Here is a 72089-nt window from a genome sequence, read left to right as displayed (position 1 = left end):
TATAATCGAATACCCACTGATATGTGAGACGAGTAAGGGTTAGAAAATGACTAACCCACAATGTGCGGGTAGGATCTGCCAAATGGTGGAAGAGGCGGGTACTCGACCCGCGCTCACCCCTAATGGATAGGATGAAGGTCTTCTAAACCTTTGGTATAAGTTCAAATCCTATTCACTCGCGAAAACTTTTTTTTTTTGAATTCCTAAATTTGAACGATAAAATTTATAAAATAAAAAAATAAAAAAACTTGTATGTGGCATCTAGGGCAAAATTGATTATTGCTTGCGGCAAAAGCTATAAATCAAGGTATTAAACACACTGACTTTGCCTATTTTTTCCCAAGTTTCCACCCCTTCCCTTAAGCTTAGCAGTATTAAAACCTAGCAGAAAAAAAAAAGAAGAATCCTCTAATTTTCTCCTGGTATCGATAAAAACTATGGTGGATAAAAGATTCAGAAAACTCGAAGAAGAAATTAAACAAATCAAAGGCAATATGAGCCGAATTCAGGAGTTGGAGGACGAGATGAGGGGAATTCATGCTGAAATTTTAGAATCGAATTCAACCCAAACTCATTTTTTAGATTTGGAGTTGTTGAGCTTGATCTGCAGTCATGTTGTTGTGCCTGTTGCGATTGCTGTTGTAACCATGGCTGCGCTCTTTATGGCAGTCATGGCTGTGCTTTCTGTTGTAGCCATTGTCGCGGTGCCTCCGCTAGGTTTTTTGCTGTTATTCTTTCTATTTTAGTGCATCATAATCAATAAGGCCAGCAGAAAAGTTATATAACTTCTAAATCTTATGATCTTAGACACCTTTTCAATCATTGATTACTATTATTATTATTTTGTATGACTAAACAACTGCAAAATCTCTCGTATCCTTAAGCAGGTTCATACTCAATAGTTTATCTAAAATCTCATGATGGGGACTAACTATTTGAATTTCTGTGTGTATGTAAATTTACAACTTGTGTAGTGCTGCTAGAATTTTATAAAATAAACAAGCTTAGTTTTTGATGCAGTTGTAGGCAAAATTGACTTTACAAAGGACAAATTCCACTTTGCACCTCCAAACTTGTATCGTTTCCCCACTTTGTGTCTTAAACTTCAATTTTAGACACTTTACATACTATGCACTTAATTTTGGATACTTTGCACCCTAAACTCTCAAGTTTATCTAATTTAAGTCCAATCAATGAATACGTTTGCAAAATTAATGAGATAAAGAGTGGTGAAAATTAATGACAATGTATCGATTTTGTTCTAACTATGATTCCTTAATTTTTGACCACTTTTACTACATTATCACTGATTTATAAGGTCCCAATTACTAATATTGTTAGCAAAATTAACTAGATAAAAGATGGTGCAAATTAATGATTTTATTATTTTATTTTGTTATGATATTTTGGCACCTTTTGACTACTATCAGCACATTATCCTACTTTTGGTACATTATTATTGATTTTATAAGCCCTCTATGCAATTAATTTTGCTAAAGTTATCATTGATTAGATTCAGATAGAATAAACTTGAGAGTTTATGGTACAAAGTGTCCAAAATTTAAGTTTAAGGTGCAAAGTCAAAAAGTGAGACAAGTTTAGGGGCTCAAAGTGGAGTTTGTCCTTTTACAGATTTCTTGGGTCAATTGCCAAAGAAAGAGGCCAATCCCCTATTTGATTACCCAATTAAACACTTAAATTTAATGGGTCCAAATGTTAACATATTTGACGTATTTGAAAACCAAAATTAGAACATCTAAATTAATTAAATGGTCTTGAATTTTTTAAACAAATTTTGCTCAAAAAAAATAAGTACTAAACTATTCATTTATTACTTAATGTGATTTATCCTCAAATATATTAAATTTAATACTTAACAGTTCACTAATTTGATTGATTCAAATTTCAAATTTCAAATTTTAAACTTCACATCTCAAGTTTTAGGCTTTAGTTTTATCAAATGCTAAATCATTGTTTTACTTTGCTGCAATTAGTTATAACTAGTGTGAATACCCGTGCTACGCACGGTACTTACATTATTTAAAAAAATTACAATCTATGAAAGAATTTAAAAATAGTAAAATATTATAATCATGAGCACATGAAAGTATATTTAAAAAAATGAAACTTTGTAACAATAGTTCAATATTGATAAAATCATCTCCATTATTTATAAACGATCACTTTGATGAAGGTTGGATCCTGAAAAAAATTGAAATCTATATCATAAATTGAGCGACATAAGGGTCCAATTAAATATAATTGAATATTTAATTCGATAAGCGAATGAAATACTTACAGACATTTTGCCTTTGATTTGATAATCTTCTACGAAGGTGTGAACATTCTTCACACCAATCAACTCTGAGTACGAACGTCAGTATTGGGGGTTTAATTAATTCTATTGGTTTTTGTGGAGTTCGCACTATAAATGAGAATGCACGATTTTTGCATGAATTAATGTGTTGGTCGAACAATGCACCTCCATTTTTCCGACAATTAAAAGCATACATAGTTCAAAATTAACTTTTGTTTTAAACAGTTTGTAAATAATATTGTGTAAAAAAATATACATATAAATAATGCATACCTTTGTTTTTAAATCTCTAAGATAAGAATCATCACAACGAAACATGAATCGTGCATGCCTGTCTTGAAGAGCGAGGTATAAGGTACCACTGGAATCTCTAACTTCTATGTTAACATTGTATCTGTTAAGAAGAAATTGTGATGTATGATGCAACAAATTATATTAAAGTTCAAAATATATGAAAATAATTACCTGACAATAGTGTCGACTACGTCATTACAATGGATACACACCATTTTTTCAAAATGAGATTGACATGGTTGGCCACAATTTTTGCATAACTCATGGAACATATTGTCTAGGTTGATACTTTGAATGTAAGCAAGTATCCGAAATATTTAACCTAAAACCATCCAAACAATTATAGATTACAATTATTAATTCGAAACTACATGTAGATACTTGTTCATTACTTAATTAATTGAGAGCAATTGTACCGTAGGTATAACTGCATATTCGGATATCCATATTCTCTTAGCATTTGATATCAACAATGCTTGGGACATTGTAAAATTGCATGACCGCAACCACGTCACTAATTTCTGAGCACATTTATCATTCTCAAACCTGTAAATTTTTCAAATACATATTCGTAAGGGTATGAAATATTATTAATAATTTAATATTTTGGTATTTGTAAAACTTACCAACTGTGTAGGTATTGTATATAATATAATACATTTAAATATTTTTATATAAATATATAAATATATTTATTTATAAATATTGATAATTGTATTATAAATGCATAAATGTATATTTATATTAAAATATGTAATTTATAATTTATAATTTATAATTTATACATTTATATAATATTCATTTTTAATTTATACATTTATAATAATATACATTTATACATTTATAAATATATTTATATTATGTATTGTATATAATATAATACATTTATATATTTTTATATAAATATAGTTATTTATAAATGTATTATAAATGCATAAATGTATGTAAATATAAAAATATATAAATTATAAATTATAAAAATACTCAAAAATATGTTTTAAAAATACCTCTAAAAATAATCCAAAAAATTTCTACTGTAAAAGTTTTTCATATAGTTTTTAAAAAACAACTAATCCAAACAGACTTGTATTTCAAAAACGAAATGCTATAGTGTTGTTTTTGAAAAACAACCCCAAAAACAGCTAATCCAAACGGACCCGTATGTAATTTAACATTTAGAATAGTAAAATATATTTTTTATTATGTTAATTATAAAACCAAACAAATTGTCAATTTTGGTAGTAAAAATGACAATATATTTATGTGAACCTTTGATATTAGATAACATTGTAGTGATTCTATTCATTATGATTGACTACTGCATATGCAATAATAGGTTTTAGTACTATTTCGTAACATGTAACATATTAACAAAGCAATTGGGGAGCTTTCGGTAGGATTTATTAAAGTGCTTATAAGCAATTGGTACTCTTTCCACATTCTTATTAACAATGAAAACAACAATAATATTATAATATTCGGAATTGTATTAATACTTAGAAGTACAATAAAAATGCCAAATTTTAAAGAATACATAATACCGAAATTTCTAACTTGATTCTTATAAACAATCAAAACAACAATAATAATATAATATTGAGAATATTATTAATAATTGAAATAACAATGGAAACACCAATATTTAAAGAATAAGTACCGTAACTTCTAACTTGATTCTTATAAACAATGGAAACAACAATAATATTATAATATTGGGAATATTATTAATAATTGCAATTATAATGAAAATGGCAATATATAAAGAATAGATAATACCGACTTGGTTCTTATAAACAATGAAAACAATAATAATATTATAATATTAGAAATATTATTAATAATTCTAAATATAATGAAAATACCACTGTTTAAAGAATAAATATTGGCGAAACTTCTAACTTGATTCTTATAAACAATGGAAACCATGTCATTCTGGATTGTGCCCGTGCAGATGTGACATGAATTTTACATTTTTTTAGAACCTCATTCCTACCATAAGTAAGATTTCTAAAAGATGCTTCGGATGGGCAGATGCTTTTCGTCCAAAAATCGGTTGTATGGGAAGCGATTGGTTCTTGATGATTGTAATATGCTCATTTACCTATAGCCCTGAACTGTACATTGTAGATTACTAATGAAACTTGGACATAGTTGCATGACTGTCAACCGAATTCCCAGCTTTTAAGTTTTCAAGTAATATTGACTCTTTATTACATGGTGAAGCGTCCTTTCTTGCTCCAGGCACAAACGGGGTAATGCCAATTGGTAGTTCTCTTAATCTGCCAATTGGCTCAAGTATACTTTACTGGCTCAATCCTACTCCAATTTTCACTCGGCTGCACAATAACTCAACAAACACAAATCAGATTACCAACCTTCTGATCAAGAGTCGTCCTTTTCCTATTTCTTAAGCCCTCTTGTTATCAAGTATCATATTTAAGAATTACCTGGTCCATGAAATGGATTAGGAAAGCCTAGAGAACCCGAATTAGTCATGTCATACCATAACTGGCTTAGAACGTTACTAAACCCAACAACTAAGTGTTCCCCCCGATCAGTCACGAAAGATTAAGCATTTTGCAATAAACCGAAACGATTTACCATTTACGTAAACCCAAACGATTTACAATTTACGTAGGAATTTGCACAGAAGAACAGGAGCACTCCCGTGCCATGTTCGACGCAATCTACCCCACCACGCCTCTTGTAATTCAACACAAAATTATCCTTGCTTGCGAAAAGCTCACATCGAGTAAAGTAAGAAGTTTTATGAACAGCAAATCACGATATTTAAGGGCATATATAAAAGGACATAGTAAAAGTTCCATTCTCAACAATGGAAACACCTTTTATAAATATTAGTATGGGTTTCTGCACAATGTTGAATTTGAAAGAATAATCAATTATGGATTTTGAAGGTTTTCCCTAATCAGTAACGTTTTTGAAGGTTCTGAAAGAATAATCAATAACGTTTTCCCTAATCAAAGCTATGACCATGTTCCGGTACTAATCTAATTAATTACTAATACAATGAGAACTATATGTCTAAATGCCTAAACTCACATAAAAGCCATAGTACCATACTTTGTTGATTGAGCCAGCAAGGATTAGTATAGAAACAACAATAATATTATAATATTGAGAATATTATTAATAATTGAAAATACAATGAAAATATCAAGATTAAAAGAATAAATAGTACCGAAACTTCTAATTTGTTTGGCGCGGCGTTTGAGTCGGTTTAGTCGAGATTTTATCCATCGTAGTTGATGTGAGATTTCTCTTTCGCTGACGCAAAGTTGTTGGAACTGTTCCAATTCTTGTGTGGGACCGTTGCGGCGTCCTTTTCGTTTTGTTAGCAGATGTTTCCTCCTTTGCAATATTGCGAGTTTGAAATTTAGGCGTTGCTGACATGCTTGTAAATGGCCATGTTCCATTGTGAAGTTAATTTGAGAGGGTCAAGAAGGAAGTTGATTGGAAGGGTTTTAATTATAGTGGAAAGGGGGATGTGGAGTGAAATTGTAAGAGTAATTCCCAAAAGTAATACCAAGTATATTGTTGCTCCGTGGGAGTTGGAAAAGATCATGTGCCGTTGAAGTAGGGGATAAGTACCAAGTACATTATATCTCCGTGGCAGTTGGAGTAGTGGTACCACAACCATTAGTAGTGGAAAGAGTTTTAATGTAAGTGGAAGTTACATTTTTGTGTGAGGGAACGTAGGAGTGTTAGAGTAATGTAAGTGGAAGTTAAATTTTTGGTTGAGAGAACGTGGGAGTGTTAGTTGGAGTTAAACGTGGGGATGTGATGTGCCCATGATATTTTTTACGAAATAAATTAAATATAAAATGCTAGGAAAATAGAGTTGAGAGTGGGAAGGGTTGTGAAGGCTTGTTGCTAAAAATCCCTTCTCAAATTTATATAGATATAGATAGATGTTACTTCGATACATTTTCTCATATTTTTCAACTTGTCAAATTACTAACACTTTTTAAAATATAAAAAAAGAAGTAAATTGGATTGTGATTTTTGGAAAGGGTAAAATACCAAAAACCTTCCTGTGGTTTGCCAAATGTACACTTTACCTCCCTATGGTTTAGAAGCCTACAATTTTACTCCCTATCGTTTCAACTAAAGTGAAAGTCTGACAGAAAACATCTACAATAACGGTATTTGAGTATCACGCACTTCTGCTGAGAGTTGTGGTTGCGATAATATTTTCACTTGCCAAAGATACTCCTGTGTGTTTCCAAACCATAAGGAGGTAAAGTGTACATTTGGCAAATCACAGGGGGATTTTTGGTATTTTACCCATTCTCAAATGCACGAAACATTTTTCCGAGGAATTGACATATAGAGGGGCAGTTTTGACATTTTCCGTTCAGACGTTAATTTAGATGTTTTCCGTCAATCTTTCACTTTAGTTGAAACGACAGGGAGTTAAATTATAAGTTTCCAAACCATAGGGAGGTAAAGTATACATTTGGCAAACACATGAGGGTTTTTGGTATTTTACCTTTTTTGAAAAAAATATTTTAAAATATTCTCTTGACACATGTCTTTGTTACCTTTTTCATCTCATAGACATTACTGTCTTTCCAGTTTATTTTTAGAAGCAAAGAAGCCTCCAAAAAGAGGAGTTGCAGTCCAAACATATTCTATATTAGTCGAATTCGAGTTTTGAATTTCCTATTACATAATAAAATTACACGTCCTATAGCACCTCGTATTAGGATAAGAACACACTTATGGTTGGTAAATCAATAATCTATTGATATTTAATAGAAGGACATGAGAAATTTTATCAAAATTCGTACGAATTATTTGACAAGTTTAGTACTTAGTTTTCAAAATAAAAACACTCTAAACAAGATTGTGGAGTTCATCAACTTCACAATTTTTTTTTATAAAAAGTAAATTTCATTAACAAATTACTAGAAAATCGTTTAGCACGGTTTAATTTACATTATTGTCTTAATGACTGGTTAAACATATACTAGAAATTATAGTTATGTAATTTAACAAATAGATACAATATATCTGAAAAATTATGAACAAATCTAAAAAATTCAAAAAATATCAAGTTTTTTCCTAATAGATAAATCACTGTAGTTCCCTTCTATGCATATTACAATCACCAAATCTACTAATCAATGGTTTTCAATTCTAATCGTGTGACAAGTTCTGTCAAACTAGATCTAATATTCAAAAAAAAATTTCAAATCTGACAACTAGATCTGAAATAAATTTAGATCTAACAAAAAAAAAACTCCATAGGAATTCTTAGGAGAATAGAAAATTCTAACTAAAATCACCAAGAGAAATAGAAAATTTATGAGACGCTTTATTAGAAAAATCAAAACAAAATGCAACGAGATTCATAGATGGGAGATTCATAGATGGGTTTGGTCTCATCCAAAAGTAAAATTTGTGTGATTCTTAGTTGTCTAACTAGCACTATTTCATTGATTAAAAAAAAAAACCAACTGCATTAGATAAATATTCCTTCTGCCTCATAAAATTTGTCATTTTTTAAAGAACGTGCAATTTATGTATGGTGATATCAATAGGAAAGAGAAATTTTACTTTTCTTTTATATCATTAGTGGCACACTATCTTTTATTTGATATATTGATAATTGTGAGGAATAAGTGGTTGACCACATGAAGGGTAAAGATAAAATTTCGTCAAAAAACGGTTTGACTTCTCTAAAATGATAATGAATTTAAGATAAGAAAAAGTGATAAATATGACAAATTTTATGAGACGGAGGAGTAATTGATAAAATCATAAAAAACCAACCGTGATATTATTTTTTTTTTTTTCCCAAACAGGCATAGCGTGGCGGTGCGGGTAAGGCGGAGACTAAACTAGAAATCCAAAATCCCAAATTTAGGCGTTCTTTTCGTGCAAGTCTGGGCTTACCTTATATTTTCATTCCGGGCTAAGGTCTGGGCCTCCGGCCTGTCACAGGCGCGCAACTGCCATTGGACAAAAGCAACCATAAACTCCCCAAAAAATTCAACCACCACCACAAAAAAAAAAAAAGATAAATTTTCCCATTTTTCCCCAATATTTTTGTAGGAAATTTTCCGAATTCGCTTGAAAGGTTAGTCGAACAAAACCTCGTCGTTCATAAATTTCAATTTAATCTGTTAATTGAAAATTTGCTACCTTCCCCATCCTCGGTAATTTTCTGAAATACTTATCTGAGTTATTTTGAAATTTTGTGGTATCTTCTGAATTTATTGTAATTTTTGTTTATCAGATACATTCCAATACTCTAATTAATTGTTAATAGGTTGTAAATTTTTCATTTGGATGATATTTAATATTTTCCGCTTTTTTTTTCATTTTTCCCGATTAGATAGTTTTAGGGTTTTTCTCTTGATTTAAATTTCTCAAAGAGGAGTCAAATATTTTTGCATATAATGATAAATGCCGCATGGGTTTTGAAGTTTCAAATCTTGAAATTGTTGTAATCGAGCAATTAGTTACAGTAATGTGTGATTTTTTTTTTGGTTATTTGCATTTTCTTTCCGAGCAGATAATGATTAGGAATTTTGTATTTATGTCCAGATTTTGATGGAAACTATGGAGGGAAGGAAAAATAGAAAGTTCGAGGAAGAAATTGAACGTTTAAAACAGGGCTTTAGTAGAGGGCTTAGTACTGAGATTGAGGAAGAGGAATTTATGCTGTTTTATCGATACCGACTTTGCAAACTCGGCGTGTCCAGCCACGAAGAGCTGCGGCAGTGGTGGTGGGAGGGCAAGAAACGCAGGGTGCAAATGCATCTCAGTTTTTAGGCAAGATAGTTAGTTATACATGTGATAATCCAGAATGGATAATTGGTGGAGTTGGGGCTGCACTAGGCGTTGTAACCATTTGGCAAATCATAAGGCAGGTGAATGAAGTGAAATTGACTTTTAGAGAATGGGAAAAAGATGTACCTACAATGTTGGAAGGAGCCATGCAACAGTGGTTGGAGAGACTGACAGAAGGAATTATATTGTCTATACGAGATCCAATAAGAAAGGCTATAGAGCGGGAAATGGAGCACTTCCTAAGCAATTTTGGTAGCTTTTTTTCATTTTGTTAGTTTAGAGTGTTGTTGCGTCTAAAGAAACAAGAGTGATCGAATTGAAATTGGCTGATCTTTTGGGACTTGGGCTAACCTTCTTCTGTTGAAGAGTAAATGGATCAGCGTTGAGCATATGCTTTTTTTTTTGGAAAATTGGAGATATAGCTTGTTGCAGTTTACAGTGACTCGTGGTTGGTTGGTCATCGATTGGTTATACTTAATCTTAGAAGTTATCAAGTTCAGGTATACTTGAGTGTTGAAGAGAAAACGTGATTTCTTTGCTTTATTTTGCTTCGATTGATTACATTGTTTACTTGGTTGTGAATGTTGGTTGATGTTATGCTTCATGCTTAATTTGGTACTAATTTCTATCTAGGAGTTTGTGATTTGCTCTGCTGAAAACCTGGTGATATGTTTTCATTGAATGCCTGCATTGTACATTCAGAAATCAGAAGTGATTGTGGCAATATAAATGAATAATGGCCTACTAATCTGAAAAGGTTGATACTTTTATCAAGTCCTTGAACGGATAGTTTGTACATGGCTAGTCACTCAATTATATAGCTTCCATATAATGGCTACAGTTTTTAGTAATTCTGATGATAAAGAGCTTTTATTGGATCATGCTGTATAGGAACCATTCTCTCACATGAACTTCTGTTCCTCTGTGGGTGGATGCAGAATTGCCATCTCTGTCTAATTTCCCTTTCCTTCGATACTTTACTGCATAAATTATTGCTTGGTTAGCCATTGCAGTGGTGTGAGATGGTGGAGGGTCCAGGACAGGAGAGAGGCAACTACCCTCATTAAATTTTTTAATGTTTGTTTGATCTCTATGCTGTTATTTTTCTCGTTAACTTCTGTTTTGCCATTTTGTCCCCCCAAACATTTTGGATTTCAAGCCAAAAATACTTGAAGGGTTATAATTGTTTGCCAACCCAGCGCCAACTACGTAGATAATCCTTTGAGTTTTCTTCTTTGCAACTTTCAAAATTTTTGCTGGTATTCACTGAGCTCTGAAAGTATTGTCTGTTTGGTGGCCAACTACTGTCAAATGGTCTGCTTAAGAAGCCCGTGGCGTGGTCTTATTTTGGATTATCCAGAATTGTGGAGTATCCAGAAAAATCTTTAAATTGAATAGGCAATCAATGACAGAGCCATGCCAAATTCTGTACCACGATTGCTGCTCATCGCCTTTTACAAGTCATAGGATTGCTTCAGTTGGTTATTGTTTATCTAATAGTGAATATTGGCTGATGTTATGTTTCCATTGTTACCTGTTTGCCACTTATTATGTTGTAATTTGCTGAATAGCTATGGAATGTAATTGTAATTCAAGGAATACATTGTATTTTCAGAACTCATTGTGGCAGTATAGACAATGTCTGGATACATATCCAGGAATTAATTTTGTAGCTGTGTTGTCATAGTGTTAGGCCTTGTTTCATAATCCAATTCAACACTTAAATCTAATAGATTCAGACCTTAACACGTTCAGACATGTTTGATAACAAAAAATTGAACATTTGAATTAATTAAGTAGCACTGAATTTTCAGGTAAAACTTGCTCCCAAAATAAGTGATGGACTATTCACTTATCACTTGATGTGATATATACTGAAATGTATCAGTTTTAATAATGTAATAATTTAATGAATTCAAATTTCAAATTTTAGTTTTATCAAATGCACCCTTGGCGGTCGAAGTTCTTAAATGGAGGGAATTTTGATAAAAACCTCTTTTGAATCATGCCCTTCTGATGTTATTAACTTGTATTGCTATCTAATAGCATATACTTTGCTAGATAGCTATGAGATATGAATATATTCTCTATGTGACTGCATATTACTTACAGAAGAGCTCTTTTGAACAATGCTCTTGGCATAAAAAATACCAGACTCAGATGCCTTGGAGCAATGTATTCAAGAGAAGCAACTAATTTATCAAGTTTTATGCTGTGGTATTATCAAGTTTTATGCTGTGGTTGATAAATTCTAGTAACTCATTTTCAATTATATATTATGTGGATGAGATGTAGATGAGAAAGGTAATTACATAATTTTCCGTTAGCTTTTAGATTTATTATTGTGTTTTAGTTAGTATAAGTAATGACTATGCGAAATATATCATCACAAAGCAAATAAATAAATAAATAAACAAGAGGAAAATATTTTCCATGTCAAACCGCTGACATTGCTTCACTAATCACTCGCAAAATGACTCTGCGCTAGTATTTTGTTGTTTCTTTCGTATGAAAAAGAATAGCGTCACTAACAATGGCAAACTCGGGCTCTGCTGAACCCTTGACAGTAATTATTCAGTTGTTGATTATGCTTAGATGTTTAAGGGAAATGTCATTAACAAGTTGTCTATTTCCTAACAGCAAATTCACAGTTGTCTAAAATGTGATGTGATATTTTAATTCAATATGAACCGAGGTTTTTGTAATTTGGATCATTTTCAAAGTCATACAAATCGTGCATAGAATTGTAGAATCATAAGATCCTGCCAAAAAATGCAAAAAAGAAAATCAAAATTTTATTTATTGATAAGCTTATTATTCATGAAAACATATGCAAAAAGATGTAGAAAACTCAATGTTAGCCAAAAAAAGTAAAGTTCTTGAACTAAAATGTGTAATTTCTAGTATTACATCCAAATATATAAAAGTTTAAATGACTCCAAACATTATATCATTTTTGGGGTAAAAAAATTTGAAAATCAAATGTATTGTTCTATATTTGTGAAATATAAGATTTTCAATTCTAAATTATTAAGGCATCTCTTAGTTTATATAATATGTATTTAATCTACAAAACTCTATTAAATTAGTTATATTTTTATAAACTCTAGGATCGTACTAAAATCAGAACCGAATTCACAAATTTGGATTTCAAATTAACAGCAAGCTTGGGAGTTTAACAAAATATATAGACCTTTAATAATATTTTCATAGTTTATTTTTTCACTTATCACGTGAAATGATCAATATATTTTTCTTTATCTTAAAAACTTGTAATTATGGGTATAAAATTTAACATGACATATATCCATAAATATAAAACAATTTTGATTATTATATTAGGGATATTGATTTTTTAAACATTATTTATTGGAGTTGACTAATAATTTTAGGAGAAAATTAAAAAATTAAGAGAAATATGATATTAGAGGGTAAAATGTAAAATGGTTATACCTTAAGAGGATTTACTGTAATTAACTCTTAGATGTATCAATTTGTTTTTGACATTTTTGTTATGTAGTATTAGAGTCGAATAACGGTTTAGGGGATAAACTAGGAAAAAAAAACTTTAAAGGGTAAAGTGCAAAATTGGTTAAATTCTAGGGGGAGGTTTTGTGATTAACCCTTTAAAATAAAACATATATCATTATTTCTGCAAATATATCGTGACACGTAGTTAATAGCAAAGGTCCAGACAAGTTAAATAATACTTTTAAAAAAAAAACCAATTGGAAAACGAAAGGGCAAAAATGATCCAATAAATAAATGAAAACCGAAAAGGCAATAATTTCTTTTCTTTTTTCATTTTTTCCGTGAGAACAAAAGCCAAAATATAAATGGCTCTTTGACGATCAGTAAATAAATAAATAAATTTAAATTCCCAAGTTCCACCTTCGTCCAACCCCACCAAAGTTCCATCTTCCTCAAAAACAGGCAGAAAAATCTGAAATTTCCTCTGCTGCAAGAAAAAATGGCAATGAGAGCAATTCTTGTTCAGCAATCATCAGCCATCACTGTATCCTTCAACAAGACCAAAGCTCCATCTTTTCCTCATAAACCTATTATAGTCATCAAGGCTTCTTCGACTTCTCTAGACTATCCTCCTTCTTCCTCAGCCTCCCCAAAACTATCCACATCAACCAGCAGCTGGCAGTGGAAATTCAGGGACAATTCAGTGAATATCCACTTTGAGGAGCATAAGAGAAATGAGAGCAAAAATCAGCAGCAGCCCACCAAGGAAATTCTGATGATTCCCACTATATCTGATGTTAGTACAGTGGAGGAATGGAGAGAAGTGGCAAAAGACATTGTTGGACGGGATGGGACAGTTAATTACAGAGCTACTATCGTGGATTGGCCTGGTCTGGGATATTCTGATAGGCCTAAGCTTGATTATAATGCTGATGTTATGGAGAAGTTCTTTGTTGACTTAGTCAACTCGCCTGATGGCCCTCTTAGCAGCAGCAATTCAGGTTGGTAAGAGGGAAAAAATGATTGATTTATTGGTTTTTGTTGTTTAGATTTAATGAGCTTTGTGAAGTTCTTGAATTTGGATTAGTTCAAATAGGATTGCATTTGTATGTATGATTTCTGAAGCTTGGTTTTTCTGGGATCTTATTATTTTGCTGATATTTGGGACAAATTGGATCTATTTATTGGGTATAATATTTCTGATTTTACAATTAGGCTACTGATTATGAGCCTCGTCAAAGCTTGTTTGCATATATTAGGAGTAAAAGCTTATGCTAGATGGTGTTGGTAAAGATATGATTTTTGTCTCTGTGTGATTGATGAGTATGTTGATTTTGAAAGTTTTAGTAGTGTGAAGCTTTTAGAGTTTAGGTGAATATTATTTTGTTTTGATTTTTCTTTCTGAGTAATTCTGGTGTCATGAATGTAGCATATGTTCATGCTCTATAATGCTGTTAAGTTTTGCTTATGTTAATAGAAGTTTCAGGAGATTCATGTTAATGGCATATGTAATGCTATTAAGGTTTGCTTATGTTAGTAGAACTTTCGAGGGAGTCATGTTATTGGCATAGTTATCAATAGTTTTGGACTTCCAAATGTGGGTTTTCTCTAACTAGACTAGAGAAAATACCAACATTATTTTCTTTTTGACATTGTAAACCTGACATTTTTTGTTGAATACATATACAGATCTTAGTTGTATGTCATTCTGGTTGATTGTTATCAATGTTGGCACATTTTTCTGAGCGAGTATATTCTTAACTAATTCTCGTGATAAAAAAACAGGGTCTTTTGCAACTCTATTTATTGGGTGACTTCTATCTCTAGTTGTCAATTATCCTCTTGCAACTCTTTCATCTCTTTTATGCTCTTTTTTCTGAGCGAGTATATGCTTAACTAATTCTCGTGGAAAAAAACAGGGTTTTTTGCAACTCTATTTATTGGGTGACTTCTATCTCTACTTGTCTTTTATCCTCTTATTTTTCATGTTCTCATTCAGCCTATTTATATTTTTCTATCATGATGCATCCATTCTAGTCTTTCGTATGAGTACTTCTTTGAAATGTTACTCAGCACTCCTCAAATTAAGTAGTATGCCTTGCTAATACTAGCTATGACATATAAAGCAGATCAAGATTTGGTGGTTTTCGGTGGAGGACATGCTGCTACAATTGCAGTTCGTGCCACAACAAAGGGTTTGGTGAAGCCAACCGCCATTGCTGCAGTTACACCTACCTGGGCTGGTCCGCTTCCTATTGTTTTTGGGAGAGACTCTAATATGGAAACAAGGTATAATTATCTCACGCACACTCATGGTTTTATTGTTTTGGATTCTCTCTCATGTTATCTCTTATAGGTGTTATGCCACCTTGGTTATGTATATTTTTTCTTTTTAGGATTGCCGTACACCAGTTATCACACCCTCATAACATTGATTTATGTTTTAGATTAAGTACCATTCATTCTCGCAGTACTTCTTAATGTGCTGAATATCTTGTCCATCCTGGAACTCTTAATTTATGGATGTACATTTATAAGTCAAAACTCTGTTAACAATTCTTCCTTTCTGTGATTGCGCAATGCAGCTTTCCTAGCCATAATTTGGGAATGCTAAATTGATAATTCATTTTAGACTCTCTAGTCCCTGCATCTTAATCTGTTCATATCTTGAAAAAAATTTCATTCAATACAACGGACCATTTAAACTTCGGAAATTTATCCTGGTGTTTTGTCCTGGATTATACATGTGAGTTTTTGCCACGAAGTATGAAACCGGATGAGTTAATTCACTTTTGGAGAGGTGACAACGATCAACAGCCCAAAAGAATGCAAACAAGGTTGGAATTTCGTTATGGGGTTAATTTCAAGCCTTTTCCCACTTAAAAGATTAAGAGGCAAGTTTGATATATTTATGTCTTGACCTATGCCAAAAAGAATTAGAAGCCGCCAAGCTAATCACATCTGCAGTTCACTTAACACTTTTTGATGAAATATGAAGATAAAACAAGTTGGACAGTTGACTAGCCAAACATCACTACCTCACATGGAATAGGGCAGGGTTTTTCAATAATTGTAAGATTTCTTACTTTGGTTAGATTTGACATCCAGTTAATTGTATTTTCTTTTTTCTCATTGCTGTAAAATTTTCTTTGCCCGCCCCCTCTCCCCTTCTGAAATAAAGGACAACCTTGATCCTGAGCTTACAAGCAATCATGAGATTCATAGCCAGATTTTTTCATGCGCTAGGCATTCTTTGATAACTTCTTGAGTTCTTAATATTTTAGTTTTTCTTTTTCACCTTTTAAGAACCCATACTATTGTTGCATTGCCCTGAAAAGAAACAAAGAGAAAATATGTTAACAGCTATGTGTACATGCACCCAGGGCAGATTATACTGGCATTTAAAAATTTACACTATATTCTTGATCCCACTGTTTTGTGAATATGTGCCAGGAAGTAGTATGTAAAGCTGATAGGGGAAACATTGTTTGTTTCAACTATTTACTCGGCCAAGCTGGATACTGACCTCCCTTGTCTTCCAGATATGGTTTCCTTAGAGGAACGCTAAGAGCCCCCGCTGTTGGTTGGATGATGTACAATGTGCTTGTCAGCAATGAAAAAGCAATAGAGTCGCAATATAAATCCCATGTTTATGCAAACCCTGAGAATGTGACACCTAATATTGTTGAGAGTAGATATGCACTTACAAAGAGGAATGGTGCTCGGTATGTCCCTGCTGCTTTCTTGACTGGTTTACTTGACCCGGTAAAGTCCCGTGAAGAGTTTATTGAACTCTTTGCGAAACTGGAAGGAGAAGTTCCTGTTCTAGTAGTGTCAACTACTGGCTCTCCCAAGAGGTCAAAAGCAGAGATCGAAGCACTCAGGAATGCCAAAGGCGTGACCAAGTTTGTTGAGTTGCCAGGTGCCCTCCTTCCACAAGAAGAGTATCCCAGCCTGGTTGCTGAAGATCTCTACAGATTTTTGCAGGAGATTTTCAACTGAAGGCTTAAAAGTGATATACAGAACCTTTTCTAGTCATCACAGCTGAAATATCTGCTTCACTACTAAATAAGAAATTCATGAACAATCTTGTTTCTAGACATGAGGTGTCACTGGTTTTATATTGGTAAAGAATGTAGAATAGCATACTTCCTCTTTCTGTTGTCTATCCTATGTTAGTAAAACTGGCTGCTTCGGTTCTTAGAATATGTCACCATATTAAATTTTGTGTGTGTTTGTGTGTGTGTGTTAGCAGTTAGATTCGAGATTGTACTCTGCAATGCAACTCAATGTGCTTTTGAAGCAGGCAGCTGATATACAAATTGCATTTGCAATACCACTTCAAATAATGGCGGCCCATGGTTATTTTCGTTTTGATTGGCAAGTCAGCAGCTCATTTGCATCTGTTGATTATTGAAGCAGGTCTTAGTTAAGTTTGTTGTCAAAAGCTTACATGAAAGTTCTTCTAAAACTGAAGAAAATGAAATTTTATGTAATGAAAAGCAGAACTAGTTATAGGAGACAAGGTTTTATGCGTTCAGCAACTTGTTCTGAGACATGTATGCTTAGCAAGTGAGCATCCAAATTTTATATGAAGTAAAACAGAACTAGTTATAGGAGACTCTTTTATGAGTTCAGCAACTTGTTCTAAGACATGTATGCTTTGCAAGTAAGCATCCATAGCCTTGTACTACCTCCGCTGGCCCTCCAAGCTACAACAATAGCCTTGTACTACATCCGCTAGCCTTCCCATGCTATAACGTTTTTTTTTTTGCTTTCCTGACATCCTATGCTATTACTAGGAGGGACCTTTTTTTTTTTTTTTACATCGTATGCAATTACAAGGAGGGGTCTTGGGGAAGGGGATGGTGGGTGGGGGAAATGTCTGCCGCTATTCCTGTAGTGTACTTGCTCGCTACTATTGCTCCTTGACGGAATTGATGTTGATGTTGGCAAGGTTCGAACCCTAGTCAACTCCAGCAAGAAAGTTAAGTTCCCCTGGTGGCCAATGGATCAAAAATCCAATAGATTCCTTTTACTTTGAAATCTAAGTATTTCACAAGAGTCTAAAACTGAAATAAAAATGTTATATGTATTCTTTTTTCTACAATTCATTGACTACTAACCCCTTTTTTTTTCTTAGCAGAGCAGGGATGGAATTTAGGAAAAAGAGAAGAGGTAGGGATAGGGGATTTGAACCCACGACCTCTAAATCTTAGCCACTATAACTAACTTAACATATAACCATAGCATTTTCTTACTATCCAAGGCTTTGATGCATTTTGCAATTGAGAAATATCTACCGGAGAACCGAACACAATTACCAAATCCAAATCTGCAATTTATTGTTTAAAGTAACTATGTTCTAAAAGCCAATGGTTCTTCTCATCCTTCGACAAAATCTTCACATTAGTAGATTAACGAGAAGATATGTTTTTCTATACTGATCATAAATCTTAAAAAGTAAATTACGCTTTTCGAGTGAATTCTTTTTTCTTTTTTTTTTGGAAATATGAATTCTGTTAGTTAATACTCATATCTCATAATGGATTACCTAATTGACATCTTAGATGAGTTTATCCCTAACAATTTCAACATAAAACTCCTGGAGCTCCAATTACGTGAACTAAAACTCTGTTGCCAGCCTAACAAACCAACAAAACCGTTGGTTTTCCCTCCAAATCCAAATGACCGTTTCTAAATACCAACTAGGAAATATGAATGACCATAAACACCAACAAACGAATTCAAGGGCGAAATGAGCAAACCCCATCGATTCTCCCTCTCATTACTAACCAACTGCAAAACTCTCAAATCCCTCAAACAAATCCACGCCCAAGTCTTGAAAAAAGGTCTCGACTCTGACCCCTTCGTGGCCGGAAAACTCCTCCTTCACTGCTCCATAAACCTCTCCGATTCCCTTGACTATGCGCACCGCCTTTTCACCTACACTCCAAACCCAGATGCTTTCATGTACAACACTCTCATTCGGGGGCTTGGTGAATCAGAAACTCCTCAAAAGTCACTGTCTATATTCACTCACATGCTCGGATATTCAAATTCCCCGCCTGATAGCTTTTCTTTTGCATTTCTGCTCAAAGGGGCAGCCAATGCTAGGTGTTTAAGAATGGGTTCTCAGCTGCATTGTCAAGCACTTGTGCGTGGGCTTGATTCTCATGCTTTTGTTGGGACTACTATTGTTAGTATGTATGCAGAATGTGGGATAGTTGACTTCTCGAGGAAGATGTTTGATGAAATGCCTGAACCAAATGTTGTTGCGTGGAATGCGATGCTCACGGCTTATTTTAGGTGTTACGATTTAAAGGGTGCTGAAGGGATATTTTATTTAATGCCTTTTAGGGACTTAACTTCGATGAATGTGATGCTTGCAGGGTATACTAAGGTTGGTGAGCTTGAGCTTGCAAAGAAGTTGTTCTTGGGGATGTTAATTAAGGATGATGTTTCGTGGAGTACAATCATTATTGGCTTAGCTCACAGTGGTTCTTATGATGAGGCATTGAGTTACTTTAGGCAGTTGCGGAGGCTTGGGTTGACACCCAATGAGGTAAGCTTGACAGGGGTTCTATCTGCCTGTGCACAATCTGGGGCATTGGCGTTTGCAATAACATTGCATGGATTTATTGAGAAATCTGGAATGGTTTGGATTCTTTCAGTGAATAATGCACTTTTGGATACTTATTCTAAGTGTGGGAGTTTGGATATGGCTTGTTTGGTTTTCAAGAGAATGCCAGGAAAGAAGAGTATTGTTTCGTGGACTTCAATGGTTACTGGGCTTGCAATGCAAGGGTATGGTGAGGGCGCGATAAAACTTTTTAATGAGATGAAGGAATCTGGTACCAAACCTGATGGGATCACTTTTATCTCTATCCTTAAAGCATGCAGTCATGCTGGGCTAATTGAACAAGGGTACAAGATTTTCTCCAAAATGACAGAAGAGTATGGAATTGATCCAACCATTGAGCATTATGGCTGTGTGGTCAACCTATATGGCCGGGCTGGTCTGCTGCAAAAAGCATATGATTTTGTGATTCAAATGCCAATTCCTCCTACAGCTATTATTTGGCGAACACTTCTTGGGGCTTGTAGCTTTTTTGGAGATGTTGTTTTGGCTGAGCGAGTTAAGGAGAGACTTGCTAAGGCAGATCCTGATAATTCGGGTGACCATGTTCTGTTGTCAAATACCTATGCTGTTGCTGGGAAGCAAAATGATGTTGTCATGACAAGAGAATCAATGGCAGAGCTGAAGATGAAGAAAATTCCTGGTTGGAGCATGATTGAAGTGGACAAATTCTAATATTGTTCTGTGCTTGATGTATAGGAGGATTTGATAAGAGGAAGCTTTCCAGAAGCTGAGAAGAAAACCTAGAGCTTACAACTGAGGAATGCAACATTCCAAATACCCTAGTCTTGCCACCTGTTTTCTTGATACACAAATAAAGTTAACCAACTCCCTGTCTCTATACACTCACTCATGCACGCACAGGGGCTCAAATTCCAGCAGCAGAATGAAGGGAAACAAAAACAGAAGAAAAGAGTATTGCTTTTTGAGCAATTATTCAGTAATCAACCTTCTCTATGGTTCAAGGGCACAACCCATTCCTTGTATGCATTACATGTAAGGCACGTTTAGCTTCTCTATGCTATCTCCAATTCTTTCTTCCTTTCCCGCCCCTAAATTATCTACATCATCAAGCAGATGGCCATGGAAATCCAAGGGTGATTCAGTAGTCATATGAATGGGAGTAAAAACACTGCGCAGCATCACTTGACTGGATATATTGATCATGCCGATATTTCTAAAATTAATACAATGGACAAGTTGAGAGCAATGGCAAAAGATATTGTTGGACAAGATAGCTAAGTGAATTGCACAGCAACGCTTTTCAATTTGGCCTGGTTTGTAGTATCCTGAGAGGTAGAAATTGGTTGATTAGTCCCTTTGGTATTTCTACATGTTTATCTGTTAAATAGATTCTCCAACATTCTTAAACTTAGTTTTATACATTCATGCAACTTTTCCTGTGCTATGCCAAAATTTGGACAATGTGAAGATTCTTGAACTTGTTTCTTTGTCAGATTTTCTGCTTTTCTGATCCTTAGGACTGCATGATATTGAATGTCCATGCTCAATTGCAAGATTTCTACTTTAACCCTGAATTACGTTTGGCCTTATTGAGGTCATTTTCTTATGGTAAGAGCAAAAACTTGTGATCTAAGGTGTTGCTAAAGTTTTTTCTTTTCTTTTTTTTCCCCCTACTGATTCTAATTGACTGAATTTCTTCTTAGGAATGATTGGTGATGAGAAGCTGATTTTAAAATTTTTCATTCATTTCAGACCATCAAGGGCAGGCTTGTTTTTTGTGTTTTTCTTTTCTTGTGTTAAGAATTTTCAAAATCAATAATATGGAATAGATTCAACAATTTTAGAATCAAAATGCATTTTTATGGTGTTATTGCTAAATATTCCTTAGATGTATCTTTGTGAATGTTTGTACTGATTCCGTCTTTATATTCTGTTTACAGAATTTTTGCAAAGTTTTGCGCAAATGGGCTAAGCATCCACATACTTTGATTCCAAAAGGTGGTGCTTACTGACTGAATTAGAAAGGATATCAGCATACTCTGTTTTTCTAATGATGGACGTGCTCATACAGACTATACCTGTACATATATACTTAGTCAAACATCACAAGTATATTCACCTATAATCTACTTATGACACAATGACCACTGTTGTGTGTGTGTTTGTTTTGCCCCCTAAGTACGTTCTTTTGTTAAGTCTTTCCTTCAAATCACAGTACTCATTCTACCAATTTATCTGTTAGGTTCTTCTATCATAATGTTTCTTGTTCTCTTATTTGCTGCACTTCCTTCAATCATATTGTTTCCTTGTTTCTGTTTGTAATAAGACATCCTGTAGCTTCTTTCCCAGTAAGTTATCGAACCATTTTCAATTTGCAGACCTTGTGGGCTAAATGTGTCTTTGAAATGTTATTGTTCATTAACAACAGCAGAAGCGTTGCCTAAACTCTTTGGCACGAAAAAGTGAAAACAGGTCACATTTGGTGGGTTGTGGAAAAATTTATGCAGCTATGGAAAAGATGGTTTGGTATAGGAAGCTAGCATTGCTGTTGCACCTACTTGGGCTGGTCCTCTTCCAATTGCATTTTGTCGAGCTTTTAGTACTCATTCAAGGAATAATCACTTCGTATTTGATACTCTTGGTCCTAAGAACTGTCTAACTTTAATCTTTGCACTCTTATAGGTCCCATCTTTGCCACCTTAATACTCTTGTTCTCTTTTTGTCCGGAGGCACCAGTTTTAGCGTCCTCATATTTTTGACACTTGCATACTCTGTCATGCAGGGATACATTTCACTGAAGTGACCAGGATTCTGACACTTTCTCCATGAAACCTTTCTCTGATACGTTAATTTGATCATTTTAAACTCATATTCAATTGGTTGTTAGGGGACTAGGATATTAGCTTATGAAATTTCAGGGGCAGCACCACTGCATCATGGTCAGTAGGAATGCACGAATACAAGAAGTTGGAGTAGGGAAGGAGCTGAGGTTGGAGCCTCATTGGGGAAATAAAGCAAAACATTCTAGATTTCAGTCTAGATCGTTTGCAAAATGCTTTAACAGTACATTGTTGCTAGTCCTTAAAGATGAAAGGGAAACATTCTTCAACAAGGAAAAGGATATGAATCACCATCTGGGGTCCTGAAGATGGTGAAGGAAAGGGGGCTGCATTTTGATTTTTTTTGGTGGGTTGCAAATGGAAATAGTCGATTTCAGATCTGGTGTTTTGCATGTTATCCATTGAATGTGGTATTTGTCAGCTGGAATATATGTTATTATTCTGTTCATCTTGTAGGCCACATTTAATTTTGGTCAAGAACTTGTTTTTTTTAGATTGGAATTTATTAGTGAAATCATCTCACTATTTTCGGAGAAAAAAGTAGAAAAGGGACATGTTTGCCAAAACAAAATTAGAGATGCTCTTACTCTTTACCCACTTGATCCAATCTATGTTTTTGGTCTTATTTGGATTCGGGATATGATAGAAAAATGGCATGCATCTTTCTAGGAAGCCCGATACTCAGACCAAATGGCCCAACACAGACCTGAAAGTTTGAGCAGAGCCCACAGGAAAAATGCTGAAAAAGACATGGATTTTTTCCCTTTTTATTTTTGAGCCAATCTATGATGCTGTAAATTGAGATAGATTTATTTTTCTTGTTAGAGTTTATGTTCGGTGCTTTACCCCTAGGCAAGCTATCACTAGAATCATGAACAAATAAAGCTGTTCACCAAATGAAGGTTTGAATTAATTATACTCCTACATCATAATTGATTCACAATGTGAAAATCCTAACGAAATAAATTTTTATCTTTCCCAATGAGATGAAATTATAACGAAATGCATTTGAGAGTTGAAAAACCTTGCTAGAATGGGTGAAAAGTGGGGAAATGGAGATAATGACTCTGACAAAAGGCTCACAAATTTTGAAGAATTTCTTCATTGATGAGTTGTGTTCTTTTCTTCTTAAGTTTTTTCTTTTTTTTTAGTTTTTTTGAAACTTGTGATAGATTATTCTTATTCTTTTTCTCATTCATACATTTGATAACCTAATTCAGCACTTAAACTTAATGAATCCAGATATTAACGTGTTCAGATACTTCCGATAACAAAAAATAGGATATTTTAATTAATTATGTGACACTGAATTTATTAGGCAAAATTTGCTTTAAAAAATAAGTGATAAACTATTTACTTATCACTTAGCATGATATACACTTACATATTCATACTTCAGATTTCTTGTTAGTTCTTAACAATTCAGTAATTTAATAGATTTATACTTCAGATTTCATATTTTATTAGTTTTATCGAAAGCACCCTAATTAATTTGGGCAGGAGGAGTACCTGTAAAAAAAAAAAAAAAAAAAACTGATCTGACAAAATCCATGATGTGGGCTTTTGTTATGGTTCCCTGTATGAACCCATGTCTAGGGCCTTCAGATTTTTGTGAAGAAAATCTCATCCTTGTCGCCAAGTTATATACGTAAAATCGATAACGTAGAACTGACTTCTTCTTACTTGTGTTCATTTGATCAATCGGAATCCAAGACCTCGTAGTTATCTAAATTTAAAGATTGAAGACCACCGAATGAAAAATGACATAAAATCCATTTCATGTGGACTTGTTCTTCTTACCACCTCATATGAGGCAATGCTTTTTCACAAAGTCAAGAATGATAATGTCGAATTTAAGAGCACCTTTTTCTTGCTGAAAATTTTTGACTTAAAAAACATCATGACATAGACAATTATGGATATATATAAACAAGAAACTTTTTTGGTTGTATCATCAATTCAGCAGGCCTTGTTATTTTCTACCTCTATCTTTGTCATTGTGAAAGCTAATGCATTGTAAAGAAATAACTTTGTAAGATTGCCAAAATGCCAAGTGGCTTTTGTGTCTATTTTGAATGGTTAAGGTCAGTGTCTAGCATGAGTTCCTTTGCTATGAAATTCACGCAAATTTCGTGTTCTCTCATTTTCTTCTATGCAAAGTAGAATTGTATCTTTCCCTATTGCCTTCTTTTTGGGGTACATCTGGTTGAAATTGAGGTTGGAAGTCAAGAACTCATAACTTTGGAGACGACTCTAGTGCCGCTGAGTTAAAGCTGATTGGGATTAAGAAGCTATTTAGTGATCTTGGGGCTGCTCTAATCTATTTTATTCACTATTTTTTTTTATTAAAAAGTCAATTTCATTAACAAATTGTTGGAAATCATTCGGTACGATTTGATTTACATCGCTGCTTCAATGATGACAGGTTAAACATGCACTAGAAATAACAAATCAGATCTGTAATTTTACAGATACAATATATCTAAAAAAAATAATAGATTTATTTTATTCGCTATTGATTCCATTATTTTATGAGTAATTTTCCTTCAGCAAGTACCTAAAACAAATGGTGGTTCGTCTCCCTACTCTCCCTCCTTAATATAAGTGGGGGGTCGTGGAGAAGAACTAGCTTTTGATAAAAAAAAAAAATATATATGATTTTCAAAATTGGTAGTTTAACTTTTGTGACACAAACAACAGTACGGAAGAGACTCCAAAATTCCTTATGCTTTTTGTTTTGCCTGACATTCCACTTTTCATCTATAGTTCTCAAACCCAAAAAGAAAAGCAAATATCAATGGATCTTATCAAAACTTAAGGTTTGAAAAAAAATTCCTTCTACAATAAAGACACACACACACAGATATATATGTAACTTATATTGATTACGGGTGTAAACAGGTCTAATTAAACCGATCACCCAAGTGTTCAATCTTGTTTGATTATTTTAGCGGGATTGAACTTTTATTCAAACTGAACCTTTTATTTGCTGAATAGAGTTTAAGTGAATTTTTTTATCGGATTTAAATGTTATCGAACATAAAATGTTGTTCAAACGTCGTTTAACTAGTTGACGAACCAAATTCGAACGAACTCTTATCAAGTCAAATCTGATTCAAGTATTGAGTAGTTTGGTTCATTTTTCAACTCTAATATGTCAATATATAGTTTAGATTGACATTAACAACTCTATCAGTGTTGTGCAAATGCTATCTTGATTGTTGTAGAATGTAGAGAATTAAGCTATGGTAAATCTTATGTAGTATAGGAGATAAATCTTATTCTCATCTGAAACCAATTCAAATAACACCTGTCCCCATGTCACAAATATGCCGGTGTTTGCATCTGTCTTGTCAAAATTCCACCATCAATATGAGTTTTTCTTTTCTTTTTTAATCAGAAAAAAAAAACCAATTTAATCATTTGGAGAAGGGTTTGAGTTGGTCAATTGGCATTGGTTCTACTTCTAGAACACTTCACTCAGTCCTGAAAAAAGGAACTCACTGGACGCCACTGAGCTGTGCCTGCTGGATGATGCAAATGCATTCTATTTTCTATCCAAAGGCAATGAATTGACGGTACCTCATGTCACACTCAATGAAGCCTCACAAGGTTTGACTTTGTAAGCCCCGCGACAACATATATATACAAATAATATGAAAAATATATATACACACAAACGCGCGCACACATATACATATACATACATATGTATATGTATATATATATATATTTGTGTGGACATAATTAATTAATTAATTTTATATACAATATTGCTGTATATACTACCATTGTTATATATATAATTTGAATTTGAAATTCAAATTTTGTTCATATATCATACGTCTAACTATAGTAACATATACATTGACGATATATATATAAGATTAACACACACATGCATATGTGTGTGTATAACTAAATTTTATCAGGGAAAATGACCTGTTTCATCCCTCACATTTCACAAAAATATTCTTTTCGTCCCTCACTTTTAAAATGAAGCAATTTCATCCCTGACATTTAAAAATTAAAGCTATTACATCCCTGAACCTAATTTTCAATTTGAATCAAACCATCCAATAATCCAGTAATAAATTTCGGAGATAGAATTGATAGGTCACTCGGTCAATTTCATCATATTCACATGACATTTATCAAACCAAAAAAATAAACATTATAACATAAAGGCCATTATTTGTCTTGGAATAGTCGGATTTTTCTTTTGGGTAAATCTTTTCATGCATCGTTAGTATATTCGCTTGCAAGTCTAGATGTGTATCATAAATACAAAATTTGGTGTTTAAATTTAAATTGAAATGATATGGTAAGTACATAAAACCATCAGTGTATACAATGATAATGTAGGAATTCAAGTTGAGTTATATTCAAGTTGAGTTAACCAAGTGATCTACCAATTATACCTTCAAAATTTGTAATCGGGTTGATAGGTGGTTTGATTTAGATTGAAAATTGGATTCAAGGATGTAATAGTTTTAATTTTTAAATGTCAGGGACGAAATTGCTTCATTTTAAAAGTAAGGGACGAAAAGAATATTTTTGTGAAATGTGAGGGATGAAATAGGTCATTTTCCCATTTTATCACAATTGAATATACAATACATATGTAAAATTTGAATGTCATATATCTAATTTAATGACGAAAGTGTATGCATTATCATCACTATATTGAAAATTAATCATATATATATAGCACCAGAGATTAATAACAATCTAGTGCTACTACTACCATGTTGCAAAGTCAACACCACAGACTTCAATATTTACACCGCATTGAATCCTGTGTCGGACTGTGGGACCTACAAAAAATTGATACGTGTCAGTTGTTCACGTGGTTTAAACGTGATCCTACCGTGGTTGGACTGTTTCCAAAGAATGATTCTATTCCATAACTTACTGTTCACTCCTTTCACAATCAAAATAGTTTGGTATTTTCTTTTTTTAAAAAATAGTTTGGTATTATGAGGAATTTAAAATCTTTTTTCAGTCGTAGGTCGAGTGTTAAAATAAAATACTCAAATTAAAAATCTAAATGTGATTTTGATGAGTTTTTTCCTCTGATTCCTTATACAATCTTGTCGGATTTGAATAGCAAGTGTTGCTATTTATTAAAAAAAAAGATAATTAATACAATCAAATTGCCCTTGTTTTCCTGAAAAAGAAACAATCAAACATTTTTCAACTATCTTTTTCTTTCTTAATTACATTTATTTGGAAAATAGCATAGAAGTATTTTTTTTCCAAATATATATAAAACACGTCATACAATAAAGTCACAAGACGAGCAGCTCGTTTAAACAAATTGATTAGAGCCATAGGTTGAGAGATCAAATCGACTTGTATTTGATTCAAAAAAGTACTCGTGCTTAATTTTTTCTTTTGATTTAGAGATGATTCAGTTCTTTCTAGATTTCCTTTTAACTCCTTCAATATATCACTCCCCCCCCCTCCCCCGGCAACGTTAATTGGCTTGCATTTAAGTCCGAAGTTGCTCTCATGTACTCTTTTTGACCTAGAGGTAATTTAATTCCCTCTAGAGAGCCACCGTTTCAAATCCCATCCCTTTCTTACAACATAAAAATGAAAGCTAGGTGTAGTTTAGCAATTATCGCTTTGATTAAAAAAAAAAGAAAAAGGATAAGAAATCACAAAACATGCAAAGAAATTGAAATTCGCGTCCAATAGCAAAATTATCGAAACTTTTCCTCTTTCATTTTTTTTTTTGGATGCATACATCATGATTCGCCCAAGCCTAAAGATTTTAATAGGAATGGGCGTCAAAGTCGCGCTTAAAGCATGTCAATCATGACATCTGGACAGATTTTTCAAAAAAAAAAAGGACATCTGGACAGTGTCAGCACAGTATGAAGAAAGCCCACTTTAAATTCTCATTCGCCATAGGAGTTGACACCTGGGGCCTCGTGGGCCAGAGCCCATATGAGATCAAATAAACAAAACCTTTTCACTTGGTGGGCTCCAATTGTAGCTGACAAAGCCCAATCAATGTGATGGTTGGTACGGCCGCGGCGCGGCTCTATTAATGCGGATTCATACGTGGATCATTTCCAGCCGAACACGTGTCTCCCTTACCACTGATATGATGCCATGTGGACAAATGGCCCCACATTTGACACTTGTGAGTAGAAGGTTTTGCTGCATAATTCTATGCTCTATCCCTTTCTCATTTATGAGTTTTTTTTTTTTTTTTTGGCTTTGGCATTGAAACATATTAAAAGTCTAACATGCATGGAAGGCTCAACAATTTAAGGCTCTTTCAAATGAAACTAGGAAAGAAAGGGACAAAAATATATATAAAAAGACAACTCAAGCCCATTTGTTTAGTTCTACTCACAGTGGGGACAATGTTTTTGTCCATCACTTGACATATGCTTTTTGTGTGGATGCAAAATAAAATGTATTAATGCTAAATGAATTTGTGTTTGTGACAAAGTAACAACAATCAAAAAGAAAAAGAGTGAAGGCTATCATTTTACATTTTTGGATAGAAGGCTATTTGGGAATTCTTTTATTATTCACTGTAACAGCTTCTTGAGCTTCTTAAGATGTGATATGAATGAGATAAAAAAAAAGTAATTAAAAAACATGTTTAAGAATAATACAATTAATTTGAGATTGCTATTCAATCTAAACACACATACAGTGAGAAAAGAGTTAAACATGAACCACCAATTGCTCTAAAATGTCCAATTGTCAGAGGGTTAGAAACATTATCCTCTCATGATAGCAGCATGAACAGTTGACACTTCTAGCAATTATATTCTCTAAAGTCTTAAATAGTTGGTAGTTCTAGCAACAAAGAAGAACTGCAAAGAAAATGTTATTCTCTCAAGTCTTATAACATTCTTTAATGTGGATGCAAAATAAAAATGCACAATTGCTAAATGATATTTTTGTACATGATAAAATATCAACCGTCAATTACTTTGAAACATCGATCAAATTATTAGAGGCTCAAGAGCTTGATCATCACATAATGATGGCAGTGTAAACAGTTGATAGTTTTAGCATTGATATTGGCCGCCCTATTCATTCCAGCCGACCGGGGATGACAACAAGAAATTAAATGATGAATGAATATATGAAGAAGAAGAAAAACACAGTAGAAAAGGATTGAAAAGCTTGTAAGATATTAAGCCTGGTTTAGTCAAGGGGATTGGATAATAAAAGTAAACTGGCTCAGTAGACATTTCTTGTTCTATCGACATCTCAATTTGCTCCATGGTTTTACTTTGTAGTACTAAATTAGCCACGTTGTTTCCCTTATATTCATACTAGAGATTCATATGTAATTGTTTATAAGCCAGGAATTTCTTCATGAATTTGTTTAGAAAAGTAAATTAGCAAGCCAATTAGGCTTGAGTAATTTTTATAGAAATAGTAAACTAGTAAACTCTTATTATCATAGTAATGACAGTCAAAATCTTTTTTGCGCAAATGATGATCAAACACGATAGTTGTTGGCCAGAAATTTTAAGTAAGAGAAGTGAATATGTTACGAGCAAGAGCCAATCCCCCCTTTTTTTTTTTTGTGAAATGCATTATATAGTGTTGTATGACATAGACGGTGCTATCACCTCATATCACCTCTTTGAAAAGAGCACTTGTATATTGTGTAGGGGGATCAAATTAATTAGTGAATTTTAGTTTTTGGTTTTTCTCTATTTATCTGACTTTATATTTGTTTTTAGATTAAGTAACACTGGAAATATATGAATTAATTTTCTATACATTGTCAGCGTAAGAAAATCTTGTAGTATTTGATAAAATTTAATAGCTACATGTGTGTAGAGAAAGTTAACAAAATGGGGAAAAAAAGAGGTTTTTGCTTAACATATTTGATTATGTTTGACACTACACTTTTTTCCGTGCCTTTTGATTGATTTGTGCACCTACTATACAAGTTTGTATATTTAAATGAAGGGCCTGCAAAATGGAACTCTTTACCACATACATTTCATTTGACTAAAAGATGCAAAAGAAAAAGAAGGGCCTGCAAAATGAAAACTCTTTACCACGTACATTTCATTTGACAAAAGAAGAAAAAAAAAGATGCAAAAGAAGTTTAATTGTGGTGTTTTTTTTTTCTTGAATTAATCTTTCCTACACCGAAAGTGTATATACTGTCAGCGTGGATAAATGATAATTATGCAAAATTTTCATTAAAAATTCAACTTTTGTATATATATCATGTATCCAAAAATAATAATGTACACTATATATAAGATTTACTCTCTCTTTTTTTAGGGCAAATGCAAACTTTCATCAATAGAAATCATGAAGCTTGACTAGTTGTTTGTGGCCTTATTTGTATATTGGGATGGAGAAATATTTGAGATGTTAACTTAGACAGGCAAGCCACTACAACAGAATCGATAATTAGCTGCGAAATCTTTACCAAGCAAAAGTCGTACCCAATAAACATGCATTGACATGGAAACCAGAATTTCATAACCACGTCAATCTTTCAATATGATACTACCATTTAGTCGTCAATAGATTTCCTCAACAGGTGGCCCTCCAATGTGTCTCAAATAATTGGCCAGGTTACACAACTTTTTAGCTACGACATGGATATTATGGTGGACGTATAACATCAAACAAAGCCTAGGAAAACTTTTTTGGCAAAAAATTCACAACGATGTGACTACGAAAAAGCACTTTTTTTAGGCAATTTTTCGTGGAAAAAGCGACGAAAATAATTTTTGGCAATGACAGCATACTTTTGGCTGGAAAAAGTAGTTGTAGGTCATATCTTCAGGCTTTTGTCTAACATCCCTTGTCATAGGACTTATGTACTTATTTTTCCCTATGATATCCCTGTTTGTCACTTGAATTTTTTGTCAAGTTTGTCTGTTACAAGTTTTTTAAAAACTTTAATTATAGTAACCACAAAAAATTTCTCAAATTTTTTGAATTATACACTTCTAAATATTCAAAAATTTGCACATTTCAAAATTTTTTTAAAAAACTTCTACAGTAAGTTACAGTAAAATTTTAAATAAACACCCAAAAAACTCACTTGCCAAATGGGGCCGATATCATTTTAAAGGAAAGTGTCAGCCTTATTTATTTTTCTAAACTTTTAAGGATTTTCGATCATCCTCAGTGTCAATGAAGGCATATACTATCAACCTTAACCTTCTTAACATACTTGTAATATTTATTTCAAAAAGATTAAAATAGAATGTACTTGGTGATGATATTTTTTCATAATGAAATGTTAAAGATTTTGGGTTTTTGGCTACAATTCTTATTGTAATCTGATGCGAAACTTGTTGTAGTGAGAAGAAATAAATTTGTACAAACTATGTCTTCGCTCAATGGAATCCAAAAGATGTGTTGTCTAATGATACATAATTTGAACAAAATATATGGTAGCGTATATATAATTTTGGGGGTATTAGTGTGAAAAGCATGTTTTAGCGAAATACAAAGCCTATTCTAATTGGTTCCAGAACAAAATAGATGGATTTTTTTTAGTGCAATCAGAGTAGGATTAAAAGATAGACTTTTGATGCATGTATTGTAAGATAAATTTCCAATACTATTACGAAGAAGCGGCTGAGGAGGAGGGTGGGTAAGGAGGGACGGTTGGGTGGGGTAACAAAGAGGAAAGATTATAAATAGGAAATCCTGTATTCAAAATCTTTCACTTAAAATTTTTTTTTTTTAAAAAAGAAGTGGCTTAGATCGGTACTCTCATGTGAAATATCAAGCATTAACCACCATAGGAGATTAATATGTTTTCTAGACCTTAGGGATGCTAAACTTGCATCGAACATGCAGGGTGATATCCTTAAAAAAAAAAAAACATGCAGGGTGATAAGAAAAGCAAGCGATGAAAAAAAATTGATGTTAAGTCATTGTAAAATTAATTTCTAGAGTGGATGATAAAGCAAGTACGACAAACTTCACAGGAAGTATGATCATTATTCACTAGAGTGATAGAGTAGCACTTGATTATATGTATACTTTAAATTGCAATATTTTCCATTTTATCGACATCTCATTTCACGTAACTTGTAAAAATTAACTTAAATCTGGACGAAAGTTTACAACTGGATAAAAAAAAATACTATGTCTCTTCTTGCAGCTGAATCTATCTTCTTCTTCTTCTTTTTTTTTATTTTATTAGCTGGTTTCTTTGGTGTTCAGCGTTAGGGCTACTAATTCACTCAAAATATGTGGAAATTTAATTAGTAGGCCAGAAGAGCCTAATCTTTCATTTAGATATACAAATTTCTAGGTTGGTTATTGTGAACTACCTAATGTTCCATCACCGATGATTCAATCAGAATTAAATATGTGGAAATTTAATTGGTACGCCAGAAGATCCAAATCTTTCATTTAGATATACAAATTTCTAGGTTGGTTCTTATCAACTACCTAATGTTCCATCACCGATGATTCAATCATAATTTGCTAATGATGTTTGTATGGTTTTTGTACAAACCTATTGTTGGAGAGAAACATCTCGAGACATTCCATCAAAGAGTCCAATATGTAAGTCAAAAATCCAACTTTGACCCAAAAGTTTAAACTATTAGGTATCGAGCCCTTATTTACATATTAACCGTTCTTTTTTCGTCTCTCGAACCAATGTGGGACATAGTTTTTTACTCATGAACCTAACAAATCTCTCCTTTCATGAGTAACTCTTCACATTAAACCCAAGTTTACAAGTTCTTTTTCAAACTCATTTTAATACTCAACGCAATCCCACCTTAACACTTAAGGTCATCTTTACTTTTAATCATGGACCCACTCTTTTTCAATATCCAAATTGCATTCTGAACCCCTGCCAACTGCCAACCCTTGACTCCTTGGTCTAACACCAACCGGATCCCCTGCCAAACCCATGGCGCACCTGGTCCAATACCAACCAAATTTCTTGATACTTTGGTTCACTGTCAAAAAGAGAATTTTCATTGGTCCAACTCCGAAAAGGATCCACTTATCTATGAGTAGCCCAGTCTCATAATCTAAAACTTTGATACCACTTGTTGGGAAGAAATATCTCGAGAGAGCCCATCAAAGAATCCAATATGTAAGTCAGAAACCCAATTCTGGCATAAAAGTTTAAATTATGAGGTCTCAAGTCCTTACTTATATATTAATCGCTCTTTCTTCGTCTCTCGAACTAATATAGGACATAATCTTTTACTCATGAACCTAACACCTATGATGAGAGTTTGTACGACTTCTTGCTGTCGATTCTGGATTAGGGATTGAAACTTCATAGGACACGCAATTATATTAATGAAGTTGACAAATGACAATAAGAGGAGAAGTTGTGAAAGCTTCAACTCAGATTATCACTACTCCGAATGCCACTGGCTGCATTGTCAAGTAAACATAAGATCGATTTCTCTATCATCATAATTCTTAAATAGCCTGTTTAAAATCGGTACCCAATCACATCTGGGGACCTTGACTACACGCTCATTTTGAGCCAATATCAGCTAAAACCCTCGTCAACTGTATAAACACACAGTTAATGTATAAAAAATTAATTCTTCTCTGAAACCATTTGCCGACATCAATTTTTTCTTTTTTCTAGGCAATGCTCTGGTATCCAAAATAACATCACAAATTGGATATCATAATAATCTAATATGATACAATATCACCAAATTATGATAAAGTATGTACTATATAACTTTGAAAAAGGCAAACAAAAAAAAAAGAATGATACAAAAAATGAGCTTTACTCAAAAATTCTATTTTAACCAAAAGTCCAATTAGAAGCATAAAGAAAATGATACTTTTTTTTTTGTTTTAAAAGGAAATAATCTTACCCAAGCTAACAATTTTCTTTTGTATAATGCGTGAGGAAATATATCTAAAAATTTATGATTCCATTTGTTTTAGATGAAAAGTAGAAAAGATGAGTAAAAAGCTAATTGCATCCATTTGGAATTTTTTACAAACTATTTTCAAAAATATCTTCAAACATACCGCCAAGCTATACTTTTATCTCACAAAGACATTTATCTCTAATCTTGTCACTAATTTTTTGGTTAAAAAAAATCCTATACATAAAAGTGCTAAGAATGTGGAGAAATGAAAGTTATATTCAATTGATTCGAAAGGAATGGAAACCGGTTGATTAGTAAAATTGTTTAAGATATATCTATAAAGGAAGAAAACCTAAAATGTAGGAGTAATTAACATGAGGAATTGTACCTCATTAGTTAATTGAAGATTAGCTCTATATATTCTATGGGAAAGAATCAAAGTTTTGTCTGAAAGAAAAGCCGAAGTAGAGAGGGAGGCCAATGTCATGTTATAAAGTTTTATGGGGATAAGCGAAGGATTTCAAATACATTCTCTTCTTTGTTTCAAAATCTAGAGGGGCCTAAACCAGATTTTACAAAATGTTGGGGCAACCTCGCCGCCGTCTATGTTAAGGAGATTTTCTGACTTATTTATTGGGGCAACCTTCATCAAAGTTTTTATACTTCAGTTGCCATATTTTTAAAGGCTTTGCTTTTTATTCTTGATTCACCATATTTCTTCTATCTCTTCATCTGAGATCGGACAAATTACTGATTAGTAAATTTCTTATAAAACTACGAAAATGATCGTTGGTTTCTTGCACAAATTAATTTTCATGAGTTGAAAGAGTCAAATTTGGGGATCACTGATCAATCATCTCAAGGACATTGCACGTTCTATTGTGTTGAACAAGAATCAAGATTATGTTATATTACTTCAAGAAATACTCTGTGTTATATGAAGTGGAACTAGTTAGGAAGCATGGAAATTCCCCAGAATAGGTCAACCAATTTTTATTTTTTTTTGTAAGCTCAAATTTTATTAAACATGAAGAAAGTAACTGGATAGTAATAGGTCAACCATGATATTGATATAATTTCATTTTCAGATAAAAAGATCGTAAAAGACTTAGTTTTCCAAGCTTTCTTGATAGTTGAATGTTAATTTGGAACCTATTCTTCCTTGTGAAATGGGGCTTAAAATTTCTAGATCCTTCAAATTTGAGCGCCAATCAATCTATCGTTTGACCAATTAAAAGTAAACTAATTAAGGCTAACAAGTCATACTACAACTTAGTAGACCACACAAAATTACATTTCTGCAATTTAGAAACTGCCTTATTAAATAAATTCTTATGTATGCTACCATCCAGACAATCTTCCAATCAATGGTTTTTGGAAGGAAAGCCTCTTCAAGAAAAACAGTACAATATTGAATTAATACTCCCTCCGTCCCACTTTGATAGTCCTGATTCTTTTTTCACACAGTTTAATAAAAAGTAGTTAACTTTATTGGAACAATCAATTTAGGTAGCTAATTTCCTAAAATACCCTCACATTAATTAGAGTACAACTTTATGGGAACTTAAATTGATGGTAAAAAAAGAATCAACTCTCATTAAATGGGGTAGATTTATAGTAACAACAACTTACATTAAATAAGGGTATTTTAGAAAAATTAAAATACAACTACATTCTTCAATTGGAAAGTGAACTACAATTTGGGACAGACGAAAAAGGAAAATAGGACTATCAAAGTGGGACGGAGGGAGTACAAGATTATGCATCTTTTTTTTTTTTAAATGTTACATTTATGCATCTAATGACATATATGTTCTTTTGTTTTCATCTACACTATGTTCATCCGCAGAAAGAAGGAAATATAAAGTAAACATCTTTTGTCGAATATTCACCTCTAGCATGACAATTTCAAATCATCAGCTAAATTGGAATTACTTTTGGCATAATTCATGTCGAACAAAACATAAAGAAAGTTAAATAAAGAATCATCGGTGATTCTAAAATTTGTGTTCTTTTTAATTGCATTAAGTTGACATAAGGTTGACATATGAATTTCTCATGTAATCTTTACGAAATGTGACCTCAAGTGCAGATGAATGGTTTTTTTTTCTTTTTCACTTACTAACTAATCTTTTCCTATGGTTCCATATCCCATTAGCAGTCCTTATTCATTGTTCGGTGAATTTTCATTTTTAATCTGAAGAGAGTTCCTGAAGCCTTGTTTACCTTTGACGTCAACATTTGAAAAAAGGGACATGAAATTTGAATCAGAAATTTAATGAGAAAAAAAATACAAAGGATCATTGTTTATCATATATATTGTTGAAATAAATAAAATTGTGGATAGGAAGGGCATTTAATTAACAGTGTAAAAAGTGGACTTCTGCTTCAATTTCTCAAGTCCTGAATTCTACGTTTTGATTTTTTGATAAGATAATTCTGGGCTCCATACATAGGACCACTTGACAAAGAAACATATTTTGTAAGATATGCCAACCTCATCCTTATTCATGGCAATAGTGTCATATATATATATATGCTTAATGGATGACTAATTGACGCAGGAGTAGACGTATGTCACAATTTCATGAGTCCACATCCTTTGCCTGGCCAATAAAGTATGCTGCGATCGGTAAGAAATAGTCAAGAAGGAGTTAATTCGTAGAGTCCAAAATCCAGCATTCGTGCTTCTTGATTATCTGATTACTTGCAATCTAGAACACAATAAAGTAATTCGAATATATGGTTGACAATTATCCATGCATCATTTCTAGACGGTTTTTCTATGGGATGCTCGGTGAGTATCGTTAGTACCTCAAATTCACACTTAATTTATCATTTCAATGAATATACTTTTACATCTATTGTTCCCTTCGATTCTTCATTTAATTTTATTTTTTCCCAAAAAATTAGCATTTGAAATTTGTCATAATGACTGCTTTACTAGGTTAGACAAGCCTTAGGCATGGATTCTCTAAAATCATCTCAATTTTAATTGCATAAAACAGTTAATTGTGTTGATTGATGTATCCATGCATAAGTTAATTGTGTTGATTGATGTATCCCCCCGGGGGGGGGGGGGGGGTGGGGTTGAGGATGCCTTGTGGGCATTGTTCATATATCAAACTTAAATTCAACTTACCACTTGATACATTTAAATGCTTTCTTCATTTAATTTTATTTTCTTTTTCAAAAGATTAATGCCTAAAATCTATCTTAACGAGTACTTACTAGATTAGAAAAGTGTGGGTGTGGATTCTCTGCCATCATAGTTTTGATTATAGAGAACTACTGATGGTGTTGATTGGTTTGGTTCAAATTGGTTGGATGGAATGGGATGGGATTGATTACACAAAGTTTCAAGTAGTATCAAAAAATTTGTTGTGTTTTAGTATATTGTTGTCTTAGTATCTATAATTACTATTGTATTTATATCTGCTACATTAGTGCCTACCTTATACTACACAAATGTAACTTTAATTGTAGAAGTTTTGGATATGAGAAAACCTTCACAATATGGGTTAAGTTGACTTTGCATCCTTCAACTGTACACGAATTCTCCCTTTGGTCTCTATACTTTAACGTGGGAAACTTTAGTCCCCAAAATATAAATCTATCTCACTTCAGTTCCTAAAGTATATAATCTATCTTACTTTAGTTCTCAAATTACAAAATCTGTTCCACTTTAGTTTTTAAAGTATAAAAATTAATCCTACTTGAGCATTAAATTTGCCACACTTCTATCAATGATTTTACTTGAGTCAGATAAATTTTATAATTTAGGGAGTAAAGTGTTCAATGTTGAAATTTAGGGATCAAAGTAAAAATGCGAATATAGTTTTTTTTATTATTATGGAACTAAAGATATCAAGAATCCTCATTGGAAATATACAAACTAAAATAATATTTTGAGTGTCATATGGTTTCACCAATTCCATAAGACGGGATGCTAGAGCTATAGCCACCCTATTACAGTGCAATAATCGAGGAAATTAAGAGAATATAGTTGAAGGGTGCAAAGTGAAATCAACCCTCACAATATTCACCATTTCTCACTTTCCTTTTATTTTAACATAGACTTCGTGAACTTCATTAATGAATTAATGGAACTCTACAAGGAAACTTGTTATTTTTTGATCTCCATTTATTGCACCAGCATTTTTGTATGACAACATGGTAATACATTATTGAACCGTTACATTTCCCAAAATTTGTTAGCTACTTTACATTTCTTAAAGATACATGTGAAAGAGGATCGATCTTAGACGGCTATGGAATGAGAGTTGCATTTCAGTCATATTCCGTAACCATCAATAATAATAAGGTTCTCCCATTTATGGTAACTTTCTTTAGACAGCACAAACAAATACTCCCTCCGTCCCATTTTGATAGTCATGATTTCCTTTTTCGTCTGTTCCAAATTGTAGTCCACTTTCCAATTGAAGAATGTAGTTGTATTTTAAATTTTCTAAAATACCCTTATTCAATGTAAGTTGTTGTTACTATAAACCTACTCCATTTAATGAGAGTTGATTCTTTTTTTTACCATCAATTCAAGTTCCCATAAAGTTGTACTCTAATTAATGTGAGGGTATTTTAGGAAAATAGCTACCTAAATTGATTGTTCCAACAAAGTTAACTATTTTTTATTAAACTGTGTGAAAAAAGAACCAGGACTATCAAAGTGGGACGGAGGGAGTACAAACAAATTGATTTAGGACTGTTTTGCACTCTGTTAGAAGATATGAAAACTGATGCTAATTTTTCAATTCATAGGATGTCATGATAACTGCCCTCTAAAAATTGAAAAATAACCCTTTTTCAAAGTTGGTTCAAAGTGGACAATGAAATTAAAGATAATTGTACCAGCACCGATAATGGTACATTCTCAATTTGTCTATTAGTACCTGCACAAAACTCTCATCCAAAACAAAAATATTTGCTTAATTGAAAATTGTTTCCTTTAAAATCCTCGTGCTAATATTGCTTAAGGACCTATATATGGAATGAAAAAGCTACCTATTTCTTGCGTTTCTTATACGGTCACTACCTAGAAGAAATATTCTTGATCCCTTGGATTTCTTTGCTTTTTTGCCCCTTGGATGGTTTACAAGTCTAATGTCCAAGGTTCAAGAATTGGATAATTACTAGGCATATTAATGAAGAAGAGCTATATATTAACATGGTTGCTCCTTCGAGACCTGCCCTTGAGTTAAATTTTCACTCTCTCAAAGCTAGCTGGTCCTATCATTTTCAGCTTTCACTACTATCCAAAATGGCCTGCCTCACTTATGCCTCAGCACCTCTAAAATCTTCTGTAATAGTTCTCCATTTCACACCTCGATTAAAATAACCAAAAAAGTGATTGGCCGACTTTTTATTGGTTCAAAATTGTCTTGTAGCATAGGAGAGGGCAATTTTGCTTTGGTCATTTAAGGATTGGGTTTTTATTCTTTTCTGGTTCCACACAGTTTAGGGCGCCATGGATGAAAGGTTCAAAGTTTTTCACCCTAAAAAGCTTCCAATGCACATCAGCAATCGTCATCCAAGAAATAGTAAAATGGAGTATAAGAATTTATCAAATTTACTTTGAGGATTTTTGGGGTATGGGCCTTTCTTAAGTCAGCACCGAAGAAATGTTCACCGTGAAACAGGAAGTTCTTTCATGGTATCCAGACAGATATCACATGGATAATAAAATGCATTTAATTTTCGCAAAGTAAAATAAATACTCGTGCAACTGATTTTTTTTCACTTTGTTTTTTGTTGGTCTAATATGACTGCACCTCTAGTAACTTAATACCTTGTTTGGATTGTGATTCTAATAGAAAAATTTTTATGTTTTTCGTGAACATATTTTTCGATCATCATTTTATCTCACATACATCAAATCGCTATTGTGTATATATATATATATATATATATTAACAAAAACTTCTAAAAGTAGCAATCCAAACGGATATTTGCGCAACTGCAAAACTTTCAGGACGTGAAGTTAGTCATATCAACAAGTTAATCGAGGATATTATTCTTGGAGTAGACACTGTATGCTGGTTTCACCTTTTTTTTTCCTCACCTTTCACATCTCTTCCAGAATCTACTATTTATTCACTTTTGTGGAATGTGGAATTCCCTCTTTTTGAGATTTTCAAAAAAAAAAAATTTGTTTTACTTTTGCCTCAAGTTTATACTTTTCTACAAAGAATCGAAGACTGAGTTGACTGCCATCATTATCATTGTAATTTATTTCATCATATAGCAATAATAAATCCATTGAATCTAAACAGAAGAAAAGTCGAAGTTTTATTCAAGGCCACCTTCTTATATCAACCCTTGGAACTAGAATAGATAGTAATTAATATACTCTCTTAACAATATTCTTACACCCCTCTCTCAAAATAAAATTAATTTATTTTAAGTTTCTTTTTTCCAATAAGAGACAGTGAGATTTAAGAAGCAGGGAGAGAAAAGAGAGATTTAAATTTAAAATCTTTAAAATTTGAGGTCTTAAATTAATAGACCATAACCTCCTTGGCCACTTTCAAAACTTAATTGAGTAGGTACAATTTGCATATGGGCGCATTGGACAGCAGATTATTTAGCCAAATATATTTGCTTACATCATCATTATAATTTTCAATATATCTTTTTATCTCACATACATCACATCACAAAAAGTGCTACAGTAAAAATATCTCAAATAATTTACAATCCAAACAAACTGACTGAAATGACATTGGCCAAGAACAAAATGTATCAGACAAATCATAGTCTCAATTCCCAATTCACAATTTTGATCGTATACATAGATGTTGATAAAAATGGAACTGATTAAGACTTTCACAAGTGGAAATAACATGGTAATTTACCTAAATAAAGTAGCACTGTTTCCATAGACCAAGGAAGCTACTGTTACTCAGTTGGATGAGAAAATTTTGGCTGTTCATACTCGAGAGCTTTCTGTTTGCTTAGGGGGAAAGGAAGAAGTAGGAAAGAACTAATTCCTTCAAATTCAATATCTTTGAACCTAAACTAACTCAATTATGGACTTGTACTTATGCCAATTTTTCCAAACAATTCAGATTTGGAACATGGAACCATGATGAGCTTGTACTTTATAATTGATTGACCCCCTCTTCTCTCTCGGTTGACCCTCATTTCTCTTTTTCCTTCCTAGCTACCAGAGTGTCTGCAACCAATAGGAATTTGTGATTGAGGTCTTCCCTGCCATTACTAATGCTATAATTACTACTTTTATTACTATCCCATTCTCGAAGGTAGTAAATGGCTTCTTGTTTACCATGGTTAGCTTTGGAGAGGACGAAATGAAAAGAGGTTACCATGGTTAACTAGCAACCTTATTGTGGTCTAGCTTCACATAGACAGACTCATAGAGTTTGTTAGATGGGAGTATTTTTGAAATTTCTTGTTAAAGATTGAGTGTAGTAAAATATACAGAAGAATGGTGTCTTAGCTAAAAGTGAACACGAAAGCTTTTCTTATGTGAATTAGCAAAGTGAAAAGAGCTTTTCTAAGTCAAAATAGTTATCCACGTGAAATTATTCTACTTGAACAACAACCAACCTTGAGGTAACATCATTTTGTTTCAACACGTAATAGACTAGCTTTTGATTTTGACAAAGTGAAATAGATCTCAGAGTCAAAATTGGCAGTATGGAAATCTACCTTGTTCAATCACACAAATGACAACCAATGAGGTAACATTTTGTTGAAACAAGTAACAATATGTAACATTTTTCTTTCCCCCTGTAAACAATGAACAGATATTCAGGAGAAGCATATTTAATTAGTCCCTCTCCCACTTTAAACATCAATCATCAATCCTGGTTTGATGTTTATTGATCCTAATTGATAAGCAATTCAACAAGCATCACATTTACAAGAAATGCATTTGTGTCGGCATATTACGCAAAATCGTGCCCAGATAGAGACTTACTAAAATTCATCACATATCTCTGTACAGGACATCAGATATTACTACTGTAATCTGAGATTTTCCTGCTGCACATATATTCATTCATACACCTCACAGGCTTACATAGTAAGTAATAAATTCAATATCAACTTTTTTGAGCCCCCCATGAATGTTCAAAGAAAAATGGTAAAAACAAAGAGGGAAAAAAAAGGCAAAAGATTATAAGGGTTTTGTTTGGAAGCGCAACAGAAAATATTGACATTGATTGCCACGCGGTTTTGTGAGATGAGGCAAGAGAGATGGAGAGAGGAGAGGCTAAGCATAAGCTGCATAAACTTAGAGCTGACTTTTTTGCAAGCAGATGAGTAAATGCTCATTGCTGGCCATTTTGACTCCTTGGAAAGCCCTTTTACCTCTTTTTTTTTTTTCCTTTGTGTTGGTCAGCGTAAACATCACCTTGGTCTCCTGCCTATATAAGTATATATAGACAACCTCCACCCCATGCCTTGGACACTTGTCTCAGACTATTCTCTCCCGAGGAGATAGATAGATCATGAAGAACAACTAGAACTAGTCCTCTCTCCTAGTCTCCTCCTCTACTAGTTGTATCCAAGAAATATAGATAGGAGAGAAAAGATTAGGAAGATATACCAGAAATTCAACCCCCTTTTTCCCCTAGTGAGAAGAGAAATCCAACCAAAAATAAATAGATTTTACCAACATGGGTAGGCCACCTTGCTGTGATAAAATCGGAGTGAAGAAAGGACCATGGACTCCAGAAGAGGATATCATTTTGGTCTCCTACATTCAAGAACACGGCCCTGGGAATTGGAGGGCTGTTCCTACCAATACTGGTAATTCTTTTGATTCCAAAAACAGATGATTTTCTTTTGTTTTCTTTCTTTTCTTTTTTAAGGTTCGTTTTTTTGGTTTTGGTAGGTAAAAATCATTAAAGCTTTGCATTTAATACGTGTACAGCTTTACCACCATCTTCTTGATGGTTAGCGAATCATCAGTGTTGGCTTGGATCCATTTCAATCTATTCTCCCAAACTTATCATCTTGGTTAATTTTTTTTTCATTTTTTGGGCAGGTTTGCTAAGATGCAGTAAGAGCTGCAGGCTTCGATGGACTAATTATCTCCGGCCGGGCATCAAACGTGGGAACTTCACTGAACATGAGGAGAAGATGATTATCCACCTCCAAGCCCTTCTTGGCAACAGGTATATACCCACCAAATCCCCCTTGCACCCAGAAAACACACAGTACACGCACTAAAATCCCAGAAAACCCCCATGCAAAATAAAATCTCATTTTTGTCCGGCCATTAGGGTTTGTTTGTTAGATTCATTCTAGATCTGATTGTTAATTCCAGAATTCCAACAGTGAGATCTAGAGGGATTTTGTTACTTTTTTTTTGGGAACAAGGGGTTGGTAATTTTGTTATGTTGTGATCTATTTATTTAATTCGTTATGCCTAACAAATAAATTAACAAGCAATTTATTTATTGATTTATTTTTTACAGATGGGCAGCCATAGCTTCATACCTACCTCAGAGAACAGATAACGACATCAAAAATTACTGGAATACTCATTTGAAAAAGAAGCTGAAAAAGCTTCAAGGCCATGATGATCACAGCTGCCAAGATGGCCATTCATCGACTTCTCATGAATCAATCTCAAAGGGTCAATGGGAAAGGAGGCTGCAGACAGATATCCACATGGCCAAACAGGCATTATGCGAGGCCTTGTCCCTTGACAAAACTCCTCCAGCCAGCAATACTAATATTCCTGAATCAATGGCTCCTTCTTCTTCTGCCCCTGCGGAGACAAAACCAGTTTTAACCCTCAATCCATCCTTCACAAATCCACCTCTGAAACCATCTGGATACGCATCGAGCACCGAAAACATCGCCCGGTTGCTTCAGAACTGGATGAAGAAATCCCCTAAGTCTCTAGCTGTTGTCTCAGAAACCTGCACCGCTCAAAGCTTAAGCTGCTACTCAGACAACAACCCTTCTGTGATTACAGGGTCGAGCCCCAGCGAAGGGACGGCAAGTGCAATGACGCCGGAGGGGGGTTTGGATTCTCTGCTGAGTTTCAACTCCACCACCAACTCTGATGTTTCCCAGGGGCAGTCAGTTTCTGTGGAAGAAGTTGCAAATTTCAGACCAGAAAACACAGTTGGAGGACTATTTCAGGACGATGAGGACAAGCCGAATTTGGTCGTTGGTAGTCATCAGATGCCTCCTTTGAGCTTTCTGGAGAAATGGCTGCTGGATGATGCAGGCGCAGTACAAGGACAAGAAGGGATAGATCTAATGGATATGTCTCTAGGGGAAACTGCTGATTTGTTCTGAAGAAAACATAACTTTGTTGGTTTTTCTTGTTTTCTTCAAAACAACTTAGCAGTTTTTCTCTTGGTTTTTCTGTCCTTTTTGGAGATTTTAGTAGGGCTTGGAGGAGGGATATTTCTGATCTGGATATGGTAGATTTTGCTTTCTAGCTTTTTTGGGCACAAAAAAGGATGATGAATCTCTCTTATTTGGAAGAGCAAGAAGTGTAAATTACTATGTAGTGAATATTCTGCATATGTATGAAATTAGGAATAAGTCCTCTTAAGATTTAGTCTTGGTCCCCTTAGAAAACAAAAGTACTGGTCTTTTGTATTCTGTGCACAATTTGGAGGATATTGTGGAGACATGAAATTAGGGTTGGATTATCAAAATTCGCGACTTATTCATCTTGTTTTTGAATTTCATGATATTATTGATTTATAGAACAAAAGAAAAAGTGAACTAATCTTGAACTTGATAGAAGATAAATTTTTAAGGCCCATGCTCGTGGTAATGTTATATGTGATAAATGAAGAAAAACTTTTGGAACTTGGATTCAATACGGAGGCAAAAAAAATTAAAATTTCAGGAAATTCATTTCCTTGCAATTGTTAGTTGCATGTTGTATTGCAAGAAAATTGAGAGGAAAATAAATTCCGGGAGTAAAAATAAAGTAAGAATACTTGAATTTTTTTTTTATTTTTATAATCACATTCTTTTCAATTATGTCAATTTTCTTATTGGGAAAGAAAAATATGAGGCAATTTTTTCTTTTTTTATTCCCTTCACACCAAGTATAGGATATATCCAGATGGAGCCCAAACTTACATGGTGCCATTTATTATTCTTCGAAGCCGTTTCTTCTTGGTTAACCCTTTCCTTTGTTTGTTGAAACCAACTATTAATGAGTGCATACAAACTTCCATATTTGATGATTGCATGAACTATATCACTAAATCAGCATACCCTTAGAAAATTGCAGGTTGTTCCTGATAAATTACCTAGCCAGGGGGGCTGAATAATGTCTAAACTAAAAAGAGAATAAAGAAGGCTGCAATTTAATGTATGTTAGGACAGAAAATGGTGTAAAAAGTGGCAAGAATTAATATCAGTGCCACAGTCAAGATCATCAGTTCTTTAACATTTCAACATTCCCAAATTTCTAAGATTTATACGAGTTGGAAAGATGCCGGATTTGGCTAAATTTTCCTGTAGGAAATAATCCAATAAGCACGAGGATGTAAACACTATGGTAGAAATACATTTAGTGGACAATTTTAAAAAAGGGAACATGGTTCTTTTGCGCAATTTTTTTTTTTTTTGTCAAACTTGTTCAGTGATTAATAATGCGTCTTTCTCATCTTGAAAAAAGACTGATCCATAGCATCCCTCCCTTCCTTTTCAATGATATTAATACAAATAACAGTAGGAATGATCACAATAATAATGACAATAACAATTGAACAGAAGAACTAATATGGTTAGGAATGCATTTAATTCCTATGATCGAATTTCAACTAGAGGCACCTAATACCGTCATTGTTTCATAAGTTATTTTCGATCCTATGAATGGGCAATTGTGGGGAAGGTGTCGTACTGCTTGAACCCACTGTTATTGTCAAAGATTTATAGTGTTTAAATGATTAGAAGAAAGGGAAATGCTAAATCCGCAATCTTCTATTTTGAATTCACACCTCGTGTAAGTTTTAGTACTAGTGATAAAAGATTAACTAGTCTAAATGTGAATTAAGGAATTGGAGTTTAAATTTAGCCCTTTACTACTAGGAAAGGTGTCATACAATCCGAATCAACTCCTAGAGGTTAGAGCTAATCTTGAATTCTTAATACACAAGTCCCCAATATCACAATGTTCTTGTAAAACAACTTTGCCAGAATAGTAATTGTTATTTTACTAGTCTCCTAAAATTTTGAAATTTACCTTAGAAAAGCACTACTATGAGTGCGTTTTAGGCTTCAGTCCATCTAGTGCATGAATACTGATGGCCATGTTATAAATTTATACTGGCTCTTCTGCGAGTTATAATTTCCCAACTGAATTGCGAGTTGTAAGTTCCCAATTGAGCTCATGCAAGTAATTTGCTCTTTTTGGTACCACATTTTAAAAGTCTTGTTTACATGACACATTTACACCAACAAATTTCAAAACGAGTCATTATCACTTTACTTCCTTAATTGTGCTACCTTCAATTTTCTCGTAGGTGGGTACCAATAAGGGACAGAGCCATCTTCATATCAGAGGGTGCAGTTGCACCCCCTCAATTTTTTGACAACTATAAAATGGCCTATCAAAAATCTTAGTTTTTCAACATTACCTTACTTTTGCCCCCAACCCCCCCTCCCCCGCACCTCCCCATGAATTTTGAGACCATTTAAACCCACAATTACCCTCCCTCCCAAAAATGTTAAAATTTTTTAGAGTTTCCTCCATCATTTCTGCAATAGAATCTTGAATCAAACATATTTCACGAAGCTATTGTTATACTACTTCTTCTAAATTTTGTTTTCTTAATATCAATCTTTTTGTGTCCAACCACAAAATTGCAAGTGAATCAAATATTCTTGTGAAAATTTGACCATACACTCACTATGTGAATCTTATATATATAGGAATGTATATCTTGTAACTTTATGCATACTTTTGAGTGCTTCGCAATTTTATTCTAGTACATGACATGATAACTACTATACATCATAAATCACAAGCTGTATCGATTTGCTATTTTTGTCACTTTTATAATATTGAAGAAATTGGTGCATGTCTATTAAAGCTGTAACAAATACTTAGTTGTCACAAAAATCCATAAATCATGCATTGTAAGTTGAAACTAAAATTATTGTGTCTCCTAAAAGAAATCTTGGCTCCGTCACTGGTAACAACAGTGGGTGATAGAGATTGCTAGCGATCGATCGATGGGAGGTAGTGAGAGAGGGTGGAAGGTCGTGTTTTGAAAAAATAGGATATTTTGAACAAATACCAACATTTTTCCAAAACAACTATAATAAACTACACTAAAATTTTAGACAAAGACCTAAATAATACACCATCCAAGCGAACCCTAAATTTTATAAAAACATCCCAGAAAATGCCCATCCAAGAGCCCAGTTGCTAAACATGCCACTAGCTAGAACCAAATGACAAGGAAGTTTAGTAAAAATAAAAGATGTACAGTTATATAGCATTCAAGAAATCCTAATTCTTCCTCTGTATAATGCAGAATCCATCAAAATCTCCAAACTCCCTTTTGTTTTGAGCAAAGTCTATCAAACTTTGTTTTTCGTCTCTTGATTTCACACAATTAATACTTCTATTTTCGATACCAAATATTTCACTTCTTCGACTAATACCCTCACACTAAGTTTTTGAAGAAATTTGCACTAATACCCTGACACTAAGTTTTTGAAGAAATTTGCCAAGACAGCTATAAGACCTTAGGATAGAAGAACACATACTAAATCCAATATCTATTGTTCTTTAGCAGACGTTGGGGCTGGACCTTTTCCATAAGCAATTCGCACCCTACTTCTTTTACTGACAATTTTTAACCTTGCTTGACCAATGAACTTTCTAACTTCAAAGTACTTCTTGTTTAAAAAAAAATATCATAAATGGGGATGAACACATAATTACTACCGTAAAAACATTTCATGTCCACAAAAAGTGACCTTTTAGCGGCAGATGAAGTCTGATTCAATCTCCATTAAAAATCTACCGCGTTACCCGCGGTTGTTTAATTTATTCCACTGCAAGGAAATATGTAAAAATTATGGCAATTGTAAAGATTTTGTATGAAAAGAAGACTGCCCTGGCAAACTACATAGCCTTCTTGATAACAAACCAAAAAAAGAAAATAAATAAAGGACTTGCGTGGGTGTTTAAACTTAATACTAACGGCTGCTCAAGAGGTAATTCAGGAAGGGCGGGAGGTGGTGGAGTTTTGCGTGATGGTGTAGGAAATTTCCTGCTTGCTTTCTCCTCTTTTTTTGGGAGTGTAACTAGCATTCAAGTTGAGGCGTGTACTGTCCTCTTTGGGGTTAGGTTGTGCATTCTCGTGGTTATGTTAACTTGTATATTGAAATGGACTCTTTAGTACCGGTTCAAATTTTGAAGCAAGTATATGATTGTACTTGGAGTATTTATACAGACGTTCAACATCTTCTGAGTTTTTCGTTTAATTTTGTTAGAATTTCTCATTGCTTTCGGGAAGGTAATCAAGTTGCTGATTGTTTATCAAATATCGGTTATGATGAAGGTTTGAACAGAACCTATCTTCAGGTTTCAAATCTTCCTCTCAATGCTCAAGGGGCTCTTAGATTAGATAAACTAGGCCTTCAATCAATTAGAAAAAGTAAGAGCAAATAATGTAAAGAGAGTTGTACTCCTTATTTCTTTTTTGGCATGTTAATTGTTTCCTTTGTAATATTTGGAGGTAATGTCTATGCTCCTCTCTGTTTTTCTTATTTGAATATTTAATAAAATTTAGGGGTGGCGTCCCTCACCCATGTACGGGGTTTGCTTGTAAAAATAAATAAATAAAGGACTTGAATTGAAGAAGATTTATTCTTATCTCTATATTGAGTGAGAGGAAAATTAATCTTTGAACTAGGAAGAGTGTACTATACATAGAAATCAGTGTTTAATCGATGCAGAATTTGTGTGTTCAAGTGGGTGTTAATATATTAAAGGCATTATTTATGCCTAGAATTTTTCATGTTTTCCTTTGATTCTTGTTAAAGACTATAGTAGTTCATCATGTTCTATCATGTGTAGTCGGTTGATCTAAAGTCTACTAGTCGTTTTACACAAAATATTGGTCAAGCAAGCAACTGACTAGTGATGGTAAAGTTTATGGACAAGACTAGCACAATTTGACTGATACAAGACAAAGGAAAAATCAAAGTTTGGCAACAAAATGAAGCTTTTAAAAGGTTTAACAGTTCAACATTGTTTACCAGGAATAGTACTAGTTACCAAAAACTTAAAAAAGATAAAGGAAAAATGGGTAATTATATTTTCCATCTCAAACATTAGGAGAATCAAGATCATCCTCTAGGTGCGGATTGGGAGAGTGATGGGAGGATTGTAAGAATGACGTTTTGAATTCAAAACCTCCTATTTACCAAAAAAAAAAAAAGGGAGAGATCCTTCTTTAAGTTTCCAAGCATACTATGTTGAGGGTGGGCAATTACAGCCCATCAACTTTGAAAAACTATCAATGTGGCTATAAAAAGGTTTCAATTTTATTAACTTGCCTCCACTTTGCATCGCTGAATTTTCTAAAATTCTCTTTATCTTTTGTATTGCCCCCTAGATTTTTCAAATTGCTTTCATCTTTTACATTGTCATTAAAGAATATAAAATGTTACCTCTGTCTTATTCAAAATGAAAAAAAATCACCACAGGAATATAAAGAATTTGGAAAATAGTTGATTTAATATCATATTAGTGAACGTTATCTTGTTCGCATTTTTATTAACATGTACTTATTAGAATGGTTGCCCTTCCAACCATTGAGTTTTGGTTCCACCACCTCAGGCAAACACTTGTACAGAGTTGGTCTATGGCTCTAGTACTTATAAACCATATGATCTATGCTATAACCATATATATGCATTTTTTTTATATCATCATACATTATTTACTATCACATTTTTTACATCATCCTATGCAGATGTGACCATTGCATATATTGTAAGCTTATGCGAGTAATATCCATTCAACTATTGTAGATCTCTTCTTTTTTCAATCCATCTTTTACAACTTTGTAGTTGCAGCAAATTATCATTTTCCTTTATTTGCCCGCTTTTTTTTCCCTTTTTTATTTTTATTTTTCCCCAACTCATTCTTCTTCTGAATTACTTCTTTTTGGTATAAAACACCAGCAACTAGCCATTTTATCGGTTAAAAAGGCATACTTTTACTCATATCAAAAGCTAATTAGGATTTGTAGGATATTTTGAGAAATATCTTTGGGAAACTGACACTTTAACTTTTGCATGCTGACATAGACAAGTGGTAAAGAGAAGTCTATGTTCATTTCTAACAAGTTAAAAGGAAGGAGGTCATTGTCCAATCAATTAGATGAAGTTTTCAAGCAGTTTACATTGGCATTTCTTGCTGTTAAAGGAAATAAGTCAATAACTAATCAGTTCTCCAATTTGTAACGTCAAATTGGGATACAATCACATGTGTTTTGGGTACCTTTTTTTTTTGTCCCTTTCCCGTTTTTGGAAAATTTTTCACATGTAACTTGTGGCTTGTTTATTCTTTTGCAAGTTGGCAGTTTGGGACAAGTAATAACTGGGGTTTAAAAAAGAAAGCAACAACGTAAAAATGTGAAATTCATGCAAACTATGGAAACGATTCATTTTTCTTTTCTTTCAGGAAACTATATTGAAAGGTTCTCTACGTTTAAGATAAACTCATCCAGAGTTTTTTTCAACAGAGAAAAGTGTAACAAGTTTTTGAATGGATCGATCATGGACTTGGATGAAGTTAGTTGCAGATAAGGCCTTTCAGTTGGCAACATCTTACGACTAATTGATGTTTGAAAAGGTTTTGATGCTCACCTTTGTAGCATAATTTAAATATTTTGGTCCCAAATACTTGTGATTTTCAAACTAGTTGATTAAAGAAAATGCAAGTAGCTTAATTGGAACAATTCAAGTCAATCGGTAACATATCCTTTTCACAAATGTGCAATGGCAAAGACATAATATCACATAAATTATGCAGTTTAATTGTACAATAAGCACGTAGACATATAAGCAATCCTAAAATAAAATGAGTGTGCATGATATTGTCATACCAAGATAACTACAAAATAATATTATATTTGTGAAACTACTTTAGCACTAATTTCATTCACATTCTGAAGCTCTCCTATGGCTTCTGGAGTAAGGACACATTCAGATGTAAGTTTTCAACTGGTTTAGAGAAGTTTATCTGTTCGAAGTTCAACATCAATGGTTAATTTTTGTGTTCTTTGTTAGAAAATTGGCTTAATTTCTTTTTGGCAGGTTTCTTATTTTGTGTGGAAGTAATTAGTTTCCTAATTAGTTTTAGTTACTTAAAATAGTAGCCAATCAATTTCTTATTTTGTTTAGCATTAGAAATTATTTCCTATTCTGTGCAAGTTTAGGAATTAGAATTGGTTTCCTGTTGTTATTTGATTTTTTGGCCAAATAGTGGTCTCTATAAATAGGTGGATTGGCATAATACATAAGGGGCACACAAAAAGCAACATGTAGCCTTATACATGGGTGATAAGAGAGGGTTCTTGGGAGATAAGAGATGGTATCCAAGAGTTGAACTTAGGTTCAAGTTGTATTCTTGTATAGGGTTTTCTTCTCATAATAAAGAGCGGATTTTCTCTCCGTGAACGTAGGTTCAATAGTGGATTTGAATCATGTTAAATATTGTGTGTTGTTTATCTTTCATACTTGTGACTTGTTTGTCATTAAATTGTTGTGTACTTGATATCTCAATAATTGTTTGTTCTACGTTTGGATCCTAACAAGTGGTATCAGAGCTTGGTTGCGAGACTGGACTGTTCATAAGCACTTGGATTCCAACAAACTGAATGGTTGGATCAAGAGTTTGGTTGTTCATGATTGTATCCTAGTTAACTACTGAGATCAAGTGGGTTGGTGGCTATTACCAATTGAATAATTTAATAAGTGGCATCCTTGTTTTCAATGGTTTGGCAAAAAGCATTGATGGTGAAGAATGGGAAGCCGAAAAGCATGAAAATACTTGACGGTGAATTTAGGCAGGTGATTCAAGAATAAAAAAAAAAGGTGAAGTCCAATGTTGATTTTGAACATGAATCAATTGAGACTTTCTCACACCTCCAACAGTTGATACTTCATTCCGATGGCTTTCAGATTTCGATTATATTTTTTGGATGGTGTGGCACGTGTCCCAAAGAAACAAAGAGATCTAATTTCCATGCGTTAGAAGACTCTGCCAGTTACGAGTTTTTCGTTTTAGATAAAGTTTTAGAAACCACACATGGCGAGACAGTCCTAAGGATAGGAAGAACTATGGTGATTTTACCGCTTGGTTGCCTCAATGATTAAGGTTAGAACTCACAGAAGGGGATCCCAGATTGCAAGTAGTGGTGAGAAAAAATCCTGCAAAGGGAGATGGTGAATTGAGACACCTTCTTGTGAGTCAACTGGAGGTTAGACTCAGGATAACTACACATGTTTATTTACCGATTGAATCAATTTGATATCAGGACTGTATTGATTGGAGTGTATAGTTCGATACCATATTATTTGGTAGTTGAAGGCAAATGATTACTAAAAGAAATTTTCGCCAAGGTGGAGATTTGTTAGGAAATTGGATTAATTTCTTTTAAACAGGTTTCTTATTTTGTGTGAAAGTAACTAGTTTTCTAATTGGTTTTAGTTACTTGAAATAGTAGTCAAGAAATTTCCTACTTTGTTTAGGATTAGAAGTTATTTCCTATTATGTGCAAGTTTAGGAATTAGAATTGATTTCCTATTGTTATTTGATTTTTTGGTCAAATAATGTTCTCTATTAATAGGTGGGTTGGCATAATACACAAGGGGTACACAAAAGGCGACAAGTAGCTTTATACATGAGTGGTGAGAGAGGGTTCTTGGGAAATGAGAGATGGTATACAAGAGTTGGATTTGTGTTCAAGTTGTATTCTTGTATAGGGTTTTCTTTTCATAATAAAGAACGAGTTTTCTCTCCATAGACGTAGGCTCAATGGTGAAGTCGAACCACGTTAAATATTGTGTGTTGTTTATCTTTCATGCTTGTGATTTATTTGTCATTAAATAGTTGTGTACTTGATATCTCAATAGTTGTTTGTTCTACGTTTGGATCCTAACATTCTTGATAATCAAGAAGCAAAATTTTTCGCAATTGGGCAATCAATAAGAGATCATCCATGATTCCCTTTTGTCTGTGAATCCTATGCAACAGGAATGCATATTAGCGATCCTAGCTACCTCTGACGTATTTAGTTGAACATGGTACATGGATGATTGGCCTTTAACATTAAATTAATTTTTACTGCACAAGAAGGTCATACATACTCAACTAATATAGATAATTCATTTTATTTATTTTTGGGTTGGTAATGTTTGGAGTATGGCTATGAAAAGAGTTGGTATTAATATATATTATGGGCAATAATATACTAAAATTCAAAATTGTGGTCCATGGATAAATATTGCTTATTGTTGAGGTCTCAACCTTATTTTTGATCCCATGAGTGAACGTATTTTAAATTCTACCTATTGAAGTACAACTTTGAAAGTGCACATGATGCACAATATTTAGCCTTGACAAACCTCCAATTCTAGATTCTCGAGGGTGAGTGAACTAGAATCGGAATGTTTGTGAAATGCAAGACTCAGAGCCTAGGTTTCTCAATAAATCACTTAAAAACACCTTGAGATCCTAAACTGACTGACTAGTTTTCCGAGGCTTGTTAACTCCATTAGTCATAAACCACATAAAACCTCTTTGTACAATATAATTAGCACTCTATAAATAATTTTCCAATGCCCTCGGCCTCTATAAGTATAGTGATTGCCATTTTAATTCCAAAAATATATTATCAAATTATTAAAAGAGGAAAAATTGATCGCGACCAATGTAAATGAGAACGATATGAAAATTTAAAAACTCCTTTTAAGTTTACCAATTCAATAATGGAAATCTAATTTAGCATATCAATACAGCAAGTCTGACAGTAATAAATGAACAATGCTTTTCGACTCTGTGATCATTATCTTTGCAGCCCTTGTGATTAGATTTCTAGAACTTGGTTAACTCTTCTAGGCTATTTGATTAATGCAAGTGCTAGTGATGAAAAAGGTCAGTTAAATAAAGATTGGAGACAAAGATAAAGAGCAATGAACTTTTATTGCATCCATTAAGTAACATCATTTAGCCATGAACTAAACAAAATTATGTTAAGAAGAAAAGAATTTGGGAAAAATATCTTCTATATTTTTCACACATCTTAACTAGAATGACGTATGGCCTATTTATAGACTTACAAGAAGACATGGTACAATGAATCCAGAAAAATATTTAAAATGATAACTAAGTAATTCTAACTTTTTCTAATCCCTAATTAATATCCAGTTTAAATTTAGAAAGAAGATAATTACAATCAACTCATTCCAACACTCTGGTGCATAGATATCATACATGTTCAATTTGTCAAATGAGTTGTAAAAGTTTTTAATTAATCGGCACAACTTTTGTAAGTATATTGGCTAGCTAATCTTTTGACTTTATGAATGGAAATCAAATCACCTTATCATCAAGATTTTGTTTGATAAGGTGCCAACCAACCTGTATATGTTTAGTCCGATCATGTTGAACTAGATTTTGAGAAATATTAGTGGCTACTTGGTTATCACAAAATAAATCCATTTCAAAAGGTGGAGCACGATCGATTTTTTTTTTTTTTTTTATAAGCAACCTTTTTAGTCAACGAAGTTCACACACCCCTTTGGCCATTCCTCATAACTCGGCTTCTGCACTAGATAAAACCACCACCTTTTGTCTCTTGTTCTTCCATATGACTATGTTGCCACCTATAAATGCAAAATACCCTGAAGTTGATTTTCGATTGGTAGGATCTCCCGTCCAATCAGCATTTATATAGCCTTTGATATTAAGGCAATTATTCTTAGAAAAAAAAAAAGTCCTTTTCCAAGTGCGCACCCTTCAAGTATCAAAAGGTCCGCATTATAGTTTTCATATACCAATTATTAAGAGAATGCATGAATTAATTAACGATACTAGTAGCGTATGCTATATCAAGACGAGTGTGAGACAGGTAAATCAGTTTACCAACTAACTTTTGCTATATTTCTTTATCAATTGGCTTCTAATTTGGATCTTCCCCAAGTTTATGTTTCTAGATAATCAGTATGTAAATAGGTTTAAAATCTAATAACCCAACTTCTATCAAGAGTTCAAGTACATATTTCTGTTAAGATAGGACGATACCTTGTGCCAATCTTGCTACTTCAATTTCCAAAAAATATGTGAAACTTCCTAATTTCTTCATCTCAAATTCTGCTGCTGCTAATCGATTTTGTAACTTAGATATCTCTTGTTCATCATCCCCTATGATAATCATGTTATCGAAATAGACTATTAGAGCCATTACCTTTTCAAACCGATACTTCAAGAACAAGGTATGTTCTGCATCGTTTTGCTAATATCCATACTTCTTCAACGCCAATGTAAATTGACCAAACCAAGTACGAGGTGCTTGTTTCAGTCCATAAAGTGCTTTCTGCAAATGGCAAACAACCTATGAGATTCAAATAAAGTGCTTTTTGACATATAATTGGCAAAAAATATTTTGACCGTTTTACATTGATTTTTGGAGAATACTTATTTGGTAACTTGCCACGATTAGATCTGTCAGGCAATACATAACGAGCAATTGTATTCAAATTAGTAGAAGGCAAAAATTTAGTAGAAGTACTAATTTCAAGTATATTCGCAGGAGAAGAACAATTGGGTACTAAGAAGAAAGGGGTTATATCAGCTACATTGACTTCTATATCAACTTATTCAGAAGACAAAGTAGCAGCTTCTTGAGAGCCATTAAGAACATCATTAGTCTTACTAATATTTTCACCCTCAGTCATCCGTGAATCAGCTTTTTCATCATCGGTCATTGCCAAAACGATAATTGGCCCATCGGCATCGATATGTAAATCGACATTAGCCATTGGCCTATCAGTATTAACATGTAAATCGGTATTAGGCTGATCGGTAATTGGCCATAATGGCCATACCAATCCCAACCAATTTTGCTCTTCCTTATCCTTCATCTCCCCTAGTAGTGAAAAAATTAGGTATAGATGATAAAAAAAAATGTTTTTGACTCCAAGAAAATAACATTCATTATTTCATACATCTTTTTTATGGTTAAATCATAACACCGATAACTCTTCTTGTGCATAGCATATCCTAAGAAAATGCATCAGACAGCAAATGGATCCAATTTGCTACGCTGATACTTGTGCAAATAAATGAAAGCCATACAGCCAAACACTCGTGATGAAATCATGAGCACCGACATTAGAGCAAAACAAGTAGAGAGAACTTGCAGTGGAGTCTAAAATTCTATAGTGAGGGCATCTTGTTTAGCAAATGTATTGCTATTGATGGAAAATCTTGTTTAGAATTATATCAGGCCAATATCGATGGAAAACATTCACATCAATCAGCAAGGCACATGCTATTTCTAGTATGTGTTGATTTTTCCTCTAAACTGCTCCATTCTACTATTGATGAATTCCTAAAATGATTGATTGTCATACTTACTAGTATTATCGGATCATAAAACCTTAATTATAGCTGAAAATTGAGTGTGAATTATTGATTGGAATGATTTAAAAATAGCAAGCACTTCACTCTTATGTTTCAGCAAATACAATCAAGTCATCCTAGTGCAATCGTCCACAAATATGACAAACCAGCAAATCCCAATAGATGGAGAATCAGCAGAGTCCCCAAATATTAGAATGTACCAAGACAAATGGAACTGTACTTCTATTAACACTATCTAGATAAGGAACACTATGACTTTTGGCAAGAATACATGTATCATATTTCAAATCAGTAGTATGAACAGTTGTAAATAAAGCAAGAGATAGATGCTTAATACCCAAATGATAGATGTCCTAGCTGTTGATGCCAAATGATCAAAGTTCTTGTTCTTTGACATTATCGATGCTCTTCATCTAATTTGCTCTACCAATGTTGAAATCATCCATGTAATATTGACCCCTTCTTTTTGTACCAGACTGATTATCTCCTTATTGAAAATATCCTGAAGAAAACAAAATATTGGATACATTAGTGCTACGCAATGAAAATCAACCATGATTTTACTTATAGAAAGCAATTTATTTGAGAGAAACAGAATTAATAAAGTATCAAGTACATAGACATGATGATAGAACAATTGTTCCAACCCCTATAATTGAATATTTAACTCCATTAGTATTGAAAACCATCAATCTTCTTGACTGAGTAACACACAAGAAATCATTTGGATCACAGGTCATGTGATCGTTAGCTCTGAAATCGACAATCCAGTCTCTATTATGTCGATTACTACTACCATTATTTTGGTAACAACAAACTCCTGAAGATACATCAGTTATAGTAGAAGGCACTTGAGTAATATTGTAAGCAATAGAAGAAGATCTTGAGTTGATTTCGGTAGTCTTACTGATATCGATAGTCACAACTACCGTTTTGCCAATATCTCCATTTTCGATAATTGTGTTCCATTGATTTAGGTGCCGATTTTTTTTTTTTACAATCCTTCCACCATGTTAGATACCTATGTAGATTGAAATAAATATCATAGATATGTCTTTTGTTCTCGCAATAAGTGCAACCTTATTCTTCAATTGGCACCTTGATTTGATGCAACATGATCGACCCACCTTTTGGTCGCTTAGAAGTCATAACAGAATCGATTATGTTGTCTCTTCCTATCAATATTACTGATTGTCTGCTATTTTTGCGCTAAACATAGGCATATGTCTCTGTCACTGCTCAGAATGGTTTCATTCGTAGTACATCATTGTGATTCTTATTTAATCAGTCATCTTACCCATCGAGAAAAATGGACACCCTCTCTTCCTCTACACCCTCTCTTCCTGTATAAGAGAGTTATACCAGCCAATATCGGTAGCACACTTCATTAGGTTTGGCCGACAGAAATCGATCTCTCTCCACAAGTCCTGTAGGTTGTTATAATACTTCTCAATTTACCCTCCAACTTATCTTATCCTGGTCACCCTCTGTCACAGATTATACAACTAGGAAGTATCTGTCCTATCAAAGTAGGGAGTAGCAATAGCATCCCATACTACTTTTGCAAAAGAGAAATAGATGAAGTTGTCGATTAGGGATGGATCCATATTGTTTATCAGTCATCCTTTCATGATCGAATCTTTACTCTGCCACTGTCGGTATGTCAAATCTCTCAGTGAAGATTGAGGAAATTCATCATTAATATATCCCAACTTGGCTTTATCTGAGATATACATCTCGACAACTTGGGACCAAAGGGCATTGTTAGTGTCATCTAACTTGATGCCGATCTGAGCCATAGAAGAATCATTGTTCAGTGTAGGTTTCTAACATCTATTTGAGACTTCCATCATCCTGCCATGGTTTCTTGTTCAAGATTATACATAGCACTTGAGCAGATACCCAAGAATCCCTATTTTGATACCATGCTAAGAAGAAAAGAATTTGGAGGAAATATATTCTGTATTTCATACATCTTAACTATAATGATGTACGGCCTAGTTATAGGCTTACAGTAAGATATGGTACAATGAAATCACTCTAACAAAATAGTAAATAACTTATTCTATTTTTATCTAATTCCTAATTGATATGCAATTTAAATTTAAAAGAGAAGACAATTACAATCAACTCACTCTAACAAAATATTCATTTGTGGTGTGTCTGTACATGTACAACATAAACATACACATCACACAATGCCTAATAAAATGTGTGTGCATACATATGCACACTTGTGTATGTCTAAGCATTCATTATGTGAAATGAGATGGGTATTTTTAGTACTTTTCTCGATAGTAAATTGCCATTGAATTTTTCTCCAAAATATGCATCATAAATTGGCGTTATATTATTACAAATAAAATTTTTTTGGTTTACATGTACAGCACACTGAAGGTTTAAACGGTAAACTGCAATCGATGCCGTTGATGCCAGAAAATAGCATCAGGGTTTTCGGTCATCTATAATCATCTATAAGAACTTCCTTCCCTTAAACGTTTTTCTTTTAACTCGAAGCACGTTCCTCTAACTCTACATCCTACTTCACCTAATACGAAGGGGCTTTACCATACGAAAAACTCCAAATACTTAATTCAACAATGATTTTGATTTCCAACTCAATTGGCCAAGTAGATGTCTTTAAAATGAAAAGTGTCATTGCACAAACTAGTTCTGTCTCCTTGATTTTGGGGGGAATCACTAAAAGGCCATTCGAATATGATTCATTCAGTGAAACAATTATGTTGCGCATATATCTCCAAAAACACATGAAATTGCTGAATTTGTCTTTCGGAGTATTAACTGAAAATTACTTGAAATAGATTGCACTCTCAAAAGGTTCTCTCTGTCTTAAGTGGACACGTTATTGTATGTATCAATTGGCACCTATTGAAAGATTATGAGGCAAATACATTCTACATTAATTGAAGTCAATTTGAACGTGTACTTGCTAAATGGTAAGTAAAAAATTCTGTACGTAGTTGAAAACCAATCTACATAATTGATCAGTTGCAAGCTAGCGTTTCCAGTCAATAATTTTTCTTGAATTAAGTTTGATTACTATCAAAATCTGTTGTACTATGAACCACTGTTGGACCCAGGATTTGGATCTTTAGAGGGGGGAGGGGCACAAGTGATATGTTTGATGATAGCATTTTATAAAAATTACAGCAACTTATGATGGGATTTGGTAGAAAGTAAAGAATGTAATTGATAAAATTATATACTGTCAAAAAAATTAGCCAAATATAGCATAATATTCAAAATCAAAAAGTTATGTCTAACGAGATAGGTATCAATTTACTTTGTTATCTGTCAAATGTAGCCATTTTAGATTAGGGCGAATTGGAGTTTTGGTCCCCAATTTATCACCAACGCGCGAAACTAGTCCCCAATCGATTGCACATAACAAATGTAGTCCCCAATCTATTCAATTTTGCTCAAAAGTGGACAATTGACGGGTTTTCATCATTTTTTGACGGAAATAAGTCACGTGAGAGCATGTGCCCGTACTTAAAATCCTTTTTCCATTTTGTGAAGCGGGAAAACTCATAAAAAACTATTTCCTGCTTCCTGGTGCCCCCATTCCTAATTAGCAAAGACAAAACTCAATTAGCAAATGGAGTTAATTATATTAATTAGTATTAGTCTACTATATAATTGAGCAATTGGTAAAATTTTTTATTAACAAAACAAAACCCAATCTATCCCTGTCTTTCTTTTTGTCGTGCTCTGTATTTTTCCCCAACTGAAGATGACACCCTTGTAGCCAAATTCAATTACCGAGAAGTGACAAAGACTTGTACAGATTGGGATTGAAGTGCTTGAGCCTCGGATTTCGTCATCCGTTTGCAGATTTGTCTTGTCTTCGTATCTGGTCGTATCTTGTAATGATACCAGAAAAGCTTTGTCACTGTAAGTTACAAGCAAAAATGATGACCTCTTGGACACACAGCAACCCTGGAAGAAGGTATTTCAGCTGCGGCATGAAGAAGGTATGGGCAATCTCAAATTCTTGCTTCAGATTCTGAATTTTAGTTTTTTTCTGAAGCAATATTTTTTTGACCGTGAAGGGCAAAAGAGATGAAAATGGTTGAAACTATTTCGAGTGGTATGATCCGATAATGTGCCAAAGATCCACTGCTTTGATACCTGGTTTGCTGCGGAGCATGAATGCCAAGGATGCCACAATTGAAAAACTAAGAGCAAGGGAAAGGAAATTAGTCTCTGCAATTGTGTTGTTGGCACTGTTGTTGTTGTTTGTTTTGCTAGTGTAAAAGGCCAGGATCTATTGCTGTTGTTGTTTGTTTTAGCGGATTATGACAGGCTACTAGTAATCAGCAATGGGTGAATATGTAGGTTGGAATGTATTGTATTGCTAGTAAGATATCAGTAGTGTATTCAATGCTACTGTAAGGCATTTAAAGGCCAAATGAAAGCATTATTTGGAAATTATCCCTGTAAAAATTTAGATAGTTGAACTTCAAAAACAGATTTGTAATCTAAAAACATATGATGGCCATCCGAAATTCACCCAAAAAAAGGAAACTGCAACAAGCTTTTCTGTACACTGGTCTTGGGAAGATGAAATGCAACAAGCTTTTCTGTACACTGTACCAATGAAATTCACCCAAAAAAAGGAAAAAGAAACAAAAACAAACATCAGCCACAACCATTGCTGATGTTCCTGTAATCCCAAAGGAAAATGAAACCTCAACTACACCTTTGCATCATCCAGCAACACAGGTGTAAGTTTGACAGCAGCATTTTGCAATATAAGCACATTTACAAATTATCCCTGTAAAACACAATGATGCTAAGATATTCACAACTGAAGTAATGAAGGAAACTGCAACAATTCTCCCATAAATCCAGCAATAATAATCAGATTTCTCCCATAAAAGGGACCTCCAATTCTCCCTTACAAAATATACATTCTTGACATCATCATACAAGATGACAAAAGAAGTACAAAATAAGCAGAATTACAACATCTACATTACTTCCAACATAGCAAAAGAAGTACCAAGTCTGATCATCAACAAATGAAATACATAATTACTTCACTTTCAGTTTTCCTTGAACATTAGACTAGTCACCACATTCATTGGTCTTGGGGAGTTGGACATGAATGTGAACATCCCTAATTCTAAATGGTGCAGAAGCAATGGGAGCAACTGGTTGGCTGATATGTGCCACATGTGGATCCTCAATTCCAAAAATCTCATGTAAGTTAGGTTCAGCAACAGGGACAGAAGAAATTAAGCAACTCTCAGTAGCTTGTTGGCTATTTTGTGATGAAGTCCCTTTCTTTCCTACACGTCTAGTGCCTTTTCCCTGCACAACAGTAGTACGAGTAATGAGTATGTGCAGTAGTTATGTTGGTAAGAATATAAAATCAAATTGAAGTTATAAGAAAACTGTACAGCTTTTTTCACTGCTCTTCTTGTGGTCTTCGTAGCAGTGGGGCCAACACCTTCAACCTAGAACATGAGATTAAAACCATTATCATGCAGCAAATACAAAATCACAGAACTTGAATTCATATATATCATGACTTATCACTCACAGAGATGACATGGTTTGTATCTATTTGGGACAAGTTTGTTTCACATTGTGCTTCATGCAATCCAGCAGATGACATCTGTGATAGACTTACATCTTCATCACCACATTTTTGTTGCCTAAGCTTGCATGTCCTTGTGTTATGACCCTTTTCCCCACAGTAAGTACATTTACAGATTTGTCCAAAACGTCTTACTTTAACTCTTTTATCTTTCATTTCCTGCACCTCATCAGTAGACTTTCTCCTTTGTTTTTTGGGTCTTCCTGGTGCTCTTCCATATGTTGGGGGGAGTGGGGGCTCGACATTCACATCTGCCCAATCTTGCTCTCCATGAAGAGGTAATATGCAAGGCTCATAACACTTGAGATAAGTTTTCACTCTGTAGCAGTCATCAACATACTCCATTGGATCCTTCATTGCAATCCAAAGTGCTGAAATTGCATGAGAGCAAGGTATCCCTGTCAAGTCCCATTTCCTACAAGAGCATGTCTTCTCTTCAATGTTAACTGCATACTTTTGACCATAGGGATCAGCAACTTCATAATTAACTTCATTGGATTTGTAAGGCACACAGTAAGTTGCCTTATTTATGTTCTCTATCATTCTTTTCCTGATTTTTGGGCAGACTGCATATTTGCTCCATTTTTCTCTGGCTCTGTCTCTGTTCTCTTGCATTCTTGACATCATAACATATCTCAATGCCTCCATCATTGCAACAATTGACTCCTCTCTAGCATCTAAGATCTTGCTGTTGAAGGATTCACATATGTTATTCAGCAACATATCACACTTCGGGTAAGTGCTAAAGTGTGATCTACTCCATTCAGCCGGATTCTTGTCATCCAACCACTTAATAGCTTCAACATCAAGTTCAGCAATTGCCTCCATTCTTCTTCTGAATTGAATTGGAGTAGTTGCCTTGGCTGCTTTCCATAGAGCTTTCCTCATTGCTGCCCCTTTGAACCCAGCAGATGACATGTTACTATGCATATGTTTAACACAGAATCTGTGGGTTGCATTCGAAAAAACTGTTTCACATGCTTGGATTATTCCCTTTTGCTTATCACTCATTATTGTCCACTCATAGTCCCTTTCAATTTTCAAATCTTCCTTGAGTAATGTCAGAAACCAAATCCAAGAATCTTTGGTTTCTCCCTCAGTTGCTGCATAAGCTATAGGATACATTCCATTATTTGGATCAACTCCAACTGCTGTCAATAATACACCCCCTGCTGAACCTTTGAGAAAAGTTCCATCCAATCCAAACACAGGCCTACAAGCTGCTAAGAACCCCTGTTTTACCCCAGCAAAGCACATGTATAATCTCTGAAATTTGCCCTGTCCTGTTACTGCATCACAATAGTCATCTACCAGCTTCATAATTACTGTGCTACCTGGATTACTTCTCTCGATTTCATTAATATAATGAGGCAGTTTATTAAACTGGTCCATCTCACTGCCTTTGGCCAAATTCTCTGCAATTTTCTTAGCTCTATAGCCTTGATGTCTACTAAGATGACATTTGTGCTCCTTCATTACCATCTTTTTGAAACTAACATAGTCCAGCCTTGGGTTCTCCTTAAATACACCAACATACCTTCTTCCTACCCACCCAGATTTCACACTCTTGTTGTGGTATGAAAATCCACATTTGTGCTTCTTTTGAAATGTTCTAACCTCCAATCTGCCATCCCCTTTCATCCTCCTAGCATATATGCACCAATCACAGCCATCTTTAGGACATATTGCTCTAACTCTTATGTTATCACTCTTGATAAATTTAAATGATCTCCCTCTCCTGATGTTCCAGGTTCTAATTGCTTCTTTCAACTCCTTGAAAGAAGAAAATATTTGTCTAAGTTTAATTTTGGGATCATTTTCATCCTTGGGATCAAACACAGGGGGTCTCAAGCTTTTCTCTTCATCCGACCCTCTATCACTACCAATATCAGTATCTGAATCTGGGGCAGCATCAACATCAGAATTGTCATTATCACTTTCAGTATCACTAGACATTTGTTTCCTAGGCTTGTTATTCATCCTAGCATCTGTACACTTGTTTTTTAGATGCATATTCAGCTGCTCTTGTTTTCTATTTTCTACTCCTAACCATTCAGAATCTTCATCAATATTTTCATCATAATCATTATCATCTGAATTTTGATCATAATCCGTGTCTTTTCCTGAGAACTCCCCCAAATCAGAGCCTGAACTAGGCATATATTCATCATCACTTTCATCCTCTTCATCTTCTAACACAAAGTCCCTATCCTCAATGTCAGACCCCCATTGTGATGATAGTAGATCATTAAGGGAAACCTCTACATACAAATCAACCACCCTACCACAGTCAAAATGATCAGTACAATATGCATGCAATTCTCTATCATGTCTTAACAAATGAAATCCGTGTTCCTCGATTAGGATATGGTACTTTTTGTCACCAACAACTTGAAGTTGATTTTCTAGCATTCTATCCATTTCAAATAGACTAATGCCTGTGGCCTCTCCATGATCAAAAATCCATAATTCTCCTCCCTCATAATGCACATCAGGTTCGGTTTCAATTTTTCCCCATATATAACACTTCATAGTCACTTCAGTGCTTTCACTATCTGAATTTAGGGACAACAAAATAAAACAAACACAATAAACAACTACCATAAGTGACAAATTAGATTATATAAGCAGGTAATTTGCACTCAATCTGCTTCAAGACACTTCAATAATACATCTCCTGCCATATAAAAGCAGGGAGACTTACAGACATAAAAGCACCACAAAAGCATGTTACGAAATCAGATTCAAACCAACATTGTCTATCATGACAACCCACACCAGAGAGACATACAGAACCCCATTAAATGGTAGACAAGTTTTTTTATGGCTTTGCCAGATTACTTAAAAATCCAAAATTGAAGACATTCTTGTCTCCCAAGTGAAAATATTGTCTCCTAAGTGAAAATATCACCTTTGATAATCACATTCTTACAATATAAGCATAAATCAGTTGCATGCATAATGCTACCAGAGTCACACAACACATACCGTAATCTGGTGGTGGTGCTCCATTCATTTCTTTTGGTCTTAGAGCCATTTCCTTCCAGATTCACAAACAACTCCACAATCACCGAGTTCTTCGAGATTTTTCTTCCGATCTGCTGGTTTTATGCACAAAACTTAATCTGGTTTTTTGTTCTCGTTTCTAGAGCCTGAAGAGAAGAAGGGGGACAATTAGTGTGTTTTGTCTTTGCTAATTAGGAATGGGGGCACCAGGAAGCAGGAAATAGTTTTTTATGAGTTTTCCCGCTTCAAAAAATGGAAAAAGGATTTTAAGTACGGGCACATGCTCTCACGTGACTTATTTCCGTCAAAAAATGATGAAAACCCGTCAATTGTCCACTTTTGAGCAAAATTGAATAGATTGGGGACTACATTTGTTATGTGCAATCGATTGGGGACTAGTTTCGCGCGTTGGTGATAAATTGGGGACCAAAACTCCAATTCGCCCTTTAGATTATGCACGAGGTTCTTTCTTAGAATAAAAAACATCTGTCTCAAAACTTTAACTAATATCTTTTTGTACATAGGTATCAAGGAACTTGCAAAAAAGTCATCTTATATTTTGTTTTGCAAAATGTTTAAATGAGATCCATGCTTTCGCAATAAAGTTTTAATGAGTTCTAAACAAAGAATGCACGCTCCATAGTTGCAGTAGACACTCAAAAAAAAAAAAAAAAACACGACAATCTTATGCTATTATATTCGAAAACAATAGATGAAATTGTTAGGTAGACCTGACAACACAAACTTTAATTATTTGAAGTGTAAGTTTAAATTTATTAAATAGTAATAATTTGGATTGGCCACTGTTATTACACTGCCATTTGTTGCACATCCCCAAGTTTCAGGGGAGTTTCATAATGAAAAAATTTTTGAGGGTCGAAAACTTAAACCATGAAATGTTCTCAAGTCAAAATACATACTATATAAGAAATGGTCTAAATTCTCTTCTTTTCTTTTCTTTTTTTGGATTGGGGGGTGGGGGGCTGTCTCTCCGGCTCCCCTATGGTTGCTATGAACCATGGTAGAGAAGTTCTAGGTTGGGTTAAAGTCTCCATTTAAGAAAGGTGAATTTGTACAACAACTAAAGTTAATGTCACAAGAATTAGAAATTCTAAATACAAGTCATTCCAACTGTGTTTGTTTCAACTGTGTCAGTCGTTAGGTAGTTTTTCTGTAATCTATCTGTATCAATTCTAGTATTTTTAATTCGTAGTTATCTTGTACAAAGTAAAAGGAAGGTTAACTGTAAAGCTTTTGAATATGTAGACGAACAATCATTAAATAATATGTTTTTTTATGGAACTCTAACATTAAATTTGTGCCAATATAACAAATTAAGCGATTAGTGATGCAATATCTTTCTAAAATTTGATTCTGTAGGTTAATTTCAGATAAATTTGCAAGTTCTCATAAAACTTATTTGGTTTTGTTGGTTTAGTTTGTCAAAAAAAAAAAATGTATTCACAGAAGTGGAATTTACTAGACTCTGCAAATCCGGCATGGGATTGAAGCTAGCTTTAGCCGAATTCAAAGCCAGATCCTATCCAGAAAGTCCCCAACTTTCGTGAATTGAATCCGGTCCAGATCAAAATGGTGGTTATTTTTTGTGCCAAAAGTTGTGTTTTGAAGATACACCATTTTCTTATAAATTAATAAGTCTCATCACAAATTAAACTAACTTTAATCATTTGATCATTTCTTATTATTTAACTTTTTGTTTTTTGGGTGACAAGGGTTTTTGTTCTTTGTTGTATTTTAAAGATATATTGCTTTAACTCAGTACATAGCAAACTACTGTCAGAATGTAGTAGGGGCAATAAATACCTTAAAGTAGGATAGTGTTTTTTTTTTTTTTAACACCAAAGGATAGTGTTTATTTACACCTCAAGAACTTGTTGAATTTCTCCTTCTATTTTAGTAACTTTTTTAGAGAAGTTTCTGCATTCATAAGCTGCATTTGTGCTACTTTCATCAACTGGTCTCCATGCAAAAATATCAGTCTCCAATTCATTTTTCTTGTTGATTTCTTCTAAATCGACGTCCAATAATAGACTAGTTCAATAAATGCCCAGATACGAAAAAGGATTTGGCATTCCGTCAACCTCAACATTAAAGAAAATAACAGAATTCCCATTAAATTAAATTAAGCAACAAAATTTCCAGCACACTCAACCAATGGTTTTGTCTACTTCAGAATCTTCCTGGAATTGAAATTTCCTAAGATAATCTGCAGCCAGGAAAATGCATTGGAAAATTGCAATTCTTTCCTCTCTTAAATGCAGATGCATGTGGAGGGTTTGACTTTTGCAAGCTGCTAAGCTGATCCTAACCACACACACATAGTCGTACTCCCTACAACCCACCAAGCCAAGGCACTGAAAAGATGAAATATGTGCCATAAGTCCATCCTCTCATTAGTCATGAATGTTGAATATCATCCGCAAAGTGAAAAGGGTGGTAACAATAATTTTTTCCTCTTTTCTTCAACCCTTTTCAAAAATTGTGAAGCTCATGCACAAAGAATTTATTGAATCCATGCTCATTTACCTTCTAGAGAGGTTGTTGCACGATCAAGAATTTAAGCCTAGAGAAAGAAAGATGCACCTTTCCACAAAAGAAATGTCATGATTCCACCTTCAAAGGAAGTTTCTTTCCACACAACATTTATGGTCTTGCAAGCATTGCAGAACATATAATGCCTGCATGGTGAATCAATTAATGATCAGTCTTTGATTTATGTAGAATTCTTAAGCTGGCATGGTACACGGGATCATGAGAGCCCATATTTGCATTTGTCATAGTATTAATTCATGAAGTATTATTTCTAGAGTAAGGTCTATGGTGTCTATTCATTCATTGGCAGCACAGTCATGTGCTCTCCGACAGGAGCTTGCCTTTACACCTAAAGCTGAGGAGTATTTATGCAGTTATACACATGCTATGAACTTGCATTTCACGTATGGAAAATCAGGCAAGCCAAGGTTGGCTTGGTCCCATACGTTAGAATGTGGTATTCAGGACCATATGCCATCTTTCATGGTATTTATTGGTTTATTTTGTGTACATGCTTTGGGTTGAATCACTTGGTATATGGGATGATGGGGATCATGAATTTGGTCATTTAAGTAGTCATTTGTCAGAAGTATTATTAGTTGGGACATGGTATTAGTAGTGGCTTTACAAAAACATTTTGATCTATTTGTAAAAAGTTGAAATTGTTTAATGGGAAGATGTAAAAGATGTGAGATTGTTTAGGGTTAATCACGCTTTTCCCCCGGAAGGTTTTGGTTACTTAGTTACACTTTATGCCCCTCTAACTTTGGAATTATGCACTTTATCACCTTAAGTTAACAATATGTTGGTGCTTTTCAACTCTGTCACTCCACTTGAACATTTTTCTTTGAAAATTATCTTTAGCTTCTTATACGCCCAATGGTCAAATATATGACAGTTGCATTCATACCTTTCTGTCTAGCATATATTCACTAGAAGGTGCAATACAAAACAAAATTGAAGCCAAATTTTTGCACCAAATGAAACCAAATTCTAAAGTCTCTGCAATTTCACTTCAACAAATGAATCATAGCAACTATTCCTTGAGTAGCTCAATTCTTTACAGAATCACTTTAATGCTTGTTTAATGGCCAAATTCATCCTCTTCATCGACTAATTGAACTGTTTAATCAAGTAAATATTCCGTAGATTTGAAGGGATTTGGCAAATTCACTTAGCAATAACTTTTTTTTTTAGAGGTCATATGCGTTGCATTCCTTAATTTCCCTCCAATACAAGGGTACCTTCACTAACAAATCATGACTATTTAACTCTTTTCAACACATTTTCTTGACAGTGTTAACTTCTTTAACATTTTACTTCCCCCAAAGAGTAATTTGCAAATACATATAAGCCATTGTCAGTTTGTGACAAGAAATTCTGAAGCTGCTAATCTCCAGTATTCATCTTAGGTCCCTGAATAATTATTCTTTTGGACCATGAAGCTTCAACTCCTCTTTTTTTTAAAAAAATCATACAAAATGGCGAAATCAATGCACAGTTAACTTGGACCGACTGGTGAGCCAATTAATATGGCCGAAAGAGTCCAATTCCCTTGGTACTTTCTTACGGAATAGTAGAAGGATAACGACCCATTTATACCAAGAAGATTACGTGACTATTTGACTCATTGCTTTTATATAACCACAATAATTGGGGTGCTAAATTGGCGACATTGAGTAGGGGTGGGCACGGATCGGGTACCCGTTCCTAACATGATTTGGTTGATCCGACCCTAATATATCGGATCAGCCATTTTGCGACTCTAACCCGCTTATAATGTTTTCGGGTACCCACTATTCGGGTACCCGAAAAAAAAAAAGGACGGGTCATAGGGTACTCACCCCTAAAAAACACTATTTTTCAATAAAAAAAAATTTATTTTTCACTTAATATCAACATGTTTTTCAATAAAAAAAAAAACATGCTTTTCCAATTAATATTGGTAGAAATATTGTAATTAAAGTCCATACATCACCATTCTCATACATTTCATCCAATAATCAAATCGATCTCATAAATTTAGTACATATTAGAATCATAATATCTAATGGACAAAACGAAGTTTCATAATAATTTTGAGTACATCACCATTCTCACACATTTCATCCTTCTACAACACAACAAACACAAGGATAATAAGCATTTGGTAACTTCCCCAACTTCCTTAAGGATATTATGGTACAAGACTGCATCCCAAATAAGTCGATTGTGAAATCAAGTTTGGAAATGAATTGAATAGAACTAATTATTTTTGGAAAAAAAAATAACCAAAATAACCTTAAAAAATCTTCCCCAACTTCTTTACATCTTTGGAATAGACCTTATGATATTAAAGGTGATAAAAAAGAAAAATAAATTTCTTACACTAAATAAAAGAGACAAATTCAAGAGACATAATTGCAATAAAATAAATAAATAAATGAAAGACACAAATATTTTAATTATCTAGCTAACAAAAAATTGAAACTCCGAACACAAATCTTTGATTGAATTGATGCAAGATTTGCAGGAAAGATCGATGGAGGTCGAATAAAAATAAAAAGGATGAAAGGGATGAACAATTTTTATAACAGAGTTTCACAAATTTTTTTCATTTTGTTCATGTTTCACCGAGAATATTCGCTTTCTTCAAACAAGATGAGAAGAGTGGATCATATAGGATTAGAATATGAGGCTGCGAGCCACTTCACTTGCACTTAGATTTAAAATTTACAAAGTTATAAAATGATCCCTAATTTTTTAATATTTATAAAATATACCTTGCGAGTCGGGTACCCGTGAATTTTTATTTTTCTGATCCGTATCCGTACTCGACTTTTCGAGTACCCGACCCTCATCTACCCCGCTAAGAAAAATCGGATCGAATATCCTATTTTTCGGATCAGATCGGATCCGGTTCATCGGGTTTTCGGATCAGGGGGTTTTTTTTGCCCACCCCTAATATTGAGTGTCAAAATCTAAGCATATAGCCCGAAACAATTTTCAACTCTTAGTTACAAAATTTGCTTTTGTTTGACATGACCACCATATTGATTTATGTTGATAACTTTTCCCTAATTAAGAAAACGTCAACCTTACAAGAATATTGAAGGAGAAGAATAAAACAATGCAATGCCTCATGACCACCAATATCCTTACGTGCTATTCTAATCTTGATGGACCAAGTCATGAAAGTAGCCTAAATGTGAAATTGCTTGTGCTTTATGGCTTAAGTTCTCTTGGGCGAAAAGTGCAAGATTATCTAACACAATAATAGTACGTATTTCCTTCTAGCCTTCTAGAAATGAAAATACATGAATGTACAAGCCCAAAAAATAAATTCTTTTCTCACAGGGTTATCGTTATCGTTTTGCTTTTTATCAAGAAAAGGTCAAGTAATCTTAGCTCGGATCACCGTCACAAGTCAAGATACGTTTGAAAACCACATGTTTTAGCTCGAATCACCGTCACAAGTCAATATATATATATTTCCTTTCAAATGAGGAAGAAAACAAGAAATATAGACAAAGACCTTTGACCCCACAGCCCATATCAAGCAAGGAATTTAGTTGTGCTTTTTAATAGACAATGATGTGCTCAAAAGTCTAAAACAAGTATTTGGGCTTGAATCCTGACCCAGTAGCCCAAATTCAGTAAAAAACGAGCTGATATGGGCTACTGAAGGACTAATTGGGCCGTCTCCTTCTTCTTCGTCTCTTCCTCCTATGAAGCTAAAAGCTTTTTCTCTGCAACACTTAACAGTGAAATTTTTTTGCTGAATTTTATACCTTTTTGATGGTTGGGATTTTCAGAGAAGGCCACAGTTGGGAGGTCGCTGCGTTCAACTGTCTATAGCCCTTGAGAGCTTTACAGCTACAACTGTTATTCAATAATTAGAGAACAAGAAGAATCAACAGGTAATTGCTTCCCCATCTGCTTTTGTTGCTTCTTTGCAGTAGAAACCTCAAATTCCAAGTCAATGTATATCTTTTGTTGTTAAAATCTTTTCTGCATTATTAAATTCTAGTGTTTCTTGGCCCCATTTGCAATCCCACTTTTTTTTTTTTTTTTTTTTGATGGCACAAATTTGCATGC

General features: G+C 33.8%; 3 protein-coding genes across 3 annotated transcripts; all 3 read left to right on the top strand.

Annotated features, from left to right (window-relative positions):
* Window positions 1-13312: 13312 nt before the first annotated feature.
* Window positions 13313-17288, top strand: LOC113767763. The gene is made up of 3 exons (XM_027311947.1): window positions 13313-13905; window positions 15034-15193; window positions 16447-17288. The coding sequence occupies exons 1-3, from the start codon at window positions 13404-13406 to the stop codon at window positions 16904-16906; spliced, it is 1122 nt and encodes a 373-aa protein (XP_027167748.1). The 5' UTR covers window positions 13313-13403; the 3' UTR covers window positions 16907-17288.
* Window positions 17289-18662: 1374 nt separating this feature from the next.
* LOC113769457 (pentatricopeptide repeat-containing protein At1g74630) lies at window positions 18663-20417 on the top strand. Its single transcript, XM_027313903.1, has one exon. The coding sequence runs from the start codon at window positions 18663-18665 to the stop codon at window positions 20217-20219; it is 1557 nt and encodes a 518-aa protein (XP_027169704.1). The 3' UTR covers window positions 20220-20417.
* Window positions 20418-42639: 22222 nt separating this feature from the next.
* LOC113767665 (myb-related protein 306) lies at window positions 42640-44849 on the top strand. Its single transcript, XM_027311832.1, has 3 exons — window positions 42640-42975; window positions 43214-43343; window positions 43647-44849. The coding sequence occupies exons 1-3, from the start codon at window positions 42843-42845 to the stop codon at window positions 44479-44481; spliced, it is 1098 nt and encodes a 365-aa protein (XP_027167633.1). The 5' UTR covers window positions 42640-42842; the 3' UTR covers window positions 44482-44849.
* Window positions 44850-72089: the final 27240 nt, after the last annotated feature.

This window comes from Coffea eugenioides, chromosome 4, assembly GCF_003713205.1.
Source record: "Coffea eugenioides isolate CCC68of chromosome 4, Ceug_1.0, whole genome shotgun sequence".
Lineage (NCBI taxonomy): Eukaryota > Viridiplantae > Streptophyta > Magnoliopsida > Gentianales > Rubiaceae > Coffea > Coffea eugenioides.
This window is presented reverse-complemented; position numbering and strand designations above follow the sequence as displayed.

Coding starts and splice junctions, on each gene's coding strand:
- LOC113767763 (XM_027311947.1), top strand. CDS start 13,404: ATGGCAATGAGAGCAATTCTTGTTCAGCAATCATCAGCCATCACTGTA. Junction 13,906..15,033: donor TCTTAGCAGCAGCAATTCAG/GTTGGTAAGAGG, acceptor CATATAAAGCAG/ATCAAGATTTGGTGGTTTTC. Junction 15,194..16,446: donor GACTCTAATATGGAAACAAG/GTATAATTATCT, acceptor CTTGTCTTCCAG/ATATGGTTTCCTTAGAGGAA.
- LOC113769457 (XM_027313903.1), top strand. CDS start 18,663: ATGAGCAAACCCCATCGATTCTCCCTCTCATTACTAACCAACTGCAAA.
- LOC113767665 (XM_027311832.1), top strand. CDS start 42,843: ATGGGTAGGCCACCTTGCTGTGATAAAATCGGAGTGAAGAAAGGACCA. Junction 42,976..43,213: donor GGCTGTTCCTACCAATACTG/GTAATTCTTTTG, acceptor TTTTTTGGGCAG/GTTTGCTAAGATGCAGTAAG. Junction 43,344..43,646: donor CAAGCCCTTCTTGGCAACAG/GTATATACCCAC, acceptor TATTTTTTACAG/ATGGGCAGCCATAGCTTCAT.